This window comes from Poecilia reticulata, linkage group LG5, assembly GCF_000633615.1.
Source record: "Poecilia reticulata strain Guanapo linkage group LG5, Guppy_female_1.0+MT, whole genome shotgun sequence".
Classification (NCBI taxonomy): Eukaryota; Metazoa; Chordata; class Actinopteri; order Cyprinodontiformes; family Poeciliidae; genus Poecilia; species Poecilia reticulata.
Window position 1 is genome coordinate 4,987,056 of NC_024335.1, and position 60,948 is coordinate 5,048,003.

Sequence of the window (60,948 nt, forward strand, 5' to 3'; positions counted from 1 at the left end):
ACATAATGCCCTCTTTACTCCAGTTGTGGAGATAATCCAGCGGGAAAGCAGCGGACGGGATCAGACCCCGCAGAGCCTGTTAGGAAACAGCTTTAATTCATACCAAATCATCCCACCACAGCTGCCCTCCTCCTCTTGTTCCCAGGCAGAATTCAATGAGACAAACTTTTATCATTTACAAAAGGCAGCTGTACCATTTTTAGCTCCGCAAAGCCCCAGCTGAGTCATAGTCAGCCTCCGTGACAAAAGAAGGAGGAACAAATACAGGCAGAAAAATGACAATCAGCTAAACATGTGGAGATCTGGAGAATGCAGAGCGGGGTTTGATTTTTGTTTCATTATGAACAGCTGAAAAGTCTTGTCATGTGAGCATAACTAAAGAAAAAGAGAGGAAAGTAAAGCAAGAATGAAATTTACAACGTTGTGTAAAGAATCCAGATCCACTTGTGAGACTGTTTCAACAATACAGTGTGTTAAAGTCAACACGGTCAATGTCTGGGCCGGCCAACAAAAATAGCAAATGTCCAAGTTGTTTTTTTTATTGCTTGGTTCACAAAATGTGGTTTTAAATGGGAATCTAAAACCACAGGGTGAATCCCTGAGGACATGAATGCACTTCATGGAATAACAGACAAATATTTCTCTATTTGTACAGCAAACACAAAATGTGTAATATTAATAGGAAATACCAACAAGTTCTCCAAAAACCTCACTTAAGATTTGCAAGCAGGGTTTTTGTTTCTCATGTTTTCTAACATTTCTTTCCCCGCCAATTAAATAACCAGAAATTCTACTTTCTACACATTTTCAGACAGTAAAAGTTTTTACAGATAGATGTCATGAAGTGCTTCATTAACTCTTACTGTGTATGTTGTCAACTCAACAACATGCACAGTAAGAGAGAAAACAAAACTGACATGAAACAATCATTCATAAACTGAGGTATGTATGTTAATTCAATTAAACCGATTTGTTTTATATATAAGGGTTTAATAGCACAAAATTATCACATTCGCACAATGTAAATAAACATGTGAAAATGTGAAACGTTTGACGCTATTTGATAATTGTCTTTGGTGGTAAGAAAGTCAAATCAGACGTCAATGCATTTGTCACGCTGAACAATCACGCAACACCAACATTCATTTCTCACACAGATTTTCTTGCAAAGCAAAGATTATTAAAGTTTATTTTTTAGGTTGTTTCAGTGCCATTTGAATTTAGGCTTGTGGACAGTCGTACATTTCCAAACTGGACAAAAAGTTGTGCAGTAGTAGCGCTTCAAAGTAGCTAATAAGAGAGCTAATATTTCTTATCTTACTGTCTGTAGCAGTCGTATTTTCCTTTGGGTCAGCCGTTGCCTTACTACTTACCTGGCTGGATTCAAACTAGTCATGAACTTCACTTAAAACAGAACGTTGATGTAATATGATTCTTTTACGCTTTGGCATCTATGAGCACTCATAGTTTGGATGATTGTTTTTCCTTGACATCTAGGATGGTCCAGCCTGTGGAAATATTCTTTATGAACTTTCCTCTCAGTAACTGCTTCAATTCTTCTTTTCTCAAGTGTTGCAGCACATGCCACCATAGTCACACTTGTTTTTTTGTTGTTGTTTTTTTCCTTCAAAGATGGGTCATGGGTACATTTTGTGACATCACTGACTTCAAAACATGAGAACATAACAACAGGACTATTTTAGAAGTTTTCCAACTTGAACTTATTTATAACTGACTCATGCCTCATTACTTTTACATTTGTACATTTTAAACACAAGTTGAGTTGTTTTCTCTCCAACAAATCACCTCATTATCAGATAACCTACCTCCATGCCAATTCTATGAATGGCACAGCAAAACAAAATCAGCAGCTGAACAAACTTAGTCGTCAGATGTGAGGTAGCCGTTTCCAGCTGTAGTTGTCTAAAGCAGACAAGTTTTAATCCTTTAATTCATTTTTTTCTCTCTCTGTCTGGCAGCTTTGTGATGGAGATACGAGTCTACGAAGTGCAGAGTTATCTTTTTCCCATTTAAATGCTAATGAGCATGCTGCAGTACCAGTCAAAGCACGGCAGAAACAGTGTGAATTTTTAATATCTTATCGCACCAAAAGGTAACAGCTCTCCTGGTGAGGTTAGAGGAATGAGTACATGTTCCCTCATTAAATTCAACACAAGTGATGTGTCCCTCCGAGTGTGCAGCGGGCCACCGTGTCGCAGCTTCCTCGTCTGCATGTCTGTGGTCAATTTGTGTGTAAGAATGCGTGCACACTCACATCTGCCCGTTTCATTTGGGTGGGTGCAGGCTTCCAGATGTGCACAGCGGATTGCACTTGATTCCTCACCTCATTGGTAATGAACAGCTGTTAATTGCCTCCCGAACACGAGGGGCAAGCCGGGAGACGGGGATTGAGCTCGTCACAGCATGTTAATAATTACTTTATGTGAGTGATTAAGCCACTGGTGGTAAAAGGTTGGAGGTTAAACGGTATTAAATGTGATGACAATCCTATTATATAATGACCTCTGCTCATGTGCAGCTTCAATGTGTTGTTCCTGTATATTTGCCACGTCTGCAAATGATTTTCTTTTCCCTGTTTTTATATTAATGATGCCTTACAATGCCGACAGACAACTACTGGTGGCATTTTAATTATGTATGCAGTGTTATTGCAAGTCTCTAGAAAAAGAAAATTAAATTTTTAAATAAACATGTTCAGCTGAGAGTCAGTCTCATGCAGTACCTTGGAAACATGTCCAAACCAAGTGAACCATTTTTGGATTGTGTCACCTTACAACCACAAACTTCAATCTGTTGCTTGTGGATTTTATTCAGGTAAAGTAATGGTTAATTGTGAAGTGGAAGAAAAATATATTTAAAAAGAATACTTTTCAGAACAGCCTTTCTCTGAAATGAAACCTGCATTCTTTCTTCCTTGGAGATGCTACATATATTAGTCCACATATATATATCCACACGTTTCCCATCTCACATGATAGTTGCAAACTGCAAACAGGACTTCTGAGGCGTTTCTTTTAGCAATAATAGCCCTTTTCTTGAAACTCTTCTAGAAAGGCCAGATTTCTAAAGTTTATGATAAATAGTTTGTTGCCCCACTTGAGCTTTGGCTCCTGAGTTACTCTGATTAATGTTTCCCTTGTTTGTTCTGTCAGATGATGAGGAAGACTTTGGCAGGTTTGTTGATGTGAATTGATGATTTTCTTTCAGGGATCTCAGTGAATTGTCGAAGGTTTAGGATGCTGGTTGATATTCTAAGCCTGCTTCAGATTTCTTCACATGTTTATCTCTGACTTGTCTTTTTGTTCTTTAGTATTATACTATTATTGACTAATATTAAGTTACACACTGATTTGTCTACAGGTTAGCTTACTTGTGAAAGCAGCTAGCTTTAATTAAACATTTCAGAGTTTATTTAATAAAATAAATTGAAACCCATTTTATTTTTTTTCCCTCATCTGACTTATTCTCAAATGTGAAACACATTAGAGTTTGTGGTTTTAACACTGTATTGTGACACAATTTTACTAGGAGGAGAATTGTTTTATCTGCAGGGATGTCTGGGAAATATCGCAGACGTCATCTAAGAATAATTTTTAAATATAACACCAGTTCCTCTTTTGGAAAACAGAAGGCCTCAGCCACTGTTTTTACAGAGTCCCAGGGACTGATTTTTCTGGTAGCCAGCTGTAATCTTTGGTTCCGTCGACATTTTTCACTTTTCACTGCTCAGATAGTTGCTGCAGAGAGCCAGAGGAAAATCTGGGAAGCATGGAGGGACTTTTGTGAAAGCAGGCACTCCTCAAAGCCAGGATTCAATAATTGCTTTCCTCTTGTCTCACGCAAGTGACAGATGGCGAGGCCACCAGAGGGCTGAAGATGGGAATAATATTGTTGATTAAAAAGAAATATAGGAAACAACATGCAGCTGTTGGCTGCCTGACAAAAAGAGAGACTAGAAGTGGGACAAAAAAGAAGAGAAAGAGCCGGTTAGCAGTAACAATAAAACTCATCTGGCCCACCCACATTTTAATTCCAGGTTCATTTCAGCTGCCGAAGTGTGAAGGATTTCTGGAAGGTGAGTTATTCATGAGACATATTTATTAGCACAAACCCCTTTCAAGGATTGCACACCTTCATGTATTAATCTAGATTATTATTTTTTTTGTTGTTTAACTTGGACTCAGACACTTGCCTTTTAAGTTCAAAGAAACTCAGACATCGCAAACATCTGTCTGGTGTGTGAAAGTATGCTAGTTGTTTCTCGCATTCAGAAAAATTCATTTCTGCAGAAGTCAAAAGGATCCAACCTGCACAGCATCTTTTACACATGCTGATATAATATTTCCAAGAATTTCCTCAAAATGTGGAAAACTTAAACTTCCTACAAAAGATGTAGTCTTTACTTAACACAAAGACGCCCAAGGGGCCTTTTTGTAATGAGCTGTCACAAAAACAGACATCTGTGTTTCTCGTTCCAATGAAATTTTTTGTGTTTTTCTCTAGAAATAGTCCAGTAGACATTATCCCCTCATATAATAAAAGGTGTGCAAAGAATCAAAAAATATCTTCATACAGTTGTCTTTTCTTTTCGTCTTGGAAATTCCTGTTTGACCTCACAAGACTATAAGGTAACTCTAATGTCTTTAACAGTACATGTAACCTAAGCTACTGTATCTAGAACAATAAGTATGCATGCCGAGTGTCAGCTGCGTTGTATGTTGTCCGGACAAGAAGCGAAATAAGCCTGTGTGATCGGCTGGGTAGATCAAGTGAGATTAAAGGATTTAAGGCTCCATTTGCCCATGAATATCTGATGCCTATCTGAGGCAGGAGCTGGCGATCCTCCGTTAGGTCACTGAGGTGTTGGTGGAAATCAGCCTTATCTGCATCTGGCCATTTTTTTCCCCAACCGGCTCTTTTGTGAATATTCAGCCCTTCCCTGTCTTAGTCAAAATATAGTAAATGATTCATCCATTCGTCACACATCAAAGCATTTTCAGAATCAAGATGTCGCCAAAGCAAGCAGAAATGAACTATTGTTCTGCTTTGATTTGACACGCAACCTGGTGCTGCTTGGCTGCGCTAAATATAAATCAGCAGCTGGCAATCAGTGGTTAATTAAAGCTGTGAAATGACCTGGGTCTGATTGTGATTCTCCGGTGGTCGTGTAAGACAAGCCTCCTGTGGTTTCTCTAAAAGTCATCAGCCGCATACTTGAGAGTTCATGCCTCAGAGTTCAGACACGACGCACACAAGTCTGTCTATATGTTCTCCCCCTTCTGCTGTTAATCATTTTGGGATGTGTGGATGAGAGTTACTGAAATTAGAGAACTGAACTCAGATTGTTTTATTCGAATGTGTGCTAATCACCATCTTTTCAAAGTAGGAGTTAGATAAGCGGAGGCAAAAAGTGTTACAATCATCCCCTATTCATTTTTTTTTTCTATTTTGTTACAAATTCTGCCACATTCCAACCCTCCACTTTCATATGATTTATTGGAAATGTATGTGATAAAGCAACAAAAATAGGATTCAAAATATGTAACAAGTAAAACAATCTGAAAAGTGTGGACCATATTAGTATTCAGCCCCCTTCACTCTCATCTCCCTCGATAAATCTTTCAAACAAATGAATCCAGACTAACAGCGTTGCTGCTTCAGACTTGAGCGTCGCTGCACGTGGTTTTTTCATTCATGACGACTAATTGAAAAGCCAGAAACATCAGTAATAAAGTTTGCTTGTTTGTTTGTTTATTTGGATCTCCATTAGCCGTTACCGTAACAGTGGCTACTCTTCCAGGGATCCACAGTAACAAAGTTGTGGAGAAGCTTAAAGGAAAAAGACATATCTAAAGGTACAGTTCAATCTTTCATGTAATGCACTTAAACTGACAGAGCAGAGAAGTGCTTTGAAGCAGCCAAAATACACAATGTAAATCTGGAGGACATGTAGAGATGTACACAATCTGCAAGAATAAAACCTGTGAAAAGAAAGAAAGTCATAATAAGCCCTGATTATAGCAAACATCTGTTAGCAGGTGGGACCAAAATGTAACTTTTTGTCTCCTTGCAAAATGCTGTGTGCATCAGAGAAATAACAGGAGAGTAAACATACCTCTGAATAGACATCTATGTGATGAAACACGGTGGTGACTGCATTATGCTGTAGGGATGTTTTTATCCGCAGGAACAAAGAAGCTGCTGCTAGTCATGCAAGTTAATATTGGAAGAAAACTGTTTGGAAGCTGCAAAAAAAAAACTCAAACTGAGGTGAAGATTCACCTTTCAGAAGGACAATGAGCCAAAACATACAGCCAGATCAAGAAATGAAGGATTTAGATCAAAGTCTATCAATTCATTAAAATCGCCAGCCCGGAGATAAATGTTACAGAGAATCTCTCAAAAATGTTGACTATTTATTGTAATTTCACCACTCAATTGGACTGAGTTTAAGCTACTTTGTAAAGGAGAATCCACATTTTAAGTTCAGTCTCTGATAGAAATAGCTGGTAGAAATTTACCCAACAGACTTGCAGTTGAAACTGCAGCAAAATGTGGTATTTACCTTAACGGACCTGAATATAAATTTCTACTGGGCTTTTTAGATTTTATTTGTAAACCGTTTTGAAAACCATGTATCATATTCCTTCTATAAATATGTATCACTTTGTGTAGTCTAATCACAGAAATCCCACACGTTTCTTGCTGACAAGATGAATAATAAAACCACTAGAAAAATGAATATTTTTGTGAGGCACACAATATTGGTGATCAGAAAGATAAATGTTCATGGTAATGAAAATAAATTGAAACCACCTCTCTTATTTCAGTATCTACTTTCAACAATTTGGACTAGATTTGTCATTTTGAAACAAACTGAATGACTTTTGGCTCGAGACGAAATGCAGCACTGTTCCCACTCTTTATTTTTATTTTATTAATGTGTGGAAAATGTGGTTTGATCCTTCATGGGAACGATAAATACACGCGGAAAGACTAGACGAGGCCTGCAAAATAAGCTGTACTGTCTTGCAAATCATTTAATAATGTCCCAATAAAACGAATAAAAACATAAAGTTAACGTTCTGAAACGAGACGATAAATATGAAAAGTTGACGGGTGGTGTCGGATAAAGATGTAGGATTTTGTGAGATTTTAGGGAGGGCTGCTAAGGTAGGTTCCCTCCCCCTTGGGTGTGTCCACAACCGCGGAGACCTCAGCCTATCCACCTGCAGAAATCCGCTTCCTTCCACTCCAGACATGAGCGTCGCTGCGCACGGGTTGAATCTCCGCTCCGACGATTGTGTCCAAGCGAAAACTCTTCCCTTTTTTTTTGTTTTTTTTTTGTTCACCTTTTCGAGGGTAGAAGTAAAAAACCCACGGAATCTTCTGCTGCAATAAAGTGCTAGCTTCAAGTTTAAGGGGCTCCGTGAAGGTAATTTAAATCCAAGCTTTGTTTGGCTCTGGGATAATCGTGCAGGATCTGCGATTGATACGCCTGCGGACGGAGCAACCTGAGTGGATGGTTTTAAATGGTGACCAGCCGTAGTGCAAAATCTAGGAGCATCTAGAAGGTAGGTGATTATTAAGGAAGTATCTTTTTTTTATGAAAAATGAAATCCTAAAACTATAAGTTCACTTGTGACATATGCGCTTGAAGAATGCGGTGGGGAAAATAGTTGCTTTCTGAGTGCAAATGGATATTTGCAAGATTATTTGGTCATTTACTGAAATACTTAAGCTTTATATTTTTTGGTGCGCCTCCTTAAATGCGTGGGAGGTCGCTTGTTTTAATGAAACACTGTTGAAAATCACGCACGGCGCAAAAGCTGCGCGTCATTGTCCGTGTCTCTGTGCGTTTTGGTGGACATTTAAAGTTTCTGCTGCATGTGCATTCTGAGATTTCAAACTAAGCACACATCCAGTCTCCAGACAATAATTTTGTTTTCATGTAAATGCCATATTTTGCTTCCAAAAGGCATGTGGATCATGTCCTCCTAACTCGGAGCCCATGCAGTCAGGCTTTATTTTGGTTAGCGGCTCTCCTTTGGAGCTCTGCCTTCTGTGGCTCAGTGTGGAACTTGATCTTAAACCCTGACTGAAAATCTGACCTCAAACTCTGATCCACGTTTACAAGGAGATCAGTGGCATACATGGATGATTACATCGAATCCCCCCCTCCATTTCCTTGCTATCACTGTTTTGTTTCCAAACCTAGACCATCATGCATTTTTATGCACGTTTTTCTTTGTTTCTTTCTCTCCCTTTTTTTTTTGCAAATTCGTCCACACTCTGATTTCTTGGATAGTCCTCAGAACCCATTTATGAGGATATTATCTCCAGCTCTCTTTGTGGCGGATGACAGCATGCTGATGCGCTTTGTGATTTAATCTGTCAGCGCAGCCAGTGCGCGCCAGGCTTAAGGGGCAGCAACTCTTTCCAGTCCTGCTATCGGGGAAACAGTGCAATATCTCCTCAAATTCGTTGCTATGCATTTGTAGCAAACATGTTATGTAGCTTTAGTCAAAAAGTTCAATCTTGCCGATTTTAATAAGTGCTGAGGCAAACACCAACTGGATCAATCATGGAAAAAAAAAAGCTACAGAAAAGAGGAGCTTGTGATAAAAAAAATGTAGATTTTCTTTGCAAAAAAGATTCACAAAGCATGATTTAAGTTGCATGGCTTGGTGATACAAAAAGGCAGCCAATCATGCATGTTGAGTTCCTCGTTAGATCAGCACTCAGATGACAGAGTTTAACCCTGAGGCCTTATTTCCTTCACTTCAACACAAAAAAGTTCATAATGAGCAGGTGCAGTTCTTTGGATGAATAAAGCACAGAGGAACACCTTCTGCTGCCAACCCATATATAACATAACAGAATAGGTGGCCACCTCCCCAACCAAGTGTAAGACCTTAAAGATAAATGTTTGGATATTTAAAATAATCAGAAATAAGCCTTAAGCTTCAAATCTGAAACTGACTTCTGTGTCATCTGACTCCTGCTGTGCAGTGCTAATTATTTGTCCAGTGTACAAAATGCACAGCTGTCAGATTGGGGATTCAAATTAGCAACAGGACTCTTGTTCAGGTGTCCACCTGACAGATTATTTGTATTTTACGCCATGGAAATTCACATGACAAGATAAGTACAGACGGTTTAGTAAGGGTGAGATTTTTATTTATTTATTCTTATGTTGCTTTTTTAATTTAAAGGGCCTGTGGATTTTTGATGCCTGGTGTTGTCTGTCTCACAGCTACGGGACATCTCCTCTGTTAACAAATAGAGGGACAATGTTGTGGGACAAACTGTCCTGGCTGCTGGGCCTCCTGACCGTGTCGGCGGGCGGGCTGCCACCTTCCAATGATCCTCTGTCTGCTCCCAGAATCTTCCTGTCCTTTAAAGGTAAGGCACTTGAAAACACTGCGACCTTTCTTTTTGTGTTTAACCTGCAGACCTGGTGCAACACCTTCTCTCCATTTTGGTCTCTATCAGGAATGGGTTAACTGCTGGCAACAGCAAGATTCAGGGTTTGCAACCCTGGCTCTTGTTCAGCCAGAGCTTAACTGGGGTTTGATTGTGTGGGAGAAGCCGGTGAGAATAATGAGATGTGCCGCTGATTGTCCGAACTATTCAGGGCCGCAGAATTTGTCTTCATCAAATTGCACGGCTGTTATTAGTCCCCCCCAAAACAAGCCTTTGTGTGACCTCGGCTGCTTTCTGAAATCAAGTCAAATTTAACACTTGGCTGTGCACGTACTCCGGGTGCAGATCCAGCATGTTATGAATGTCGGTCAGTGCCAGCGTGAGAGCCTGTGTGTTGAATTGTCCGGCTAAAATAGGTCCCAGCAGAGCTGTTTCTGCTGCTTTGTCAAAGTGGCTTCCAAGACTGTCCTCGAGGTTTTATTGTACCTGTCTCTGCTGACGACTTTAATATCGCTGAGTTCGGATCTGTCTCCTTTTATGAGAGCACCACTCTTGAGTACTGTTAGCCAGACAGCTTTCATGTGAGAAAATTGAGGAACGCAGAATGAACTGCAGCTTTGAAGCCTTGAAAACCAAACCTCTGGGCGATTCCAGATGAACTTAGGTGATGCGTGCTCATAAAAACAATAAAAATCCTGGACTGTCTCACACAGTTTGTGTTATTTAAGTCCGTTAAAACAGAATTATTGATTCATGGCGCTTGTTTGTGTGTATACATGGTACCAAACAAGGGCAGCACTTAAGTCCATAGAAGTAGGTCGAGAGGTGGAGCGTGGCCAAAGGGAAAACCCATTAACTTTTGTTACAGTTTCTCTCAAAATTACAACATAGGGCATTGGTTTTGATGGAGGCCAGTACTCTATTAATGCCCTTCAATTCCCCCTTTTGCTTTAACCTTTGAGTCCAATCTTTTTCTCTCAGCGGGTGTTTCACTTGTTAATAGTCTCACATTTACTTTGCTGGGAAATGTCAATTTATTCTCTTCTATCTTAAATTTGTTTGCTTGTTTTTAATTAGTTTTGGAGGTTAGTTTATGCACGACGGAGCAACTTCAAGTGGCCTGAGACTAATAACGCATCTAATCTGTGTGATCCGCTAATTGTATGGATTTTTGCACTGCTCCACGAGGAATGCTTTATTAATTTTTTATGTGCCGGTGTACTTAACAAAGCACTTGGCTTTAGGCTTCATAATGGCAACGTACTGCAGTTATCTCTTGTGATAAGTGCCTCATGATAATGTAAACAATGAAATTTCCAAATAAGCATTTGAATTTCTAGCCAATATCAGAGTAAGGAAATGCAGAAGGTGACGGCGTTAGGGTTGCTGAATTTGCTGCACATGACCCAGCCTCACATCTTTATCCATAAAGGTCTCTGATTATTTACATTTTAGGAAACTGGTGGGGAGGATTTTTGCTACATTTGGCTGCTGTTCAAGTTTTTTTTGTTTTTTTTCTTATTCTGCATCCACAGTTCGTATTTGCCTTTCTGATATTTGCTCTCTGTCGGAGCCACTCACAATGAACCACAGATGGAGCTAAACATGGCTTTTAATAGGAAAAAAGACACAAGCAGAGCATTTTTGTATAAGGACAATGCTTAAAAACCCACTCTTTATTTCACACTCACGTTAGGCTGCATCTGAGATGTGCATTAATATGCATGATAAAAAAAAACAACAACTGACAAATTATATAAAAGCATCGCTGTGATATAACAGCACTTTTGCACCATGTTTGCGAGAGTTGATGTTGGCTTTTTTCCTTTGATGCTGATAGGCTACAGTTTATAAATCCAACATCTCCATCGTTGAAATGAAAGAAATTAGTTTTCGTTTTGAAAGGAAAACATGATTTCTTTGATGAAATGAAGGAAATTATCTCTACAGAACCAAAGCTGCTTTATGTATCTTGTCTTTTGAACTATTTTCCTTGCAGCTGATTTGAGTGTGTGTAGTGAACAACTTGACTTTTTCCTTCACTTTTTCTGCTACGGGACGTAAATCTGATTATGGTTGCAGACACACAGATCACTCTGGAAAGCTGACAGTATTTTCCCTGATGGTTAATAACAGTGTGCATGGCAGGCTGAGTTTAGACCGACAATCAGTGAGTCAGTGAGCTAAAATCTCTTTACAGTTCATCAAGCTTTTGGGTTGCTTTTCTTGAGTATGAGCAGGAAACTCCTCAGAATCGATGGGAAAGTGGTCGGATCTAAAAGCAAAACAATCTAGGAAGAAAACCGGTTAAACATACAAAAAATTGAGAATGGTAACACAAAATAACCCTAAACAAAAAATCAAATTCTTTGATTCATAGCTTATCAGAATGTTCAAATGGCCCAGTCAAAGTAAAACCCTAAATCTACTAACACTACTAATCTAATTTAAATTTGATTGAATCTGAGATATTTTCCAGAAAATAAGATGTATAGACCTTGTACAGAAATACCCCAAAGGATTTTCAGCTGTGTAATATTGAAAACCAGTTATTCAGGAAAGTATTGACTTGAAAGCATATATATGCCATAATGTACTTTTTTGTAAAAATTTTGAGAAGTACGCATACTTTTCCATCCGACTTAGCAGGTGTGCACTATCTAGTATTTGTCCATCTCTGAAAAAGTATTATAAAATGTACTGAAGCTTACAGCTGCTGTGAAGTTTATTTATTTATTTGTTTATTTCAATCATTTCACATGTTGACATACAATTTCTGAATGAAAATGAGTAGTTTGAAGTATGTTACTATGATACTATTTACACTAAGTACTTTGAATGTTCATTTGAAGCAAATCATCATGCACGATTCCATAAAAAACAGAGCTGAGAAACTAAATGCGGCACACCTTTCAATTTCTGCATCATCTTCATTAGAATTAATTGAAAGGACAAGATTTTATTTAGAAAAACAGGACAAAAAGGCTCAAATTTGTGCGAGTATGCAGCTCTTCTGTCTCATAAAGGCTGAACTAGACTGGCTTGTGTCATCTGCTGGGAACTCCTATAGTTACTTTTAAACGAGGTCTATAATCACCTGCTATTTTAGTGCAGCGAGGTTTTGACCCTTCAAACAGGAGCCGGTCACTCCCGAGGTTAACTGCTCTCAAACTGTGGGAGAATGGCACCATATTAACCAGTAATAGCTTGTTAGGGCAATCCTCAGGCACATTTGAAAGTGTTTAACTCTGTTTTTCTTTGGCCTCTTTGTGGTCCGCAGCAGAACACCTGGGCGCAAGGTTAGCTGTGGGAAGAAAGCCTGCAGGAGGAAGATAAACCCAGGCAGTCCTGTAATTGAACTAATTTTCACGGATGGTCTTTAGGTTCGTTCAGCCTTTGTAGTCCCCCTCTCCTCTGGACGGTCTTCCTCTGACACGTAATGAGCTGATGGTTGTCACGCCTGAACAAAGACTTCACTATCGTGCTCATCTTTCCTGACAGTTCTCAGGGCGAGCGTCAGGAACGGTGACATGTCCTTCATCTTCTCATTCTCCGAATAATAAGCTGCTGCCACTGAGTTTGAACTTGCCGTTTTTAACTTTCCAACAACGGGGTGCTTCTGCAGATTATATCCCACTGGCAGATTTGTGAGAGACTTTTAGTTTCCACATGTTAAGTCAGCGTGACATTCCTCTACGTAGGTGGCCCTGTTCTGTTGTCATTTATTGGGCTCCTCTGGCAAAGGGAAAACATTAATCACGCCTGTCATGCCAGAGCTGTATCCCCAAATAGTTCAGGGGGTTTGAAAGCATGCACCGTTGTCTACTTAGATTCAGCTTAGACGTTACCGATGTCAAGACTAGAGATCCAATCTTCATCTTTTCAGTGTTGAGCTTGCCAGTAGTGCTTTTAGCTTGTTAGCATTAGCACTCACAATAATCTTTAAGTAAAACTTTACCTAAACGGTGAGATTTTCAAAAGTCTTCCAGTATTTCAGCATCCAACCTGTTCCATGACAGACTTAAAGCTCAAAAGGAGAAAATAAAGCAGGTTAACACATTTAGCCTTCCTGTTATCTCTCCTCTGGGTCAATTTGTCTAAATTCTCCTAAATATTTGTCCAGTTGATACAAATGGAGCCTAACATATAAATATGTATCAGAAGAGATGAAGTATAAAACAATCATAAATGCAAAAATACAAAGCAGTGAAGAACTTCTCTGTGCTGCCTCAGACCTTCATTTAAACACATAAGTGATCATGAAAATAGCCATATTTGAAAAATTTTCCTTCAGAGACAATTTCCACATTGAGGATTGTTATAGGCTGGTAGCACTTAAGTTATATGGTGGGTTCACTCATCAGAAAAGTATAATAGTTTTGAGTTTTTGATCGACTGATCAGCAAACCGTGCCGGTCAAGGTGACCGCCGTCTGATTCCCCAGATGATTTCTCGGTGCATCCAACACGGCAGATATCCTTTAATTAATCGTTGCTGCAGAAAGTTTGTGGAATTTATTGTTGCAGGAATGTTTCAGAGGCTTTTCTGAAATCTGTGTTATCATTGTTTTAATCTTATGATGATGATTCAAAGTGATCCAACGCCTATAAAAATCAGTGCAACGTCACAAACCTGTTGCAGACCAGATTCGTTATTCATCAGACCCCATGATTGACTCTGGGTGATATGAATCATCAGGGAAGGATCAGAGTTATTTTGTTTTGAATTCTATGTGCATGTATAATGCAAAGACAGAAACTGACTGTAAATATTTTTGAACTTTTGGAAAGAAATGACTCGAAATACGTGTTTAAAAATTAATACAAACTTTCTTGTTTTCCATGGAACAGAGTTTGTCTAGTTAACATCATCATCTTTCAGGTCCTTATGTGACCTGGAAACTTTAAATTCAAAATGATCAAAACCAGCCATAAAATGGACAGTAGATTTTTCAGAGCCTCTCATTGTCATTAATCTGAATAAATTTGCATAGTGCCTATTTGAAAGGCTTTTGTCAAAATTCTGCGTTCACAATGATTCATACATTTCTTCTTTCTATGATGCATTCACCTGTTTTCTTTAAACATACAGAATCGCTGAAAGAACATCTAACCTTACTTGATCTAAAAAAAAATAGAACGGCATTGCCATGAGGAAAGCTTCTGCAAAATAACGTTTGGTAGCTGTTTCACGCGAGCCCCTAGCAATTATTACAATACTTAATTAGTTTCTTCCTCAGAGGCGATGCTGGTGGAGAAAGGTTGGTGTATCCCAGCAACCTCTGCTCCACAGGATGCGTTGTGTCAAACTCTGATTATTCAGGAGAGCCAAACAGAAGGTGACAGCTCCACTGCTAAATATAGTGGCCCTCCTGTCTTCTCTCTCTTTTTTTTTTTTACCTCCCTTCCCTCCTCTGCCTCGTCATCCTCCTCTGCTTTTACGCCATGCTTACCCTCTCTTCCTGCCTCTTGATGAGAAGCTGGCAGTGTGAGCTTAAGGAGGAGAGCACCCAGTGTGCCGCCCACAGCAGGGACACTGTTTTACCACATGCACAACAAAAAGAGAGGGAGCATGGATTTTTAAGTGGCCACAGTTGAAGGAGGAAGCTCACACTGGGCTACCAATCTGAGGGCAGGAGCATGTTTAATTTGATTAACTCATGCAGAATAAGCAGAGATGGTGTTTCGGGCTACATTAGGTTGTATATGGTTGGTAATAGTCGCTTGATTGCTATAGCAGACGTGGGTTTATTGTGTTAAAACAATATTAAAATGTTTCCATTTATTTTTTTACTCCCCTTTCTGTCCCTTTCATTCTCTTCAACATTTTCTCTTCAATGAAAATCATTGTTTTCATTTATATCTTTTTATGTACCTTTTCCTTGTGCTCTTTAATTTTTACAGCTCCCTAGCAGGAGAGACATCTGGTTTGGAGCTTTTTTCTTCTTTTTTTTTTTTTTACGCTTCATTTTTGCCCTCAAATGTTTTCCTTTTAACCGTACCTTGGTAGACGTAAAGGTTTCTTGACTGTGTCTTCTCCTTGCGTCACTGTGTACCTTGTAAAGGTCATGTTTTATGTCTCGGAATAAATCAGCAATTTCGCATGATTAAAATGTGTGCAAATCTCGCCCATGAATCAACTTCTACTATTCTTCTGCTTAAATAAAGCAGCAAGTAAAAATTAAACCACAGTCATTAACCAAAACAAAACAAAGAAAACACAGCGCTCTGATCTCTCTTGACCTTTTCTAGTGATCTTTTGAAGGCGGTGTCAGAAATTCCCTCTTGGTATGCAACAATCTCATTGTGGAAAGAGCCAGATCACAGAAGGAGGCTGTTCTATTTCTGTCTTTCTGCTGGGATTGTTCTGCTTTTGCAAGTTCAGTAAATCAGATCAAAATATTGCTCCACTTGTTGTTCTTGTTTATATGCAAGCTAACGTTGGCACTAGATGTAAGAAATATGGGCTTCTGTTGTATTTGCTACAAAAATTCTGATGAAAACAATTTTAAAATTCACCTCCATCCTTTTTGGGAAACATCTGCGACTTCAGGGTATCAGATCCCCGAAAAACACAAATAGTGCTGTTAAAAAAACAACAAGTTAGCAAATAGCCTACTTTAGCAGACTAATTGTTTATAAATAATTTAAACAAGATATCAGGTACATTAAGCAGTGTGACGAGGTGTTTATTTTCTTATTTGTTGTTTTTAGTGTGCAAGTTTAAAGATGATATTAAAAAAGTTTATAATGGCCACCATATTTCTCACTCATTTCAATTTGAGTATAGACATTTAAAATATCGCATTAATAAATCAAATGCCATGCAAATAGGCTTTTCAGTGCATCTTAGACCTCTTAAATATGTAAAAAATGCAATGCCATAGTATTTTAGGACAAGTTACCTTAACTTCTATCATCTGGTGTTGTACATGCTGAAACAATATACAGCTTTGTAAAAAAACTAAGAACCCACTGCACTGAACCCCGTTGAAAACCTCCTGGTTTTTCCACCAAATGTTGATTTCTGAACTCTTCCTGAGTTAAAACATTAGTTCTGTTGTTTCTAATTGATTACGTACTTGTTTCCTTTGCATTATTTGAGGTCTGAAAGCACTGCGTCGTTTTTGTTATTTTGACCATTTCTCATTTTCTGCAAATAAATGCAACATTTCTGCCTGGGATTTTGGGGATACGATAGTTCAAAGAATAAAAGAACAATGTTCATTTTACTCAAAAATGTACTTATAAAAAGTAAAGTCAGAGAAACTGATAATTTAAAGTAGTCTTTTAATTTTTTTTTCCAGAACTGTATTTTGCAGCACAAAGCAGGAAAGAACAATTCTCCATTGACCCATAGTGCATACTTATTCTAAAAACCCGAATCTCCGGCCGCTGCATTAAGAGGGACAACCCTCAGCTGAAACACATCATGATTTGTGTGAGTGTGTCAGTGACTGTTTGCATGTGCCTGCTGGTTTGTTTGTGTCTCCTGGTCTCTGCTGTTGCCACTTTTTTAGATGGAAATGTGGCAGACGGGATATAAATAGATGCGAGCCACTGTGGCACATCAGACTTGTCTTCTCGTTCTCTCATTTTTAGGAAGAAGCTTTCTGATGTTTATGATTGTTTTCTTCTTCACCCTTGAATTTTCTTTCAGAAGCAGTGCTTGCAGAGGTGTGGTTTTGTTCATTAAGAAGTGCATGTTTTATACAGACTTGTCATAAACCTCAGGTGAAGGAGGATGTGGGATGAAAACAGGGTTCAGGATTATAATGGATTTTACACCAGAAGTGGTTTGGTACAGATTTAAAGTGACAGAGAGGAATGTTTTAATATTCATTTCAGGTCCATGTGGCTATGTCTGAGTTGTTTGTTGATGCCTGTGTGTTTCTACGTGTGCAAATGTGGGTGCTCGCATGCTTGCACAGCTTCTTTAAAAAAAAAAAAAAAAAAAAAAAACTGCTATCTGTGACACTGCTTCGGTTTGGTTTCCATAGCAGCCTCTACCTGTCACTCCTCACAAACTGAATCAGGTTCAAATGATCCCCTCCGCAGAGAGGAGGTGGGATGCAATCACTGCCTTGCTCTTATTTCCCCAGCTGTTGGCTGTCTTGTCTGTTGCAGGAAATCCTGTAGTACGGCACCCAATACTTGGCTTAGTCAAGACAATTGTGAAAATAAATTTACTGAAACAATTGAGTTGGAGGCTGTGGTTTGATTCTTGGAGTGAAGTAATACTGACATGTAAAGAATGATTTCTTTGTCAAGGTCCAGACTACATGGACATTCTCTCCAGATGTGGCTGAAATGCTTGAGTCCTAAGGGGGTAAAGGGAGGCTGCTTGCAGTCGATCCTGAAATTAAATAGACAGCAGGTCAAGGACACTTCTCCCCCTGTTGGCTTTTGACAGCTATCATTCATTTTCATTTGTCTGTTAGTGTTTGGATCATGTTCCTGACCTGACTGTCATGATGGCCAGTTTTAACATTTCTCAAATGCGCTGAATGCGATCATGCAATCATTCTTTCATGAAAGCCATTAAAGCTTGAGACATTCCAACACTGGGAAAATTATATTCTTTTTCCAAAATATATTCAGGTGCAAAATGCTAAAAGGTGGGGTTGCAGTTCAGAGTATTTTAGTAATACTTCTCTAGGGCTGGTTTATACAATTTTGACACAAGAAAAGGAAAGAAAAATGCCTATTAAAGACACGAGCTTGTCTTACAGGGCTATTACTGATTAAAACATTCACTTACATTGCTCTATTAGATGATTTTAAATTAAAAACACTCATTTAGATGGAGTTTGAAAAGTTCAAACTCAAATAGGGTTGATTTAGCAGTAGCATGCACAGGCCTGCTCTGTTTGCAACAGTTTAAGCATAAGAAGTTCAGAAACCCCAACAAACCACATTAAAGACACTCAAACTGATCATCCTAAGGAACTATTTCTCTTCCCAAAACACAATGTACTGCAACTAGAGCCCCAATGGGTGAGAGGAGCTAAGTTGTTTGGGTGCTACGTCTGAGTCTGTAATCGGGAGCAGTTAGCTGCTCAGCTAACATCTTGTAGCATGTGTATGGTAAGCAGGCTTGGACTGTGGCGTCTATGGCTAGTGGCTACTACAGGTCAACGTTTCAGTGCAGGGTGGCCTCTTCCTTTGCTATCCCCCTAATAGCGAAGGAAGGTTTCAGGTTGTCCTCTTTAATATAGCAGTGACGCAGAAAGAGAAGGTCTTTGTCCTAATCATGGGGTTTTAATGGTCCCTATAGCCTCACAGAGTTTCCCTCCTGAAACTCCTCCTCTTCCTGCTGCAGGAGCCAGAGTGGGTTAAAATGCACTGCACTGTTGAATCAAATAGTTGCACCAGCCTCCTGTAGTCAGTCCCTCATGGCTGAATTTAAAAAAACGTAATTTGCTTCTAATTCTGGAGAATTATTTTTGGAATACATCAAAAAAAGCTCCAACAGTGATGCGGTTTTTGTTGTGGTATTTAAACCGTTCTAATTTGCAGCCTTACTCTGCTGTAAATTACAGATCAAGCAACAAAGTAAATGCTTACTTGTATAAAATGTTCTTTTTTTTTCAGAATGTCATTTGAACTTGTCTCGTTGCATCCTAGATGCTTCGGAGAGTGAATGTACAGCATGTAGGAGTGAAACATGCAGAAAAACGAGCCAGCCAGCGGGTGGGAAAGTAATAAGAACTGTCGGGAAGATGAGCTGAGAGGAGGAAAGTGTGAGGGGAGCAGCGGAGCAGAATCAGACAGTGCTCTGAGAGCGCTAATGGACTACAGGGCATCAGTGTCAGGTTTGCTATCTCAGCCAGAGTGTGGATAAATGGAAGGATTTGAGAATGAAGAGCAAGAGAGCAGCGTGGGTGCACAAAGGCATACTCTGGACAAATTGTGTGTCTGCTTCCCATTAGCTTCGTGTGAGTGTTGGACGAGATGGTTTACTTCAGATGCTGACTGCTCAGACAGCCTCCACAGGTCAGCTCTGTGACGAGGCCCTGACTGTAACCTCATGGTGCAGAGTTTGTTGTTGGAGTCAGTGAAACTGCCAACTTGGTTCACACTTGCTCATCGTCACCCTGATTGCTTTGGAGGGATTGTTGTAATTTGTCATTGAAAGATATTTTGACCTAAAAGCTGAAATGTGTGCTTTGAACAATACATTTTCTCTTCAAAAGAGCAAAATTATTTCAAATGCTTTTAGCAACATTTTTATAGGAAACGTATTTCCTCAAAGTTGTGTCAGAGCTGTTTTTGGGGGCGAAAGCTTTGCAGTCTCATGAGATTTTCAGGTGTTGTAGATACAGTACAGCAAGTGTGTGTGTCTGGGAATTTGTTTTGGGTGAAGTCCAAGAAACCGCCTAGGTAAAAATGACACCTATAACTGACCCTGACCCTGAACTTGTGGGAGGCTGCAGTGGAGACTTTGGATTCAAAATGTCAAAGAATTCCTCCTTCTCTTCATGCCTCCCTCTGGAGACGCAGTTAATAATTTTTGCTACTCTTCGCTCCCTTTCCGGTTTGGTGTATGATGTTTAACTGATAAAAACTGAGCCCTTGTCAAATGCTTACCACATTACTCACATACGCCAAAGTTTGAAATTTAAATGGTTAGTAACTGAGATGAGATGCAATAATCTTTTAGCCAGAAACCACATACTTCAGAGGTCTGCGGTCCTCTAGAGTCCCTGCTGTCCTGCAACTTTTGTATGTGACTTTTCTCCTACACACTGCTCCATCAAATAAAGGATTCATAACCAGACGTTTGGGGAAAAAAAAGCATTGCTGACGTTGCCAACGAGGTGATTCATCCTTTTTTATTCAGGTGTGTTGGGATGCATCCAAAAGTATGGCAGGACAGTTTCACTTGAGAGCTAGAGTTGCTGATCTCTTGTCTAGCTCATGTTTTGATCAAAAGACACAGCTTGAAAAAGAGATGGAAATGAAATACTGCTTTCCTCTGGTTACTTTCCTGGAATGGAATTGGTCAAAATCACAAACGCAACACAAAGAAACGCACAACGCTGTATCATCCAGGAGACGCATGATCTGTGCATTTCTTGTGATAACTTGTCTCTTGAAGAATTACATTCCCCGAGTTCAGCTAACTGCCGTGGCTGGAGGTAATAAAAGCAGACTTTTAAGGTCAGAACTCAGAGTGAGACGGAGCCTTTGTAGCAGAGAACCTCCTGAACTCGTCTTGTCTTGGAAAGACAACACAGAAAAATTGAATCCGAGAGGAAGGGCAGCATGTGGTGGAAGATGTAGTTTCCAAACCTCGTTTGAGGGTTAGCACACTGAAAGATTCTTGGGACGGGACGGCCTCTCATTCCCGATCTTTGTTGCGGCTGCATTGACACTATGCCAAGATTTTCTCCATGCCTGCCCCGGTCACGCCCCTCTGCCTCAAAGCATTGTTTCACAGCTATGTTCTCAGGAACCTTCTCTAGGTGTCTCGCATGGTATGTTGGCAGTGCCGTCCGTGGTGTTTATGCCATATGTTTGTGTCGGTGTTCCTGCATTTATAAATGAGAAATGGGAGTACGGGCCTCCTATGTTGCTGTTGTTATTGTTGTTGTTGATGTCTACGCCTCACTCATCCCTGTGAATGGACTGCATGGACTCAATAGGCAAGGAGGCGTTTGTGTGAGTCGAGTCCATCATTCATTTACTTCATTCGTGTCCCCAGGGAAGCGGAGGGGGAGTGGCGTACAATTCTGGCACAGCGTTAATGCTCTGGGCACCTCTGCCTTTCCTTTTCCTCTCTCCGCTCATGCTCCATCCATCTATCCCTTATCGTTTGGGTCTCTTTCTTTTTCTTCTCTTGGCATAAATGGTAAAATAGTCAATGCTCTGGCCATGATTTCGTGCTTTCACCTTCTGTTAGACATCACTTTGGCTGAAGCGGTGCTCCTCTGGATGTTGTGCTTCGCCACACTACGTTGATGGACGACCACAGACGGCCTTTCACCGAGCAGCACTTCCTGGCACGGATACGCACAAACTTTTTTCTATTCCACGTCTGACAAATCTACTTTTAATGCTGTCGACTCAGCTGAGAGGAAATGTTGCATGCTTTCTGGCACTGAAGGATCTCCAACACATACACAGGCTTTGTTCAAATGTAATCACATTTAGAGAGAATGGGATGATTGCTATTCATGAGTCCATAGCCTGTGTCATTAACAAACAGGATCTGTGCACAGTGTGAAATTTACCTTTTCTCTGCTGTGGCTTGATTGTGCTGTTCTATGAAACCATCTGTGAAAGATTAATTAGTTACAAATCATTACAGCCATTCACACCGCAGGAAAAAAAACCCCAAGAGAACCTTCATTTATCTCAGCTCCTGCACAATTTGATTAAATGGTTTAGCTGAAGGGTTGGGTGATGTCTGGCATTATAAAAACTGTTGATCAAAGTTGTAAAAATCCATCAGCAAAAGGTGTGTGCGTGTAGTGATTTTATTAAGTTTTAATATTAGAACAAATTTGGAAAAATGATTTTACATGCTCTATCAATAGTGTTTTCAACATAAGCGTACAAAACAGAATAAACTCTGATGTCTACCTCAAGCAGTCATTTGGCAAAAGGCAGGACACGGAACAGACAACCATGCATACACACAGAGTGATGCAGGTGTTAACTATTTCATTTTTCTTGGAGTCCAACTCCAAAACAAGGGAGATGAAAAGGTGGCAATGTTTTTGACAATGCGTGGTATTTTGTCATTGTTTTTTTTTATTTTGCTAGTGAAAGTGTTAAACTCGCCGTCAGTGAGGCTGTCACTCTGGACAACCAAAGACCCCTTCAAATGATTTAAAAAGAAAACACTTTGCCAAACACTTGGTTTGGTTTTGCACAGTGTGAACCAGGCTTTTAACACTCACACTTACAGACCTGTGCTCACAACCTGCGGATAAATATTCCACCTCCTTTTTGTTTGCACCAATACTTCTCTCTTTGTGGTACAGAAATATGTCCTTAAAAGGAAAGTTTTCTTTGTGCTGGTTCTGCACGCTTTTTATAGAACACATTGCGACATCTGAAAATAGTCTAAGATGTGACTTTAGTTTTCTTTATTCTGTAGCTGCTCGTTCTTTTAGGAAGAAGTTTGGACAAAAAGTTGTGCAGCGTGTAAAGATCATCAGGCAGTGGAAGAATAAAGTAGACGTCAAGAACTTTTTATCATTGTATAAGTCTTGTTGGTCTCATGAATCATTCAATACCTGCACTTTTATATTTACGTGCATGTGTGTCTGTTACCTTTGTAACAATTATTTGCCATGCAAAACCTGAAGACACTGGAATCAGATTTTTCTTTGCACTTTTATCTCTATGTTGACAGTGCTGGAAATGACTCACACGTACGTTACATGATCATAACCAGATTGCCGGAAAAGCAACAGAAAACAAACATGGGAGACTGTGCATGAACCCAAAGAGAGAGAAAAAAGACTGCCTGCATTTCAGATGAATGAAAACAGATTAAAAAAATTAACGGGAATGTGAAAGTACTGGGTGAGAGAAAACACTCCTGGAGAAAAAGCTTCTTTCCATTTGTGGTGTGGAGCAATCTGCATTTGGGCTCCTTATCTGTGCAGGCCGGATAGCTGAGCGCTGATTTATAACGAGGTACGACAGCTGAAGATAAGAGGGCTCTTAGTCTCCGTGGATCTGTGAAATCACTGGCCTCCTTTAGCACCACATGTGAGAGCGGATGGAGGGCAACTGTCACGAATGTTGCTTCATTCAGTCTGATAAGACTCTGGCCATACTCTGACTCTTCTTATTGTTGGACCACAATCACAGTCGTCTCTTCCAGCTAATAATATTAGCGGCTATAAATATAATGTTTGCGTTCCAGATGTCGTAAGATATTACTCGTAAGCCTTTTGGAAGAATCGGTTTGAATTTTCTTCTGTGAATTCATCTTTAGATCAGCTTCAGCAGAACTTTCAACACAAACAAACCAGAGAAACTGAAGCCGCCGTTTTGTTTTCCCTTTGGATAAAGTCAGTTATCTCAACGAGGGGCGTTCCTGTGTGCACATGAAGGGCAGTAATTGCTGTGCAATAATCAACATGACGGGCTTCTGAGAGCCACAGGCCTTGATGTGGTTTGTTTTACCTGTTTGATTTTTTATTTATTTATTTTTTGTCCATTACAGTTTTGCCAAATCTCTGAAAATTCACTGTCAATGTCAGAATCACATGGGTATAAATATGATTAAAACCAAACAACTATTCACATCTTCTCCTCAATAGACGTCGTCAGCACGGTGACCTTTATGGTCCCAAGTGAAAAAGAGGCCACAGGGGTCAGAGAGTAGGACGTCCTGGCTGTCTGTCAAGCACAAAAGGCTCCAAATTAACAGGCTCTGGCGGGTTAGAAGGTGCATCAGTCAGCATGAAGTTTTTAATAAAATATTACACATGCCGACAGCTTGAGTGTGTAATATTGCGGGGTATAGGTGAGTGAGTAGGGCCCACCTTTGGCAGATAGTTCATATTATCCATTAAAAGAGTAACAGTTGCCAACAGGTTTTATCTTGACTGACTTTTTTTTTTTTCACTGCACACATTCAACTTTTAGGAATGTAAGTGGTTGTCATCAACTTGTAATTACTCTGTGTGAAACAGAGATGGGGAGTCTTTAAGTTAGACTGGAGCTGCCAAAAGAAAGACTTACTTTTACAAAGGGCATTTTCACACCTCAAAGTAATGTAGACTCAATTTTGTTCAACTGGGGACCAAAATATCAGTATTACATTTTTAGGTGGTGCAAATCCCTTTCACATTGAAACTGTGTCAAATGATCCAAACCCTTTGAAAAGAACTTGTTCCTCTCCCCTCACCTGTGGCGGCATATTAGAACAACTGTAGGAAAAAACACGATAACCTCTAAAGAAGACACGAGCGCAACTTCCTTCTTCAAAAAAATGTAAGCAAAAACGGAGTTGTGTCAGATTTTAGCATCTGTAGGATTTCTCTTTTGTCTTTGGTGCAATACTCACCCGTTTGTTTAGGGTGTATTTACCCAGAATGCCCTGTGATGTAGTATACTTCCTGCTTTTGTGGCGGTCTCTGATCTGCTTGCAGCCACATTCAAACCGGGCCAAAGTTTACTCCAGCCAAACTAAGACCTAGGATTTTAGGCAGACCAGAGTTTGCTTTTTGGTACATGTCAAAGTTTGATTACACATTCACACCTTTCCAAATGAACCAGACATTTTGGGCAAATGGACCAGGTGGTAGATGGCGATATGGAAGCTAAGCGTCAAAAGTAGATGCTAAAAGCATAAGATTAATTTAAGACTTGAAGAAAAGTTAGTTGTGAACTTCTCCGTCAAGAAAACAACTTTTTTCCCACCAATAATTTGGTCCATCCTTGCAAGTTGCTTGATTGGCCATTTTCCTCTTGTTTCATTCCTTTACACAGCTTTGTTAAAGAACACTCAAACATAAAACATTTTGTTTTGTTTTTCCCCTAAATGTATAAGAGATTAAGCTTTAACAAACAACATGCACTGTTTGATATTTGTCTTCTTTCAAGCTTCAGACTCATTATTCTGCCTGACCTCAAATGTAACTCGGTTTGACATTTTATGATCACTGAAATATGATTGTGCACGTTTACAGATGTTCCCACATCTAACTATTTCCATAACAATGTTCTCAATTGCTTTCCAAATGTCTGCATTTCATCTGCTCCTCCTGGCTCTTCTGTTTCTTCTCCTCTTACCCCAACTCCCACTTATTCCCAGTACGACCGTGTCCATCCTAAAGGCACTTGGGAAGTAATAAATGCCCTTGACTTAGGGTCATCATTCCTCATGTCCTATTTATGCTAAGCAGACAGACAGGCAGGCACAAACTCTCACTTATGCCCATTTAAGTTAGCCAAATGATTAATTTTTCCCACTTTCCTGACACATTTCCAATTGGTTTTCACAAAATATTTAAATTAAATCATCCTTTTTGTAAATGTTTGTGTGGATGTGAGGCTGAATTAAATGCCTCTTATGCTACATATTCTCCAAAAACACAAAACAAACACTGGTAGCTTAAAGTTGCAGTCGACAGATGTCACCAGCTGAATGAAGTTTGTTCCTTCGTGAGACTGCACAGATGGCCATAAAACAGATTTTTGTGATCAAATGATATCTACAGAGAAGACAGCTGGACTGAGAACAGATTGAAGGACACACCGCCTCATGTGACCCCCTTCCTGGGAAAGTTTCTGGTGATACAGGATAGGCTGAACACGAAACTCTAGAAAGCACCATCACGCATTTGCAAAGCGAGCCTTTTATCCAGGTCTTCACAAAAAGAAACATTTTTCCTGGAATACTTCCAGTAAGGCATGGGTCGTTAAAACATTCTCACAGTACGATAACTTTGAGTCAAACAGCCCAACTTTATGGTGTCAATAAAATATATGTATTTTGTTTTAACTAAAACTGAAAAATTCATTATTCCTACTTCTGCTAAATTAATGTAACGTGTTTATTATTATGGTCATAGTTTTGTCTATAGAATATTTTTGTTTATTTTACATGAACTTCGTTTAACGCTATTTTAAAATAAACTCCTGCAATATTTAGTCGTTGCTCAGATTTGCCATTCTGCTTTGTAATAGCAATGAGAGTCTAACAAGCTACTTACTACTAATGGGTAAATCAGTCATTTTGTCGTCCTGACTTTGACTGCTTAACAGAGATTTAACTTGCAGCTTACCAATTCTAGTTCTTGGCACAGAATTACATTAATTAGAGTAATCATCTGTCCTCTTCTAGGTCGCAATTACTGCCAGTGTTTCCCATGATCAGAGACATTTTAAACTGACACGTTTTCTTTTTTTGTCAGTGAGGTAAAATTGAAAGAATCTTCATTCAATCAGCAGATCAGGGGGTTATAGATTTCCTAAACTTTTATATCTCGATGCACCGACATTTTAATACAAATGTCTTTAAACACAAACTCTTTACACTGTTTGACCAACTTAGAGGTTTAGTCTAATGACACAGTTGTTAACTCTGGTGTCATCGTTAACAACTGACATTTATTTATTTATATGAAATGTTGCATTTTTTCAGCTATTTAATATTACACGAGGCTCTAAAAAGTACATTTGAAATATATATATATTTAAATATATAACATCGCAACAACCGTTATTTACCATTTGAGTAGATTCCCAGCGGAAGCTCTGATGTTGTGGTGGAAATTTGGTTTTGACTCCTGAAGCACAGAAAACCACCTGAAATAACTTGTCAAAAACTGTGTTAGATTTTGTTTGAGAAACTTAAAAAAGTTCCGCAGTTATTTCTTTGCCGAGTTTGTTGCTGCAAAACAAAACAAAAGTTGAAGCATTTTTCTTTTCTTTGTGCAATTACGTACCCGAGTCTCCTGGGATGTCAGAGCCGTATTGATTTGTTAGTTGTCCATTACACAGTTGGGTCACTGATGAAATGGATTCCTGGAGAAATGCTATGATTGATTTCTTTTTCAGACAAGGAATGTCTCAAGAGACAAATCTTGACCTTCTGGTAAGTGTCAATTAGCAATGTCCACTGAAGCAAACCTTGATATTTTATTGGATATCTGTAATATTGGTCAGCAGAAGGCAACATCTGAGCAGAGGTGTGCTAGAGGTGTCGACATAAAACATGATGACCATCTTGGTTTCACATGTTTTCTTGATAAAACTGGCCCTCTGGCTTTAACTTGTTTTCAGGTCATATCAGATTGATTTACAAGTCATGAGAGATGAATTAAATTAACTCTGAATGTCTCATGGGATCTTGATAACGAACCGTTTTAAAACAGAAAAAAATGCATAATTCTGCTCATGCAGGAGAGCAAAATTCATGTCACAAGATCCTGTTATTTGGGAGCTGGTAGCAAGCGATCAGCTTTAAAGGTCAAAACAGTCATTTCTAAAGAGGCATTTCAAGCTGATTGACACCAGAACACGAGCTGCCAAGTATGAGATTATAATATTTATGAGCATATATTATATTAAACATAAAAGATTGTATAACTGTGAATTAAGAATTCAATGCCTGAATAGACATTGAAGTCGTCCTTTCAGCAAGTTTTCACATTAGGTCTCGACACAAATGCCTCGGCCATGGATCTCACCACACTGTGCAACAACTAGGCTCACCATTGTGCAGTATTATCCGCCTGTCCCCTGCCTGTCATACGGTATTAGTGCGCAAGGTTTGGCTGGGCGTTCGTGCTGACATGTACCTGGTTGGGGGGGCGACCCTACCATTGTGTGGCACTGACATGAGGTCAAGTGGGTGCATGCATCAGCGGGGCATGCAGTATTATGTCCGCCGAAGAGAGGCAGATGGGCTTCTGACACACATTCATTTGGGTTTTGCAGACGATAAACTCACAAATGCTGATGACTCTGGAGCTTAACTAGTTGCTCTGTATTCCTGCTGAGAGTCAGAGTGAAAACTGATGCCTGACGATGCAGTGCAATGGCTACCAGAGTTCACCCAATGCTAAAATGACCTTTATGCATTTAAATCAACTCCTGTATATAATGAAACTTTACATGTTTTCTTTAAGGAAAGTCATGACAATTTCTCTCTGCCTTGCAACTCTTTGAGGTATTAAGTTGTATAGGTTTAGGTTGGGTTGTGCAGTTTATCAACTTTGTATTGCGACTTTCATTTCTACTCCAATCACAAAAGCAGCATCATCGACAAAAACAAAATGTGTCATTGCATTCATTTTGACAACATTCTGCATTGTCAGTATTCTTTCATTTTAAGTGAATTATATGTAACTTGTGTTCCTTACTTGACCCTATGGTTCTGTCATCAAGTAATGCAAACAATACATTTAAAAAAGGAAATATTCATGGATCAGGACATTCTGAGTTTTGGCATTCATTTTTTTATATAACTCTGTGGGACAACAGCGTTAAACAATGGCTGCAGATGGAAAGCCTCTTAACTTGTCCAAAAAACTAGTTGTTGCTTTTCTTGAATATATTTTTTAAATGTCTCCCAGACGTCAGAATATTTGCATAAACCATGTCCTGTTTAGAAGTGACGCTTGTCAAACTTACTCTATTCAAGCAAGAGTTAAATGCTCTCTGCGAGTGAAGTATTAATCTGTTAGCCGGAGCAAAACTGGTGCAGTGAATTCTCCCCATCTCCCCTACTTCCACTTGTAACATGCATGGTGCCAAAGAAAAGAGGGAAGAATCAAACGAAAAATGGGGCGTCTGTTATCTCCATGAACTGGTATGCAGACAGTGGCTGGTGGATGCTGGCAGGACCAGACAAGCCAAAGCAAAGTAAAGGTGTCAAAGGAAGGCTGTAGATAAGCAGAAATAGAATTAGAAAAGTTTGATATAAGATAGCTGTAGATTCTGTAAATTTAGGTAGACGTGCATGCATGACAACATCTTTGAGGAATTCCCACTTGATGTTGATTTCTGCTGGAAATTCTCAAACTGCAAGACAGAGTGATCACAACTGAGATTTGTTTCCTCATCACTCCTCACTGGGAGATAATCCAGTTTTATACTGATAAGAACAGGAACTATTATATATATATTTATATATCCAAAGCTTATCTGAGTGAATGTCTTATTGAAATGATTTAATGGAATAAAATGTTCTGACTTTAGGTTAATATAACATGAGTTACTTTTTCAAAATGTATCTAAATCTGTCATGCTTTGAGGTTCTTGTTTGTCTGGAAGCAGCTGATTTTTCTTAATCTGATTAACCCCAAGGCTCACTACATTTATCATCCCTATAAAAGATAACAACATAGTCTACAACCTGATCCAGGAATAAAAATCTCAAAACTGTACAATTTGAAAATATTGCTATATTGGATGGGAAAACATTAAATTCATCCACCAAATTTCAGAGCTCAGAAAAAGGTATAACTTCAGGTTAACAATAACTCCTCTTTTACTGAGTCTTTATCTAAACTTAATTCATTGGGTAGACACTGAAACTAGCTAACAGCTGACTGCTAACAACTTTGCCTTACAGTCTCTGGTAAATTAAAGTCCAGTGCTTTGAGTTTTCCCTAATTTGTCAGATAGTTATTAGCAAAAATAATCAGAATGCAATACAAGCAATTGGTTTCAGTTTGTTTGGAGCATCCTGAGGTGAGTGAATCTTGTATTCACACATACAGAACTTTGACATGAAACTAAAAAAGTTATTGAATAACTGGATAATCGATATTGGGTAGTCATTATTTGAGTACCCTGAATTCTGTAGCAGTGGCTCAATGTATAGTTTCAAACCTACTTTCAGCAGTTCTTGCCTCCTTTATCATTCTTTCTTTGCTTAGTCTTTTATACAAAGGCCAGGAGTAATGAGAAGCACAAAGGTTATCTCGTGTGTATCTGAGAAAACCTTTAAAAGTTACGATTTTTTAACTCCCAACTTCCATAAAAACATTTTGGTGGTAAGAAACAGCGGTAGGAATGAACATCGGCCTCTCCTGACCTCCCGACCACCCTGACCTCTTTCCTCTGCGTGACATTTGAACAATGTCACACCAGCTTTTTTGTTACTCCTAAGGGACGCGAGTCTGCAAGCTGCTCGACGTTTATGGCACTGAGACGTGAAACGTTTGAGGGAATTAGCAGAAACAACTGCTGCTGTTGTTTTCCTTCGGAGGACAGTCCGCCCTCCCACCAAGCCAGAGCTGTGTGCCTTCTCCCCATCTGGGAAAATATTTCCCAGAGAATCCAAACTCATGTTCACAGGTTTCAGTTTCATCTTTTTTTTCTTTTTTCAAACCCCTCTTCCAAAACTTAATAAAGCGTCTTACAAATGCCTGCAATATTCATCTGTTCTACGAACTATTTGGCAATGCGTTTGCTTGACAATTACTTTGTTTCCCTTAATTTTTAGGGTTAACCTCAACTCTTTGCAACAATTTCTCATTTTGTTACCTAAGCTGGCAGCTGAGATCCTAATCAGGGTTTATGCGTATTTGGGCAGACAATCAGGGTTTCTTTGTGTCCTCATTCTGAGTCATGATTAGTACTTAGTAGTCTCTGTGTGCCTTTGTGAGCTTTGTTGCTCTCAGCAGCAGCAAAGGGGGATTTCAGTCTTCTCTCTCTGCATCTTGGCTGTACATTGGTGCTTTCTTCGAGTTTGACTCAGAGTTTCCATGGCTCTCTCTGCTGCCTGATTTGATAAATGAAAGTTCTTAGGTTTGCTGTCAGGCTCCTCTACCCTCGGGACTCCTTCCTCCATTCTCACTTCTCTACGACAACATTTGCTGTTGCGGGTGAAAAATGACCGCAGGGAATAGAGTAGATTGTCAAAGTCGGTCTGCAGAGTGGAACACCCAGAGAGGGCGGAGGTGCCCGCTGTCCCCAGCAGACTCCGAATCAACACTTGCTGCTAATGGTCTCTCTAAATTTACCTACTAATTACCCCGGTTTATTGCCCCCAGCAAGCAGCACTCTGGCTATGACCTTGAGTCAAGGGGAGGCAAAAATGTTTTTGAAAAATGGGCTTTTGTTCGATCAGATTCGCCTCAAATCAAAAGGAAGGGAACAGGTTAAATCAACGATTTCACCGTTTCTGATCAAATCAGGAGTCTGCAGAGATCTATAAATAGGAATGAGGAGATTCTTTTGAGAAAACAGTCTACATCTGGCTCTGTGTTGGTGACACAGAGAGAGTATTTGCTCTAAGTGCCAGGTCAGAGGTCAGCCGGGGAGAGGAGGATTTTTCACTCATTCATGCCACGTCGTCTCATTATTCAGCCCTTTCCATAATCCCTCTAACCTGTGTTGTCACCACTGACCGCTGCCGCTGCCCCGAGTGACCCACTGCAAGCGATGGCTCAGCTACACAAACAAACAGGGCTTCATCATCATCATTACAGCTCAACTTGCAGTATCGGCACAACTGACGGCCCACCTTTACTCGCACGTGTAAACATTTGTGCACGCAACAGCCAGCCGCAGACCGGGAGAGCTGCTGGGAAAATTGCTGTAACCAAAACATGGAAACAAACAATCCCAAATTTCATGTTCTTTTTTAAAAAAATTGCTTGGCGGGCGAAAAGAAAATCTGGAAAATTCAATGATAAAGAAATTCAGATGTTTGTTTTTTTTATTTTTTGACAGAGGAATTAGATTTGTCCTGGAAGATCTCATTTCACAGTTCTGTATGTAAATGAGACATTAAACTTTGTTTTCGGTGTGTACTACGATGAGACCAAACTGAGGTCTGGACTTGGAGATGAATCCAATGGATTTTGTGGATGAATGACCAATTTCCAATTTTCTCTTTAGGAACTATAATTATGTTTGTCCTTTCATGAGAAACTAATAACTTGTATTAAGAGCAGAGGTAGTCACTTTGTGACCTAGTTTTACTAATATTTTAAAGGGGACACAGAACATTATTATTTTTAAATCTCACTGATGCAAAAAGTGGCTGACTTTGAATACCATACTGTCCTTAAGTAATCCAGTCTGATGATGTCCACCCAGGTCACTTAAGAGTAGAGAAGCCATGATGAGTTTTCACTTCAGACCCTTCTTGTCCTTTAACCTTTCACCTGCAGCCACCAAAAGCTGTTAAAGACAGCTGTTCATAGAGAAAAATCAGTCTCATCCACACCGATTTCTGTTTACATGTTAGTCTACATCCATCCAAGTGAGTAGATAAAGGTGAAAAGTAGAAATGCATAGTGCTTCTCCTTTTAATAACTTTAGTTTACAGAGATGTATTAAAACATGAAGTTATTGGCGGTTCAGAGGCAGAGTAGAGAAACTGTATGACCTTTGCTGTCAGCTTTGAACCAGAGATCTTCCCCCTTGTGCTTTAATTAACCTCCTCCGTCATGTGAGACAGCAGAAATAGATTTGTTGTAATCTCTCATTTCCACTCAGGATGACAAGGCGCTACTTAAATCAGCCTCTCTATGCTTTTGATTCATGCAAAGCGAGGACCTGTGTCTTCTGATTTGATATGAGGATCGGGAAGCTTTTGGTTTAATTCCACCGAGCGCACGCAGACACATATAAACACACAGTATCAGTGGCAGACGAGTGTGAAGAGCTTCTGAGTGACAGCCCCCAGAAGCTTGGAGATAAGACGTTATCCGGTGCCAATTATTTCTCCTTGACAGGCGCAGGTAAGCAGTAATCAGCTCCAGCGACATGTGTTCTGAGTCAATAGTCCTGACTCTGTTTGGTGCAGGGAGGCTGATTATTAGGTGCTGAACTGAGGCAAATACAAAAGACAAACACCGTGACAGGCTGAGGCCGATAAGGCTTCCTACTGCTGTTCAGCCTCTGATATCTGCAGTGACCTCTACTTCCTGTGTTCAAACAAAGATACGCTGGTCTTACGGGATTAATTCACCATTCTGTTTATCACTAATAACAGAGAAGCTTCAAATCCACAGCACGCTGCACTTACCCATCAAAAAAAGTTTCACTTATCTCTCCAAACTGCTTTTTTCAGAGTCAAATTAGCAGGACTGTGGAGAATTTGACTGCTTATTGAGGAGGTGATTCAGTCATTTGGTTCAGGTCTGTTGGACGTCTAAAAGTTGTAGGATTCTTGAGGACTGGAGTTGCAGACCGCTGCTGGGAGGTCATTCCTCCTACATTTTCGGATCATATTAAAAGTCGTGGTCTCTAACAAAGTCGTAAACTCTCAACGTAAAACTTGTTGAAACGTTTTGATCCTTGCTGTGAATGCAAATGTTAAAATGATTGCCGATTTTTTATTTATTTATTTTTTTGATTGCAGCCACAAATACCCTGAGTATTCATCAACTCCAAAAGCTCATTTTGGCATTTCTAACCATCTCTGTGAGCTTTGCAAGACATGGATTACGTGATCAAAGGAGCTCAAGTTTGACTCTTTCAGTTTAAATGGTATTCTACCATTACAACATCACAAAGGTTTTCCAGACTGTCTCAATGAATTTAATTACTTATAGTGACACATCCTTGCACGCTTGGCTGCAGACAGGCTTCAGCAAGGTGGGGCCACACCTCTATTTTAAGCAAAAGTGAACGTGAGCAGGCTTAGGGAATTCAGACAACAGTCCATGGGTGCCTGGGCAGGTATGTGGGATTTTCTGCTCTGTGCACCCTAAAACCTCCTTCTTTTTCTTTTACTCCACGGACAAACTGCTGCTAAGAAAGGGACTTGGATTACAGAGGCATAAAAAGGGGGGTGGTGGAGGTTTCTGGGTGGTGCATCCTCCTTGATCTTGCAGATGCAAAGAAAGGGTCACTTTCTAGGGTTACCAAGAAAGCTTCTATTATTTTACACAAAGTTTGACACAAGTAGTCAATCATTTGGATTCATTAGCTCCAAAACAGAGGAAAAATGTGACAATACTGCAGATGGATGTTCAGTTTGTTAGCAGGCGTTTTTAACAACAAAAATCTAAGGACATTTTAAAACATGAAGAACAATTTTCCATGTCTCCCTCTGTGTCTGGTAGTCATTACTAAGGCCTTGTGAGAAAGCGGGATGATAAACACCAGATCCTGACATTTGTCCCCCATCAATCGCCGAACCTACCAGCTGGTTGTAAATTCAGCCGCTTAGCGTCATGTCAAGGCTTTGGTTTGTTTCACAGCATTTCTCTTGTCCTGATAGGGCTTGTTTTGCTGACATGCAGGAATGCTTTTTTTAGCGATTGGGTTTCTGTTGACGGTAAAGTGTGTGCACACTTCGAGGCGGATCGCTATCATACTGTACTTTTTATGTAGCCGAGCTGTTAGAGTTCAAAGGAAATGTGTTTTAGTATGTTTGTGTAAAATGTCTTCATCCAGGGTAAATGGTTGTCATTTTAACAAAACCAATTAAAATGTCGGAGTGAAAGGAGTGGCTAGTATTAAAAAATAATTTTACTAAATCTCCTAATTAATACTTGAATTATTTAAGTTGAACAAAATGTCAAGGAACTTTTAATTGTCTGGATGCAGCGCTGTAGGTTGACAGGCAGCTGAGTGAGGAAGATGCTAAGGAAGGTAAAAAAAACCAAATTGCTTAGGCTCAATGTTGGGGAACTACTGCAAATAGTGTAATTACAAACCATTGGATGTGAAACTCTTAGCACACCAAGTTGTTGTTAGGGAGACAAACCAACTAAAAGCCTGTTTCATACCAGCTGAATATATGTAGAGTTGCTATTGAAACTTTGTCACAGTTTACTTTGGTGAGTAGAGACTAAGATTGAAATTTTCTGATACAAACTGTCCAGGAAAGGCTAGAAAAAAATCAAAATGTGTGCAAAATCACTTTATGCATATTTTTATTTATGGTGGAGCATCCATAGCACTATGGATCAATTTTAGTCTGTTTTTTGTTTGTTTACCTCTACTGAACAAACGTACCCAAATTAATGGCTAATGTTGTCTAAGGTTTTACTGTTTGAAAATGTATTACAGCATTAAAATATACATTTATTTCAAGGATTTTTTTTGTTTGTTTCTATAAATGTGAAATGAGCTCCATGTATACATTTATATGACGCTACCACTAATTGATGTGTGTTGTTTTCAGGGATCATACTGCAGCTTGGACTCTGTTTCACTCGTTGCAAACCACAACATCGCAATTAGTTAAGTTTTTAATAAAGTTGAAGAATAGGACTGCATGATAAAAACATGCACGGAGATGCGTTAACTATTCATTTCATATGCTAGCCTGCATTTGCCTTTAATTTTGTTAGTAGAAATGTCCCAGACTTCCATGGAAAGATGCTGTTTTCTTTTGCTTTTAGAGAAAACATTTGCTATTTCATCTTTATCAGCTGTATGATTAGAAAAATAAACTGAGTACTGTCAGGAGGGTGACTGTTGAATAAAGAAAAAACTGTTTCACAGTTAGTTATGCTTTGATAATTATTTTGAAAGCTTAAATTTGTTTGTCAGGACGAAACTTAATTTACCAGATGGAAAACTGACTTCAATTCTGTCTGACAGGAGGCCTTAAAGTTGGTTCCCCTTAATGGCTAATAAGTTGTGATGACTGTTTACTTGTAACTCAGGGAGTTATCCGTCAGTCTGCTTGTCAGGTTTTGTTTGCAGTGGCCCGAGTGTCCTTCCGACTTGCAGCAGCCAATACTGCTGATTTTTGTCCTCTTACTCTTGAGTGGGAATTAAAGGTCATAAATATGAAATATCATTTGATGACATCTGCAGTCCTTAAAGCCCAAGTACAATTCAGGAAAAGTGTGGTTCCTTAGAATATGACAAAAGGTTTCTGGAAAAATAACGTCTCCTTATCCTTTAGGAATATTTCTTTTTTTTTTTTTTTTTTTTTCATCAGATTCAGATAAGTATAAATTTCACAAGATCCATGTAGGATATAATTAGATTGCTTGAAATATAGTCTGGAGATTAGGGACGTAATCCATGTCAATTAAAGGTGGAGTTTCCTATGGCCTTGGTGGATTTTAATAATAGCAGTGTTGTAACCAAGTTGTTAAATTTAATCAGATAAAATCAGAGACATGAGTACAAACAGTTCTGAAGAAAATAAAGGGTTGGAAAAATAAACGCACAGACCTTCGAGTTCTGTTAAATACTTGACATAATGCTAAAACTACATGTGAATACTTTTCTTGATGATAGGATTGATTTTAAAATGACCTCCAGCAGAAAGAACACCAAAAAAAGTGTTTCAACCCTAAACATTTCTTCTCTTCTTTGGTTTATCATCTATAAATGGTTAGATCATCTCAAAAGTTTTATATCAGAAAAAGATATCCTAGGTAAATTCATGTTGCCATCTTCTAAAAGCCAGAAACATAATCTACAAATGAACAAAACATGGAACAGTTGGCAACTCTACCAACATTTCTCTCCAACAGTGCATTATGTACCCAAAACATTTAAAGTACAGCAGGACTCGCTTGCCTCAAATGCTGATGGTTCAACAACAAGAAAGACAAGAGGAAAAGGCGGCATTTATGGGATCGCGTCAAGGTGAAAACCACTGCTGACTAAGAAGAATACGAGACTTGTTTACTCAAAAAATAAAGTGTCCTGTCTTTGAGTTGTCAAACTGAGGAATCCTCCAATACAGATTGATCATATTAACTCACCAAATGGAAATAAGCCACATGTCCTCCTCAGTAAAAAAACTCTGGGTGGTAAAAGCAGTTCAAGACTCAAGTAATTTTTCATATTTTTTATCTTGGTTATTACAAAAGTGCCTTTTGTGTTTACTCGGATTACATTTGTCTACTAAAATTTGCATGCTGTCGTGAAACAAGACTAGTTCTGTAAATCTGCAATCCACCATTTGACATACCCCGTATTTTTTAACATGGAGGGTTGTGAATTTGTGCAGCTATATATTTAAACACCATGGTAAAGTCTGTTCACACTGCTGGTTCTTTAGTACTTTGCAGGGAACCTGGGAGCTCAAATATATAAACCTGAGACGCTACTAAATAAATCCTGGAAGCTCTTGCTTTACTACCCCCATATACTGTTGCTTAACAGATACATTCAGAGTTAATTGTGGCACATTATTGTTTTATTTAGAATGTAAAGCAATAGGAACAGGAAAACAAACAGCTGCAGCACAGCCAGATGAGAGATGAATCTATAAACAGCCATTCTGGATTACTTCAGGCAACATTTCCTGGAATCCCTCGTGCAAACACTCTCAAAATCCCAACTTCAGCAAGTAATCTTCTTATTCTTGCAGCCGAATTTTTAAATCCTGATGTCACCACATCCCCGCAGTGTGCTGCTGCACTGAAAGTTTACAAGTGTGCATTTGTGGGAGTGGAGACCAATATATTAGCATGTTTTTAGAAGCAGCTTGTGAAAACTCCCAAGGGTGACAGCCATATCCGTTGCCTTTTTTTTTTCCTTTTTTTTTAACTACCTGCATGTCGGAAAGCTGCACTGTGACGACAGCCTGTTGGTGTCTGATGAGGCTCAAAACATCAGCAGCTGGGAGTGTTTTTTTTTTATTATTATTATTTTATTTCCTGGGAGGATTCGTGTGGCTCTATTTCATTATTTCACTTGCTGGTGGAGAACTTGAGGTGTTCCTTCTGCTCAGTGTGTGACCTTCCCTCCCTCTGGTCAGGGAGGGTTTCTTCTAGCTGTTCTTGTGAACCTTTTTTTATCAGTGACTGTCAGACCTTGATTCACAGAGGCATGTGTCTGCACCTAATCAAGCAGAACTGAATGTACTCTAAGTTTTCTTCCTTCTCGTTCAGCTTATTTTTCATTTAAAAAGTAGGTAGAAAAGACACACTTAGTTTTGTTTGCACTTTTCTAAGGACGAAATTAGACGCCAACAAATTTCCGTAGAAAATACAGCTGCTTATTAAAATGCTTCTTACAGCTTTTTTGTTTTCACTGACTTTATTTTGTTTTTTAATTTACCTGTTTCTTTTTTATGTCTTCTAACACTAATTATTTTCATGATTGAGTGACGTTCTCAGAGGAACCAGCTGTGATAATGTAATAACCACAATAACTCAAGATTCAGAACAAGCAATTAAAAATCAAAGCTCCAAAGCTCTAAATAAAAGGTCAAAGCTCAGATGTCCAGACCTTGAACTTTATTAAATATCTGACCTTTAATAATTTAAGATGTGACTTCTTGCAGTTGTCGTAGCTCATTGACTGCTCCAACTCTTTCAGACTCTGCAGAGTCAATTACTAGTCTTCTTTTCTTTGTCAAGCCTGTCAATGACTAGATTTATTCCATCCATAACCGCATTAAAGCAGGATGTGATTGGGGGAGGGGAAGACCAAACAGATCCTGTAAATTCATTTACGAGTGTCTGATGGTAGCATCTGAATCATTAGCATACTTAAATCCCATTAACTTTCCCTCACCCAGGACTCCGTCTGTGGTTTGTACATTCTTAGCGTATTGTTGTTATTTTAATCACAGGCACAGCTTATACAGAATCCTCTGCTATTTTTACAGAGCTGAAGTCCACTGGTACTGCTCATCACTTCTCCTTCCTGCTCAACTCAACCGACTATCGGATACTGCGCATGGACGAGGACCACGATCGCATGTATGTGGGAAGCAAAGATTACATTCTTTCTCTGGATCTGCACGACATCAACAAGGAGCCACTCATTGTAAGAAATGTTCCTGAGACACAGATAAAGTGGGAGGGAGCAGCATGTGTCTGCAGCTTAACTACTCTTGGATTTTTCTGTCCCTGTCAGATCCACTGGCCCGTTGCGTCCCAGAGGAAGACTGAGTGCATCTTGTCGGGGAAAGACACAAATGTGAGTAACTTAATTGAGTTGGAGCTCACTAAACTCTAAAATTATATTTCAACTTGGGACAGGAATGCATTTCTTTTAGTTTTATTCATTTAAGAACTGAACAAAAGAGGTTAATTTGCTCTTTTTTGAAGACAAGAACACAGCAGAAAAGTCGGGGATAACTTCATAGAGAAGTTTAGAACAGCGTTGGGATATAAAACAACTTTCTAAAACTTGAAGCATCTTATGAAGCTCAATCCATCCTCTGGTATGGCACAACTGCAGACCTGGTTGAAGCAACCAGGTCTGATTAGTCCTATTTGTCAATAGGACAAACCTGGCAAACTATTGTTTAAGAATCACATGAAATGCTACTTTTTAGCCTACATGCAAAGCCGTAGTGTAAAACTACCAAAATACATCATCCCAAACAACCTGTCGCCAAGCTATGGTGATGGCAGTATCATGCTGTGGGAATGTTTTTCTTCCACACAGAGTTAGAGGTGATGGTAAGTTGAATACAGGGCAACCCTGTAAGAAAACTCAATCTGCAAAATACTTGAAACTGGGATTGAGGTTCACCTTTCAACCAGGTCGAACGCTTACTTTACTTTTTTAGAATGCCCCAGTCAAAGTAATACCAGCATTCAGCTGATCACAATAGTTGAAAATAGATGTTCACATATATTCTCCATGTGGCTAAGTTTGAGCTTTTTAGCAAAGTAAAATGGATAAAAATGTATCTACATGAGCAACGCTGGTGAAGTTCAATAGACTCTCACCTGTAAATGAAGTCAAAGCTCCTCAAACAAATAATTGACTTTGAGGAACCTGAATATGAATCCATGTTTCAGTCTGTTCAGGTTTTATTGTACAAATTCTGATAACCATTTATAATTTGTAACATAAAGTGTGTAAAAAAATTAAATTAACATGAAGGCTTTTACAAGGCTCTTACTCTGTGTATTATTTTTCTTTCTTTTAAATAATCCTCTCTGTAGCAGCTGATAAAATTTAAAAGGTTTTTAGTTCATTTTTTTTTTTTTTTCTTGATTCTCATCTGCCATTTTAAAAGCACCACTCAGGTCATGAGGGGACATTTTTAAGCCCTTCCCAGCGTGCTCCTCACTATGCCGCTCTTATTTACCGTCTTTGCATCCCTGATTGCTGATTGCGTACAGCTGCCACCAATTAAGCTCTTCCAGAGACTCCAAACCTGCAACATTTTGCCTTCTTCATTCCGACCTGAAATCATTTCTGCATGTTTTCTCCTACATCTCTCATTTGACGTCTTAATGTCATCTGTTTCTCCATTTTCTCGCTGCGCAGTAATTATTTTATCCTTTGTTGTCCAGACGAGCAGACAAAATGAACCGGCCAACGGAGGCGACAGTCCCGTCTGAAGTGTTAATAAGACTCAGACATTCAGACGCACCCGCCGCCTGCGCAGCCCCCACAAGAGACGGAGGAAATCCGTACAAAGAAATCCCAGATCCATCTCTTTTGATTTGGTTCACACATTGCGCCACCCCACATCCTGAAGCACACACATTCATGTTTTATCAGCAGTTGGTGTAAGGGTTTTGCACAAGCACAGAGCGACTTACAACGAGGTTTGTACTAAGCTGCTTTTCACCCAACTGCTGTGTGCGCTTGTCGTTTGCTGATTCTTGTCGCTAACCTGCATATCTGTGCACAAAAGCAGATCTTTGTTTATGGCTGGCCCTTAGCAGATGACGGATGACAATTCAAGAACAATTCAGGGCAGGACATGGCGAGGTCAAAGGCAATAAGTCCCGCTGCGCTCGCTGTGGGGAGAGCACAACCGAGCAGGGAATATTGTTGCACGCAGGCCAACATGTGGAAACACACAGAAGCCCAGCCTTTGAAACGTCTGACTCGTGCATCTGTCATTTGGAGACTATCTGCCAAAATAGCTCATCCCGCTCAGCGATTCTGCAATTTTTTTTTGGTTTACTTTGCGCATCCTTTTTATTCCATCACCAGCTGTCGCCACTGGAAAACATGATGGACAAATCTGAACATATCTCTTCATTTCAGTGACTGGAGCTGCGAGTCGTTGGCTGAAGCCAGGGAGGTAGACAGCTGGTCAGCCTAGAAGAATAGAGCTGCGCTCATCAGTAGCAGCAGCAGCAGCTCTTTGTCTTCACTACTGATATTTAAAAGAAAAACATACAAATATCTCAGAAAAATACAACATAGACATTTTATATGTAAGCCCACTATTTTTCTCTATGTGGTCGAAGCATAATGTTTTTCATTTGTCAAGTTTGAATTGTGCTTAACCTCAGTAATTTCAGGAAAATGCTCTTGACATCCCACAGGCACTGATTTTCCATGGTCTGCATGCTTATACAATGTTTGGAAACATTTTCGCTCTTGCATTGTGGTCTGATATGAAGGAGCCAGAGCAGCAAAATGGAAGCCAGCCAACACAAAAAGTAGATTCAGCTTCTCACAATCATTCATGAAACTTTTTGTTTTCAGTAAAAAAAAAGAAAGAAAGAAAGAAAAACATCCCAATGTTTGTGTGTGTACCTCCCCCACCACTACCACCCCCCGTTCTTCTCTCAGACGAGTACAGTAGCGATGTAGAGGACGAGAGACGCGATTCGTGTTGAAACCACAAGGGGGCACATGACTCAGTGGTAGAGCAGCAGCATCACATACACAGACTACAGTCCTAAACACAGTTTTCTGTGGTTCGACTCCCGGCTCCGGACCATTTGCTGCATCTCATTCCCTTCTTCCTGTTCGTCCATTGCATAAAGGCAACTGTACCACAAAACCTTTCAAAACTCCCAATTTGAAAAGAATAAGTGGACCTAAAAATGATTTTGATGCACAATGGAGTTCATGGGAAAAGAGATTTATATGCAGGGACGACTGTGGCTCAGTGGGTAGAGAGGTTGTCTCGCAATCTTAAGGTTGTAGGTTTGATTCCATATTCCTGTTAGTGTCTCCCTTGACAAGTCACTTATCAAATCTGCATGTTAATGTAGAAATGTACGTGCAACTGGATGAATGTGGCTAGAGTGCTTCAAGTGGTCAGTATGACTATAAAAGCACTATATTAATTTAGCCTGTTAATTTTTACGCTGTAATTTGGAATAAAATCAATATCAAGTAGCTGCAAGCAAGCACCATGATGCCTCAACTCAACAAAAAACAAAATAAATTAATACTTTTTTCATCACATTGTGGGATGATTGGAAAATTAAGAAAAATTAAAAGAAACAGACAAAATGTATATTTTTTAGTAGAAAATATAGAAGAATTAATCAGTTTTTAAGAGTTCTAAATAAATTGTTTCATTACCAACAGCAGATATATTTCTCTTTTCTTCTGACACATTTTGCACAAAAATTTGCTGTTTTAATTATGTTAATTTTCTTAACATGATCAAAGATATGAAAAATTGATATATTTTTTTATTACCTTATTTATTTATTTGATAGGTTATGTTTTCTTTTTTTGTCCTGATTATTGCAATCCTTTTTTTTTCCGTTTTATAGAAAAACATATTTTAACATGTGAGTTGTGACATTTGTGATTAGTGGAGGATTATTCATTTAATCACCTTGTTAAGGCAACACAAAGCAGAGACTCTGACAGCAGGCGGGGATTATAATGCAGATCAATCTTGGTCGCAGAAAGGATTTTTATATGAATTGCTATCTTACTGTGCCTTTGGTCACTTTTATTGTCATTTTTTTCTTTCACTGTCAATATTTTTACCTAATCCAAGAGACCAAGATGTACAGCAGACAGATTTGCTGAAAAATAAAAAAGATGTCCTATAAAATATGCCAGCAAAGACCCAGCAAATAGACTGGATTTTATCCACGAATGGAATCTATAAAGAGAAACAGTCTGGGGAATTAAATATTATGTAACTGGGTTTTTTTTTTATATTTCATGTTTTGGCTTTTTTTAAAACCTAATCCTAATCTTGTTGATTTTGTTTTGCCCTTCCTCAGGGGGAGTGTGGGAACTTCATCCGTCTGATCGAGCCGTGGAACCGGACCCACCTGTATGTGTGTGGAACAGGAGCATATAATCCCATCTGCACATACGTGGATCGAGGACGTAGATCCCAGGTAACCAAAAGATGCATCCAGCCGTAGAGACGTTTTGACCTTTGCGCCCTCGTTTTTAAAAGAACCCTATCAGTCGATCAATCTGAGGTCAGAGTTTCCCCGTTTAGCCCCTCTGCCCATCAGTTTCTCGGGTTCTGCTTCTCTTCCATTATTTTCCTCCTCTTAGCTTTCATTGATTTTCACCCTTCCACAAGATCCTGGCTGGCCCTGTCCACTTTCCCATTATCATTCCAAAATTGGTCTTGGTGCGATTTCTAACTCCTGCCGCTTGAAGCCTCTTCCCCCTGGGAATGTTGTGGTGTCACTTTATCTAGAAAATCCCCCCACCCCACCCCCCCTCGCTGGGGGTCCGATGTCTCACCTGTTTACACACAGCAGTGCCTGTGGCCTGTCTTTCTTTCTGTCTGGGTGAGAGCCTCTGAAAAGCCATCATTACTGATGGAGCTTCTCATCCATCATCAGGCTTGTAGATCCCCCTCCACCCCCCATCAGCCCTACCCCCACCTCCATGAACGGCCATGCAGAGCTGCAGCAGCTGCTGGCCGCGTTATAATCGGCACACTTGCATTCATCCGCCGCTGTTTAGTCTCCCTGTTCATTTGGAGGCTTCAGGTTTCGATGGAAAGGTCAGTCTGCCTCTTGTCATTCTGCTTCCCCCCTGAGGTCCGAACATTGCGCTGCTTCACACTTTAAGGATTTTATTCTGCAGGAGTAGATGTAAACATAAACACATATCCTTCTTTGTGTCGCGCAGTGGGCTTTAAGTTATTTGTATTTTATTTTTAGCGTCTGTTCATGCTGCTTCAAAGTTGCCTCTATGGATTCTTTGTTTGTATTAGAAGTTTAATTTTAACACTGGAATATTTAAGTAGATGGCACAATGCTGTAAAATAAATAGTTTATAATATGTATTTTTACATGCATTTTGTAGCAAAAATATATATATTGCACTTTGTTCATTGTGAGCTGGTTTAGATTATATCCTCTCATGAATGTTCCAACAACCTGGACATCATGATGACTTAAAACTTTTCACACAACTTAAAATATAAAAACAAGAGCTGGGAGCTTTGGCTTGAATATCTGTGGATTTTCTCTAATCTGTACAGGTCTAAAAACTGCACATATAGACTTTTATACAGCATATTTTATTTTATTTTATTTTTACAAAAAAGAAAAACAGTCGTTGATATCCTTTCATTGCATTTATGGTTCATATTTTGACTGAAAATATCTACATTGGCCTCCTCTTCATTTCACTTTATACATTTATTTCCTGTTTTCTTCTTTTAGTTTTGCATGGTTTCTTTTTTTCTGCGCTCTTTCTTGCACGTGTCTGAATCTAATTCAAACATGTCTCTCTTTAGCTCTTCACTCTGTCCACTTCTTCACTATTTATCTTTTCATTTTTCAGAGCTCTTCATGTTGTTGTTGATTTCTCCAGTCCTGTTTCATGTACATTCTTCTTCAGTCTCCATCATCATCAGCTGAATCTGGACTCGGTCTGGGCTGCGACAGGTTGCTAACAAGATGGCTAATTGTTTCTGCTTTTTAGGGTTTCAGCAACCTACAGGCCCTTCAGTCAGGAGGGAGAACGAGTCGAGCAGCAGACTACAGCTCTACATCTGAGCCTTTGAGCAATAAGGTGGGCCGGCGGGGTTTATTCCAGTAACGGTGTCCACCAAGTGAAGAATTGGGGTTAAAATTGCTTCAGGTTTACTACTGGTAAAGGCAGATTTCTTGCTGCCAGATTTGTTGAAAAATTACAATGCACATAGATTTTTGTGTGCAAAACAAACATCAGTCAACAAAAAACAGGTTATTTTTCAGTCTTTTAATGGTCTCATATAAAAACACAAAGAAAATGGAAATGTGCTTTTCAGCACATTGACCATAGACGATTTTAATTAAAAGTATTTTTGTTCAAACTTTCGTCAGATAAAATTCAGCTGCAGCAAGACCCGTGTATGTGAGAACTTTTGGTTTAAATGATGTCCACAAAGCCGCACACTCGACATTTTTATCAATTTATGGAAATGTTCATGTTTTCCCCCAGCATTTTTGCACAGATTTTGCTGAGTTACTCTTTCAAAAGATAATATCCAACTGCAGGTTACAAATACAACTTTTCCCCCGTCTGTGCTCTGCTGAGCATTTGTTGTACCTGCTAACAACATAAAAGCATGAGTGTTGACACAGATGTGTAAAAACTCCTCTTGTGCACAGGAATAATTGAAATTTGTTAGGGCAAGCAAACACTGAGCCTTGGATTGTTCCCAGCCTTTTCCTGCATCACTTCAGATCCTTGACGTGTGTGCCTGTTTCTCCGTTTGCAGAGTGATTTATTTTGCTTTTAAAGGGTTGAACAGTGCCTTAATGATCACACTTTGCTTCCTTTACTAATTCTAACTTTATTTTTCCAAAGAATGTTAAGAAAATATTCCTCCATGCTTCTCTGTTGCAGGAATACATTTTCCGTCTGGAACCTGGCAAAGTGGACTCTGGAAAAGGGAAATGTCCCTATGATCCTAAACTTAACAGCGTTTCCGCCCTGATCCGTGAGTCGATTCTTTTTCTGATTCTTTTCTTTATGCATAAGGTAATTCAAAATGCTTTAACGGAATAAGTATCAAAAATAAAATTAGAATAAAAACAACAAATGCATTGGAACTTTAGAAGACAATTAAGGCAACTCATTGAAAAAAAAACATTATAATATAATGTAACTGTGACACAAAGATACATAATTGTGTGTCATCAGTGAGCCACTGGTAAGAGATACAGTGCTCCATAATTTGATGTATGGCAAGCATCTTGAAACTAGATATGTAGAATAAAAGTGGAATCTTTGTTTGCTGATATAATTACAAAACGTTTTCCTTGACTACAAACCCAGATCCTAACCAGTGTAAACCCAATACCAGATAATTGCATCCACTTTTTCCACTTCATTCTATTTTGATATTATTTCATTTCTTTGTTTGCAACATTTGCAATATGTTTATTTTACAAGTTGATTAATAAACAATTTCATCAGGAACTGCAAAGAAAATCTACCCGAGTTCTTGAAATGAGAGCTGAAAGTTAAAAATAATTTAATGAATCGAGTGGCGATAATTGGTTAGTTGTCAGTGGATTATAAGTAATCACTTATCTTTTCACACAGATGTGTGTGCTGTTATTTCAGTGGTCATCAGTTGTCATCATCTTACAGGTGGCCAGACATGGCTGCCGATAATCGACAGCTCCGTGTGAGTTCATGTGTGTGTCAAAGAAAGAAAGAAAGAGCTTCTGTTTGGCTGTGACACACTTCATTTGACCTTAGAAAAACAAGATATCCCATTTTAAAATAACATTATTGTAAGGTTTCTTCCCATTATGACAAAACTAATTCGACATAGTTTTAATTTCATTGGAAATGAACACTGGTGTGCAAAATATAATCCGTCTTTGGATGAAATTGTTTTCAATTACATGAATTTGGCTCTGGAAGAGCTGGAGCATGAGTGTCGTTACAAAAGAATTCAACATGTTCAATACTGACATGTTACGTTTACTGAAATACTGTTTTATATGCATACTGCTGCTTTCCTTTAATGTTAGCAGCTCCCTTGAAAATATATGGCTGCTTCAAGTGATATCAAAGGGAATCTAGTAAAAATCAGCAAAACAAGTTTCTATTACTACTGTTGAACATGTTGTGTGTCTTTTGACCTGGGAGTATTTCCTGGTATCCTAATTCTTTCTTCTTCTCTTTTCCCTTTGCTGTGACTGGCAGATGGAGAGCTCTATGCTGGAGTCTACGTGGACTTCATGGGAACAGACTCTGCCATCTTCCGTACTCTGGGGAAGCAGACAGCCATGAGGACCGACCAGTACAACTCCAGATGGTTAAATGGTAATGTCTCAGCTCACCGCTTGATCTGCATCTGCCTTTTATTTCTCCTCCTTGTTTCTCGACAAACCATTTTGAATTTACGCATCAGGAAATTGGGAACACAGTTTGAGCGTTTTGCAAACCTCCATAATGCTGACACACGCGTGTCATCTGAGCTTCCTGATCTTTTCCTCCTGCTCCACCAGACCCAATGATGGTTTGAGTCATTAATAAAATCCTCTCAGATCCTGCGGATTGTTGTTGTCAGGGAAATCCTGGAATGTCAATAACGACTGGGTTTTCTCTCTAATGAAGTACAACTGTTACAGTGATATTATTGCTGGTCTGCTGCTTTTTGGTTGATTTTTGCCAAATCAATAGCAGACTCCCCGTCTGTGTTGTTGGCTCCCAGTTTTTCCACTGACCCTGTTGCCCTGACAACAGTCCCCTGCTGGCAATCTGGCGAATCAGGACACCTGAGTCCTGCTAATCAGCCGTTTTGAAATATCTCGGGTAACACCCTCCCCCACATTATGAGGGTACTAGTTGCTCCCCTCCTTCCTCTGGCTTTTTGGTTTGTCCCTGTTTGGGATGCTGGTCTTTCACAGCGGGGGGGCTGTGAGTCCTGTGGTGACCCAGAGAATCAGTGTGGCTGTGTGTGCACTAAGTATGATCCTCACATAGTGCAAAGACATTAATACAGAAACAGAAACATAAATGAGTTCTGTTCCCTAAAATTAGCTGTTGTGACTGTTTGGCCTTAAGGGTCAAAGGTCTGTTGCTTCTTTTTATTTGAGAATTATCATATAGGTGCTACTGCATGAATTAAACTATCTCTGAAAAGTTAATTTACTATAGTGATTGATTGAATTAATTAGGAACTTACAGAATCATTAAAAACAGAGTGATACATTTTAGGCATCATTTTCTGTTAATTTTGATGATTTTAGTTTTGCAAGTTTTTTCTTCCACCCAATTTTCCATCAGCATGCCTTGCAGATCTGATCCAATTTATTGAGATGAATTTGTACTTTTCTTAGAAAAAGATCATATATTAGCTTGACTCATTTTACAAATATTGCACTGTTCATAAGCCCAATCCTTATAGCATGAAATCAGTATAATTTGGTTGTTGACTTGAAAGTCATCAAATATCTCAAAACTTGCAAGACATAAGAGCAACTTCTATTTTGAATGTAGTTGAAAAACAAATAAAACAACCCACTATAGGGAGGTTTGGACAAAAATAATTACAAACGGGCCAATCATCCTTTTCCCTTTTATCCCTTCAGATCCGACTTTTGTCCATGCTCATCTGATCCCAGACAGCGCTGAAAAGAATGATGATAAGCTCTACTTCTTCTTCCGTGAGAAAGCCTCTGAGGTGGGCCAGAGTCCCATGACGCAGTCCAGGATAGGCCGGATCTGCTTGGTGAGTTATCACACAGGTCCGAAACCACAAGCTGATAATTGCCAGTGAGCTTTAAATAAATCAAAGGGCTTGGTGAGTGTTTGCCTTTGGCCTGTTTTCATTTGCTTTGTCCTCCTTTGAGGGTGGCCATCCAGGATGTTCTGCAATACATGCTCTTCATAGAAAAAGCAAACAAATAAATTAAAAAAATGCAGTAGCCTCCACAGTTATTCACAGCTCTGGTAAAATAAATAAATAAAAAACTTTAAAAAATGTAATCATTTATTGCACTGACATAAACCTAAACTGAATCCAAAACTTTAAAAATATGTATTTTTCAAATCAACAATACAGTTAGTGACTCCCCTAACAATTCTTATATCACATGTGTAATTTTTGCATTTTCATTGAAAAGGATGATTGTCTGCAAATTTTTAATTAATTTCTGTGAGCTACAGATGAGATTGACATAGAGGCATGTTTCTGAGAAATGGTGATGCTATTGAAGTGAGGTTGGTGTGTTTTGATTTTAATAAATCAGGAAAAAGATCCAGGAAAACAGCTACTGACTCTGATGTGGCAACAACTAAAGCTTAAAACAAATGAAACCGATTAACAAATCCTTGTTAATAAAGACTCATTTTGATCTAGCCACAACAGTGATGAGCTCTACTTCTTCTGGATGGATGGATGATAAAAACAAAAAGATGGGGAAAAAAAACACTTATGGAACTTTAATAAAACATAAAATTATTGTGGTCTCTTTTATAATTCTCCCCTAGGAGCACTAATTATTGACCCAGGTGCCATATGTTTGTATTTCTTGGGTAACTGTTTATCAAATTAAAAAAATATTGCTATTGTTATTTATCTTGCCTGCAGGGAGGTGACAGTTTTAATGTTTTGATTAGTCGCACAATTAAGATGACCTGAGTAATTTGCTCAGTGATCTTTAAATCATAAGGAGCAAGGATTTTTTTTTTTTTGTCTTCATAACTCAAGGTAAAAGTTAAAACGATGTGTCTTTTTAATCCTCACAAATCATCCAAGCTGAGCTGAGGTTTATTCCCCGACTCCTTTTTCTCAGGACTTTATGCTTCACCTCAGTAGCACAAGCAGCAGCTGGCTGACCCCTTGTTCAGGCAGATGATGGTGACCATTATTCATGCTAACTTTGGTTAACGGCTGTTTCAGACACCTGTTAGACAGATACTGTTGGAGTCGGCCTGACGAGTGACTCTGGGTGTTTGTTTGGATGTGATTCCTGCAGAACGATGACGGTGGACATTGCTGCCTGGTCAACAAATGGAGCACCTTTCTGAAGGCTCGTCTCATCTGCTCTGTGCCTGGAGTCGACGGCATTGAGACGCACTTTGATGAACTCAGTGAGTCATATTCGTTTTCACTTTTAAAGCTTTCTGTCATCTCTGACTCTCGTAGGTCCATCATCAGTTGTGTAATGCACCTGTTGGCCATTACGTCCAACCTCGCACTTTTTAAACCTATGAGCAAAGTGCCGCTTCATCTTCCTTACAAAGGACGAGTTGCAGCTCAGGCCATTTACAGATTGATTTCTGCAGCTCAGGGGACCTATAATGACTCTGCAGGGAGCCGGAGTGAACCACATATTGAATGTCTCTGACCTCAGAGGAGAACTAGCAGATGGAAAGGGACCATTTATAACCTCAACTTTCAAAATAAAGCTCTGCAGACGGACATATTCAGGACCAATAACTTTATCATTTCTACAGTTTGCTTCACATTTGCTCTGCATAGTTCCAGAGTGATGCTAATTCCCAGTTCCTCCTCAGCGTGTTTCACAATGTTTTCATTTGGGGCTGATGATAACATCATATTGTTCAGAAGCAAAAAGTGCTCCGCCAACCTCTTGCGTACGGCTACGTGATGTAGGTTCAACTGAAGCTCAAACTTTAGGTTGAGACATAGGTGGAACATTTAAGGTTCAACTGTCCTGTTTGCAGAACACACTGATCCATTTATGTTAGTCAAGTGGTTGGAGGACCTACATTTTGGGGAATTTGATCCTGGTTTTCATGCTGTAATAGTCCAACTCTGGGATTTTCCAGGAACTCCGCTTCTTACAACTAATTCAAGCTGGATTAGTCAAATAAAAAAAATTCAGTGAGACAAAATCACCTGGCAGGAACAACTACAGTCTCTGTTGTAGCTTTGCTTTGTGTCCAAGGCGATGGGCACCAGGAAGTCTCTGAGTTCTTGTATTCAGAAATAGAAATATGGTATTTTTATTGTCCCACCATGGGAAAATTCAAGTGTACCATCAACAAGTTAAGAAAAAAAATTGAACAGTAAAGGAAAATATGCAACATAAGATAAATAATATTTAGGATTCAATTATCTTAGATCAATCTAAAATAATGCATCCTTTTAAAGTGGAAGGAAAATTTGATGCCTCTTCACTCTGATACCCTGCAATAAATTGCTGTGCAGCCAGAAATCACCTAATTAGTAATAATAGTCCACCTTAAAATTAGTTAATAATTACAGCCATCCTACAAGATAATTAAACAATAATAAAGATGCAGGAAGCCCATGGTGACTGGAGGAGCTGCAGAAATCCCTAATTCAGGTGGGACAATCTGCAGGGTTAGTTGTGTTTCCACAAATCTACCCTTTCTGGGAGAGTGACAAGAAGAAAGTAATTCTTGAAGGAAGTAAAAAATATAATAAAAAAATATATATTTTCAAATTTCTACAGGCTACAAACATGTTCTGATCAGATGAGAACAAACTTAAACGTTCTGCTCCATGCGGAAAATTGTTGTGTGCGTCACTATAAATGGCAACAAACAAGAAGAACTGTAACTGTGGTGAAAGGCGGTTCTGCAAGGTATCCACTCAGTGGGAGTGAATATGCAAACCACACTTTACAGATTTGTATTTAGCAAATATTTTTAAAACCTTTTCACTCGTATCATCTTCCTTTCATTTCAATTTCAAGCACTGCTCACGTTAGTCTAGCACATAATTCCCAATAGCAAACATTACAAACTTATAATGTTGTAATGTGAAGAAGCATTACAACTTTTGTATTTAAACTGACAAGTCACCATCAGACAGATGTAACAAACCACAATCAGAAACGGTTTCTAAATAGCTGAGAATTCAATATTTAGTAGCATCTCGTACTCGTGCTGTAATGGAGTTCTGCAGATGGTCTTTATGCAGTAAGAGCACTCTGTGTGACAAAAAGCACTCTGGTGTCAGTGTTGCTGTAGTTTTAGTGGTGCCGCTTGGCGGTTGCAGCCTACAAGCAGATCAGCACTCGCGGTGAGGTTAATGTGCGTCCTGAGGTGCAGCGTAACAGCCCACAGCACCACGGCCATTTTTACCACAAACCACAGTCGGTCTGGGAGAAATGTACTGCTGGTCCCGATTGGAGCCCAGCAGAGGCATCGGAGTGCTTAGATGAGGACTCAGGGGGGGACAGAGTGGGGCGAGGTTTACCAGATGAGAAAGGATTCAGTGGTTTGCCAGAGGAGAGGACGACTGCTAAGGGACAGACAGGCAAGCAGATGCAAAAGAGATGAAAATGCTTGCTGGAGTAAAACAAGAATGAATTTATGGGACGTTAAGTTTTACACTCTTTTTTTTTTTGTAGCGCAATAATAACAGAAGCCTTATTTCCACATGTTTTGGATATCAGGGCTGTGTGCAGAGCCCAACATTTCTTAACACTCATGTTGCTTTATAAATTAAATTCAGTGGGATATTTTAACACCTTAGGCTATGTTTTTAAAAGGATAACTTTTTTATTATTGCTCCTCTCTTTTGTCCTCATGTAACATCTATTTCAGTTCATCTCTTTGTATTAATGTATTTCCAGTAATTAGTGACATTTCCCAGCATGCATGTTGCTCAGAGGGCCTCAAAGTCTCTGTCTCCTCTGACACATCAGAAACAAAAGTCAGAATGATGCAACTTGTTCCCAGTTCTCTGCTGATTTATTTCTTTTCTCGCTTTCCATAGCCAGGGGCTCTGTCAGACTGGCGTCAGATGGGTTATGACTCTCTGCTTTGCTTGCCAAAAGTTAATTTTCGCTTTAGTGAGCAGACATTACCTGTCATTCTGTATCCTGGGACGTTGGCATAGTTTTTCGTTTCAGAAACAATTTCAAACATTTGATCAAAGGAGGGCTTGTTTATCTTTAAAACTGTACACAACATATTTTCTCATGCAAGCAATTTGAATTTATGCTCCTTGTTTATTGAATCTTTGCTGATTAAAGCCAAAGGCATATGGATTAAGTTTCAGTCAGATATAAAATACATTCAGGTTATTTGAGATACTTTTTTTTTTGTTCTGCTTGGGGAACATTTCTCATTTTTTTTAGTCTTTCCAATCCCCTGAAAAAAAAAAAGCATTTATAAACGGGAGACTCATGTTTCCCTAGTTTTCAATGTAATGGTGTTTTTTATTAACTGTAAACTACCAGGTAATATTGTTGTGGGCTTTTTAAGCTGAACTCTTCCCTGTGAAGCAAAACAATAAATGAACTGGTGTGTGCATAGCCTGTCTACTTTAAATGTATTTCACTTTTCCTCTGCTTTGTTATTTCTTGCTCGTTTTCTCTCATGAAAACATTAGAGGATACACACTGCACACCGTTGCCATGGCCCCATAGTCCCCGTATTGCATATGGCTCCTATTAAAGTCATGTTTCAGCAGACATCTCCGTTTCACTCCTATTCCCCACTGAGACCGGAGCAGTGTAGCTCCAGGTTTGGAAGAGTTTAGATTCAGGATCTCGCTGAGTCTCTGGAAACCACAATTCACGGGGAGCTCATTCTTAGCAAACCCCCCTCAAAGGAAGCAAAATGTCTCCATATGTCACAATTAGGATTTCTTGGGTTTGGAAGTGATCTTAAAGTCTCAAGATCATTTAATATGAGACACTAATATTTTCCTTTCTGTGAAAGAAATGTCTGACCTTGTTTAATTTGAATTTGAAAGAGGGTTAAATTCAGTGCGGCACAAATCCCAGGAAGCGATCTACATTTGTGTTTATAGATCGAAATCACATTTTGAACTATGAATGCTTATTGTGAATTAGTAACTTTTCATAATTTACGGATGTGACTAATTAATGTGTAATTCATGTGACTGTCTACAGGGGACGTGTATATCCAACCAACCCAAGACACGAGGAACCCAGTCATCTATGGAGTCTTCTCGGTTTCAGGGTGAGTAATGGCTTTTTTTAACTCTAATTTCAGTGTGAATGTTAGGTGTGTTTTAATGTCTGTCATTTGCACTCAGCCGCAAGGTGTCTGCTCTTTGTAATGTTATGAATCTGTATTGGTTTGTAAGAATCCGCCTACAAACAGGAGACTGAAAAGTGAATGTTCAGCCCAGAGGGAGACGCCGTCCGCTGAGAGTCTTTCATAGAGACAGTCGGGTTTGATAGCAGGTTGTAGGTCACTGGAGGTGGACAGTGTTGTTGGGTTTTATAGATTATAGACCCAGACATTAACTATAGGATTTCCGAGAAGTTGCGAACATTTCTAAATTCATTCAGCATGTTGGATAACAACGGTTGAAAGCTCAAAAGAATAAAAAATTAAGCATCGCTGTTTCTTGTTGTCTTTTGAAAGTCTTACTCTCGATAACTCTCTTGCTGTCTCAAGAATTCAAACATTTTGTCATTTTTAAAAAATTACAATTTCCTTTTAATTCTCTTTGAACATCTCTTTGGTTCCTCTGATTAAATTTGTTATCACCTTACTGGCGACAAAAATGACCAATTTGGAGTTTTCTGTCTTCAGTGACAGCCTGTTTAAAGACCTAATAGTGCTTACTATGATCCATTCACTGACATTTTTCCAGGTTTTTCAGTTTTTGACTGAATAAACAAAGACTTGTCCAATTTCAGTCAGTCGCCGGCTTCCCAGTGCATCTCTAGTTTTCTGCTGACCTGACATATTGAATGTATCATTTATGTCAGTATTGTTTATGTGACATTTAACAGTGAGCACTTAATGCAAGGCCATGAGAAAAAGCTTTGACTACCTCTATCCACTTATTGGTTATCTATATAGGCAAAATGGCATAATGTGTAATGCTATATAATGGTATAATGTCTGTGAAAACCTTTCAGTGATTAGTCATAGTCGGGTCAAAATTAAGTTTCTCTTCAATTGTTCCAGTAGGTTTTTCTAATGTAGGTAAGATACTGACTACTCATTCATTACCTCACTTCCAAAAATACACACTAACTCTTTGAGATCTGTAAACTGAGATTCTGTCAGCACACAGGTCAAGAAAGGTGTTCGCAAAGTCATAATAAATGCGTTTTGATTAATGTGTTGGAGAAAGAAATACTGTTATTGTTGCAATCGCCATTATAGCCATTGAGAGCGTTTAAGCCCAGCTGATAGAAGCACATGTGGTGCTAATGATAGGGGCTCATGACATGAGCTGCAAACATACCACACTGCTCTGCAGCAGTGAGAGCCTGTATTCTGGTGATTCTTTGGGATACGTGGGTGTTTGTATGTCAGTATGTCAGACAACTTGTCTCTGCTTGAGTCAGTCTGAGTGGCTGTGCATCGTGATGTTTCAACAAGTTCCTGCAAATGGAGGCAGCCTGAATATGTGGAAGAAAGTCAGATTGAGAAGCCACAGAGATACCTTGCAGCAATTACCTCGGGGTGTGAGTTAATCTGCATCCTGTCTTGATAATATCTTTGCAATAACTTGTGCTAATCTGTCCTCCTGCAGGTCTGTGTTCAAAGGCTCGGCAGTGTGCGTCTACTCCATGGCCGACATCCGTATGGTCTTCAATGGGCCGTTTGCCCACAAAGAAGGGCCCAACTACCAGTGGGTGGCGTACACTGGGAAAATTCCCTACCCTCGACCTGGCACTGTGAGTTCAAAAATAAAGAAAATCAATGTCCATGATATAAACCGCACTCATGGGGAAATAAAGCAAATGTCAGAGGAGCAGATTTGACATTAAAATGTTCCATCTGTCAATAGTGTCCTGGAGGTACTTTCACTCCCAACATGAAATCCACAAAGGATTACCCAGATGAGGTTATCAACTTCATGAGAAACCACCCCACCATGTACAACGCCGTTTACCCGGTGCACAAGCGCCCCCTGGTGGTCAGAACCAACGTGGACTACGAGTTCACCACAATTGCTGTCGACCAAGTGAGAGCGGCTGATGGGAGCTATGAGGTGCTCTTCCTGGGAACAGGTCAGTGCTGTGAGACCAGAACATTTAAAAGTTACTGTACAAAAGATACATTGTTGAATGGAGTTTTGTGTTTATCATAAATGTTTCCAGTAAAGCTGTTTCCAGTGGAAGGTTTTATAATATGAATTGATATGTTTGGTTCTTCAGATCGTGGGACGGTGCAGAAAGTCATCGTGTTGCCAAGAGACGACTTGCAAACAGAGGAGCTGGTTCTGGAGGAGGTGGAGGTGTTCAAGGTCAGTCAAAATAAAACTGATCCAACAGCTCCTCTTTTATTTGTCTTATTTTATACAAAGGTATTGGTCAGGCTTTTCCTGACCGATTTTGATTTTTAGTTTTCTTTGACATCTGACTGGCTAATCGAGGCTTTGACCACTCGTCTTTTGTTCAAAGGACTGCTAAATAGAGAATAATGTGCTGCAGATTATTTAAAGAGGATATACAGTTACTCATTTCTTTTAAACAGTGTGCTATTTAAAAAAAATTACAATATTATTATTTTGCAAATTTGTCCTTTATTGTATGATCTCTTATTCTTTTCTTATTTTTCTATTTATAATTTACCTAGGTTTGGCAGGAGATTTTCTACTATTTTGAAACAATTTCTTCTGTTATATGCTTTGACATGTTTGGCAACTTTTTTCTGTTTTTTCTTACTTTGTGTTTATGTAAAAATTTCATCTGCCACTTCAGGTTCCCACCCCAATCACCACCATGAAGATTTCATCTAAACGGGTAAGTTACCACTAGTTTAATTGATTTTGCTTTTGCTGGGACAGCTTAATCTGAGCCTAAGTATTTTTATTCATCCAATTGATTTAGTGGGAGCTATCTATCGGATTTATTTAATTTCCAAAATTATTCTGTTCTAAGCCATTAGAAACATGACTTATGAAATAAATTTTAAATGTCAGAATAAGACATTTGCTGGGATATTTGCAACCATTTTACTATAAAATGTGTTTATAAAATGTTTTAAAACTCTCCAATACATAAATTGCAGAATTTATTTTTTATAGTAATTTAACGTTTAAATTTATTGGTTAAATAAATGAGGGATCCACACATATAGATGGTTTGAATTATTCAAACCATCTATATTGTTGCCTTTACTTTTGTGTTAAAAAAAACAGACTTTTTTTGTCTGTTTTCAATAATATTGACTGCTGATGTTGTTTGTGTCGTCATTGTACCCTTTCTCACATTATTATTGGTTATGTTAATACACTCAGCTCTTTTAATGTTTTGTGGATCGGAAGCTGAAAAGTTTTACAACCACTGATTAATTAAATCCAAACTACTACTGTTGCTACTTCTCACCAGTTCTGTTTTTTTTTTTTTTATAGCAACAACTATATGTGGGGTCTGTCCTGGGTGTGACCCACCTGGCTCTGCACCGCTGTGACGTGTACGGCGAGGCCTGCGCTGACTGCTGCCTGGCCCGGGACCCGTACTGCGCCTGGGACGGCAAGTCCTGCTCCAGATACTCTGCCTCACAGAAAAGGTGAGACCGAGACAGCCTGGACGTTTACATCCTCAGGCTCACATTATCTCTGTGGATCATTGTAGAACAGGATATTTTAGACGCTAAGCTTTATTTTCGGCTGTTGATTCGATCTCCCAGACGGAGCCGTCGACAGGACGTAAAGTATGGAAACCCGATCCGCCAGTGCAGAGGTTACAACTCGAATGGTAAGTTTCTCCGTGGTACAAGATGGATTTGTGATGCAGTTTTCAGTACAAAAGCATTAAGCAAACGTCTTCCGCATGTTTCACAGCAAATAAGAATACGCTGGAAACGGTTCAGTACGGAGTGGAGGGAAGCACAACCTTCTTGGAGTGCCAGGCTCGTTCTCCTCACGTCTCTCTGAAGTGGCACCTGCAGAAGGAAAACAGCGACAGGAGAAAAGAGGTGATTCATTTTGTTTCTTGTACAACAGATGTTGACTGATGTCATGTAAAAATAGTAAATGGATCTTTTACACTTTATATGCTAATTGTCTTATTTCACCAATAGTCCATAATTAATTGAACCATCAGTCATTATGACAGGATAAGGTATGAAAACTGGCAACAGATTTGTGATTCAGAATTTTTTTTTCTAGGTTTATTTTCTTTTTGGCTTATATGTAAATTGCAACGTGAGATGGAAAACGAGCACTTCATATGAAAAACCACCCCCAGTGTAAAACATGGCGGTGGCAGTATCAGGCTGTGGGGATGCTTTTCTTTAGCAGGAACAGACGAGCTGGTCAGAGTTGACTGGCGCTAAAAACAGTCCTGGAAGAAAACTTGTTAAAGGCCACAAAAGGCTGTGGACTGAGGCAACCGGTCACAAAAACCAAAACTTACAGTCAGAGTTGCACTAAAACACCTAAGATCAAAGCATATTCCTGTTAACAATTGGGTGTAAATTGATGTTCACATATGTTCATTTTCCAGTCTGAACGAGCTAGAGCTATTTTCCAAAGATGGGCAAAATTTTAAAAAATGTCATAGATGCAAAGATGTGTAAAATCCTAATAAAATACTTTTATATTCTAGTTTGCTTTTGGAAATCATTGTATTCTTTTACCTTTTTAACTGATAATTAAATATTCTGTGCTGCTTTGTCCGTGTCTTTCCTTAAGCTGTAAAACTTCCCTCCCTGTGCACTCCAGATTCGCTCAGAAGGTCGCATCCTGAAAACCGATCAGGGCCTCCTAATCCGCTCGCTGCAGTCCTCCGACGGCGGCATCTACCACTGCACGTCCACTGAGAAGAACTTCAAGCACACCCTGGTGAAGCTGCAGCTAGTCGTCCTCTCCAGCCGCACGGTCAACAACGTCCTGGTGGATACGGGCAACCCAGCCCTCCCCCAAATTCAGTCCAGCGCCTGGACCCCGAGCGTTGGGCAGTACAAGGACCTGCTGACCATCCTCAGCCAGCCGGAGATGGGGCTGATCAACCAGTACTGCAAGGACTACTGGCAGCACGGGGACGACGGGCTCGGGGACGGCAAAGCTAAAAGCCTGAAGGAGCTGAAGGAGCAGAAGAAGCCTCGCAACCGCCGGCATCACGACGACCAGACGAATCCAGTTGAGACATGAAAAGTTTGGGTTTTCATCCTGTCGCGTTCAAACAGCACCATTTGTCTACCTTCTAGTTTCTCCTCACAACCCTCCATTTAAGGGAAATGACTCCATTTAACAGACCCTGCAACAGAAAGCATCATTTGTATGTGACTGTTGGAAGAACAAACACAATATTTATTGTCGGTTGTACAAAGTAATTCTTTATACCTATCTAGAAAACATGTTTTTTGTGAATAGATCTGTGCAAATATTGTTATATTATTATTATTGTTATTATAATTATTAGTGTTATTGTTTATGACATTGTGTTATTATGTTGGGAATATCTTTGTTTGGTGTTTTTCTTTTTTTCTTTTCTTTTTTTTTTTTTTAAATAGCAACTAATACTCTGGACTTTAACGGTGTCCAGACAAGGACTGGAGTGGATGAGCTTCCCATTTCTCTGCAATTATGTCGGATCAATTGACTGCTGGCAGTATCTAAATCCAGATTTACACCAGAAAAGCCTGGCACTTGTTGGTTAATCTCACCTGGACAGTCATTGCAAAGGTGGACACTATTGTACTGTAAATAAAGCAGGGACAACGCCATTGACGATGGTAGGAATGCCGACAAGCTGCAGCTGCAACAGCACATCACAAACTCCCAGGAACGTGAATTTTAAGCTCTTTCACAGAAGGTCGACGGACCTAAGGTGACAATTTCAAACTGCACCGTTCATATTCTTCCATGTTTAGTTGCTGCCAAGTGTTTTTGTTTGTATGTAAGCATCACATCTCAGTGTTGTGTTCTCGGCATCTTGTTATAAGCTGTTTATCTTTGGAGGAAGGGTTCTTTTAACGAAACGGAAGTGGAAAACAGAACATTGCCTTCTCTTCTCTCTCTGTGGAGATGAGTTATTCCAGCAGGCAGCTAAATGTGAGTCTGTGATTTAAAACAAAATATATATACATATATATATTAGAGAAAGCACCTTTTGTTGCCAGATTGGTGATTTTTTTTTTAAATAAATCTTGGAAAAAGTTTGTTTCTAAACATATTAAACACCCTATAAACTACAATGCTGTGGAAAAAGTATTTGCTCACTTTGTGATATTTTGTCACTTAGAGATTTCTGATTGTCAATTAGTTTTTAACATCAGCTACAAATCTGCGGAGTAAATACAACATGCACTTTTCAAGTGGTTACTTCATTTATGGATTACTTTAGATAAAGTGAAGGAAAAATCTATCTAAACTCACCTGACCTTTGATGAATATAATCAGTCTATTACATCTGTGTGGAGAAGATTCGGAAACACTTTTTGTTTAAATTCGGCCACATTGTCACATTATTTTTATCAGATTTATGTCCAGATTTGACAAAGATACTCCAAAAAACTTCCTAATTTTTGAGTCTTTGAGAGATGCAGTTGTTGGTGTCTATTGGACCATTGTTCAGTTGTACGACTCGAGTGCTTGAGCTTAAGTTTTTAAAGGTTTTCTCATAGTGAGTTAAACCTTTTATTTCATCAATTATAGAAAAGTTCTTGAGTAGCAACACACTGAAGTGAAGTTTTTGGTGCTTGTTTTGGTACCTCCTGGATGACTGATTGATTAGGTCAGCCATTCATCCATGTTTTCTCCATGTGTGGATAGTGGCTTTGACATTTGTTTATTAGAGTCCAAAAGACTTCAGAATAGCTTCATAAGTTTCCAAAATGATAGGAAGCAAAGTTATTGACATTTGTTTGTCCTTGAATATCTTTAGCTCAGGGCAGGATGTTTTTTGTTTTTTGTTTTTTCTGGCCTACTTCAAAACAAAACAAGTTCTTTTGTAATTTTTGGCCCTGCATAACTTTCAGTAATCACAACCTGGGTGTGACTAGGGATTTTGCACTCACCTCTCCAAAATATGTCAATTACACTTTATTAAGGGCATAGAGCAATGTTATTATTTTGTCACACAGAGCCAGGTTGTTTTGAATAGATTTTTCTCTTTATCAAATTAAATATCCATAAATCCACTGTCTATTCTCGCTTGCTTTTGCAATATCCCCATCAGTCATTGGGCGAAAGGCAAGGTTCACCCTGGAATGGTCATCATTACACCATTACAGAGAAACGCACAGAACTAACGACCATGCTTACACACAGTTATGCCTAAAAGCAATTTAGAGAAACCTGTTTACCCAAGAGTCATGTTTTTGGACTTTAAGAGTACCTGGAGAGAAGCTCCACTTGCATAGGGAGAACAGAAAGACTCCAGGCCAGGACGTAAACACAGGACCTTTTTGCTCCAAGGCAACAGCGCTATCAACCTCAACAAAACTGCTTAATGATCAGAAAAAGATCATACTTTTTCACAGCACTGTCGTTTTTGTTTTTTTCCATTCCTTCCATTTGTATGTAAATATTGATGAAATTAATGTAATCAGTCTATACAAGTGTGCAGATTTATAGTGCTATGATGACTGGTGCTGTACTTCATGTATCATCTGGTTACCAGAGAGCTCCTGCTGCTCTACTTGT

The 60,948-nt window shown here is 39.3% G+C and overlaps 1 protein-coding gene across 2 annotated transcripts; it reads left to right on the plus strand.

Annotated features, from left to right (window-relative positions):
- Positions 1-7,240: 7,240 nt before the first annotated feature.
- Positions 7,241-59,438, plus strand: sema3fa (sema domain, immunoglobulin domain (Ig), short basic domain, secreted, (semaphorin) 3Fa). Of its 2 annotated transcripts, XM_008408701.2 has the most exons (19): positions 7,241-7,595; positions 9,278-9,426; positions 38,422-38,582; positions 38,673-38,735; positions 42,716-42,835; positions 44,391-44,480; positions 45,300-45,393; positions 46,614-46,733; positions 48,005-48,144; positions 49,394-49,508; positions 53,276-53,345; positions 54,883-55,027; positions 55,141-55,363; positions 55,511-55,599; positions 56,057-56,098; positions 56,710-56,867; positions 56,988-57,055; positions 57,142-57,275; positions 58,024-59,438. In XM_008408701.2, exons 2-19 carry the CDS (start codon positions 9,315-9,317, stop codon positions 58,450-58,452), a joined length of 2,373 nt encoding a protein of 790 aa, XP_008406923.1. In that variant the 5' UTR covers positions 7,241-7,595; positions 9,278-9,314; the 3' UTR covers positions 58,453-59,438. The 2 variants fall into 2 exon arrangements, with proteins under 2 accessions (XP_008406923.1, XP_008406924.1); XM_008408702.2 differs by lacking the exon at positions 44,391-44,480.
- The last annotated feature ends 1,510 nt before the right edge of the window (positions 59,439-60,948 follow it).

What these genes read in the sequence shown, in the direction of transcription:
- sema3fa (XM_008408701.2), top strand. Translation starts at nt 9,315, where the DNA reads ATGTTGTGGGACAAACTGTCCTGGCTGCTGGGCCTCCTGACCGTGTCG. An exon ending in AATCTTCCTGTCCTTTAAAG is followed by an intron (nt 9,427 to 38,421) that starts GTAAGGCACTTG and finishes CTATTTTTACAG; the next exon opens with AGCTGAAGTCCACTGGTACT. An exon ending in CTGAGCCTTTGAGCAATAAG is followed by an intron (nt 44,481 to 45,299) that starts GTGGGCCGGCGG and finishes TCTCTGTTGCAG; the next exon opens with GAATACATTTTCCGTCTGGA.